General features: G+C 34.3%; 1 long non-coding RNA gene across 1 annotated transcript; it reads left to right on the top strand.

The window, feature by feature from the left end:
* The first annotated feature begins 29057 nt into the window (after positions 1-29057).
* Positions 29058-37558, top strand: LOC146995956 (uncharacterized). The gene is made up of 2 exons (XR_015042722.1): positions 29058-29181; positions 37326-37558. It is a non-coding gene; the product is annotated as an uncharacterized LOC146995956 (long non-coding RNA).
* Positions 37559-68335: the final 30777 nt, after the last annotated feature.

Genomic DNA, 68335 nt, shown 5'->3' with positions numbered 1-68335 from the left:
ATGCAAAAAGAAATCAACAGACGAATCAAGAACTTCAAAAACCAAAAATGGACCAATTTCCTAAATAACCTTGCTATAGAGGACAATTCCCTATTTGACATTTCCCGCAAATTCAAGAAACCTTATAAACCTATTCCACCTATCCATGGACCTAGTGGAACTTCATATACAGAAGAAGATAAAGCTAAATCTTTTGCGGACTATATGGAAAATACATTCACTCTTAATCCCACTCCGTACGACAATAACCATATTGAACGGGTCAACCAGGTGGTCAATAACTTCTTAACACCCCTGCTCCGTACAACTTCACTTTCCTGACTACCCCAACCATCGTTGCCAACACCATCAGCGCCTTACAAACGAAGAAAGCCCCAGGGCACGATGGCATCTCGACCAAAGCACTGAAGCATCTTCCGATCAACGCTCTTACCTGCCTAACTAAAATTATCAACAACATTATCAAATTCGCTCATTTTCCTAACTCATGGAAGCAAGCTATAATAATTGTTTTTGCTAAACCGCAACAAAATCCAACTCTCCCACAGAACTATCGCCCTATCAGTTTACTTACCCACCTGTCTAAAGTTACTGAGAAAATCCTACTTTTCCACATCCAAAAAATTCACCCTTCCATGAATTTTCTCCCAGAAGAACAATTTGGTTTTCGTAATCATCATAGCACTTGCCACCAACTCCTTAGAGTTATCAACATTATCACTGAAGGCTACAACTGCAAGCTTCCGACCGGTGCTATATTTCTCGATATCGCGAAAGCTTTTGACAGGGTATGGCATCGAGGACTTATTTACAAACTAATCACTCTCAATTTTCCAGGTCATTTTATTCGCTTAATAGCCTCTTTTCTCAGCAACAGAACATTCAGAATCAAAATCGATACTGCATACTCTACCACCAGAGTAATCAATGCTGGTGTCTCACAGGGGTCGGCACTTTCGCCGTACCTTTTTAATATTTATACACAAGATATCCCTAAAGACCCTTCTGTTCATCTTGCACTCTTTGCCGATGACACCGCCATACTTACTAAAGCCTGTACTGTTATCGCCGTAAGAAACCAACTCCAAAGCTATCTCATAAAACTGGAAAAATGGCTTACCCTTTGGAGGATTAAAATTAACACTGATAAAACTAAGGCAATAATTTTCCGTAAAGGAAACATGAAATACTATCCTCCACCCCCTGAAATATTTGACGAAGAAATTGACTGGATTAATGAAACCAAATACCTTGGAGTCACCCTTGACCAAAAACTTACCTTCAGAACCCATTTCCGGTCCTTAGTACAAAAATTTAAAATCACCACAGCTACTATGCGACCTCTTCTTGGTAGAAAAAGCAACTTATCTACTACAAACAAATTAATTCTTTATCGCTCCATACTGCGCCCAGCTCTTCTTTATGCAGCACCGATCTGGGGACATGCAGTTAAAACCAATATTAAACAATTACAAATTCTACAAAATAAAATTTTACGAGAAATTATCAATGCTCCTTGGTATATTCCCAACATCTACATCCATAGAGACCTTCGAATGGAACTTATTCAAGAGTATATTAAACGATTAGCGGTCAACTTCTTTTATTCAGTACAAACCCACAGTAATAGCCTTATTAGCAGTCTCAGACACTCCCCGCGTCCCAGAGAAAAACATCGCTACCCTTGTGATATCCTCCCCACATAGGATTCACAACCTTAATTGACTCATTCACGCAAAACTGACTCTGCGGTTTTACCACCCGCGGCTACATCTTATAACGACACTGAACTTGACACCTCCGTTTTTTCGCCGCTGCTAGTGCGGACCTCACTCTCTTTCTTCCGCCTCCCACACTCCTTTCACCCTTCTCTTTCTCCCCCCTCCCGATCTTTATCAGAAGTCGAGTAATAAGATTTTCTACATCTTGACACTCGAGAATAAAATACGATCTGTGTGTGTGTGCATTTCTTGGCACGCTTCCAGGATCCTGCAATAGGTCTTTTAAGATTTCAAAATTATTTCTATTGTAATAGGGTTTAATTTGGTCAAAGTTAGCATCAATTTCCTGGCCATTTGCAGCCTTTAAATAAACTGCTGCAAATCTTATCCTTTCAATAACAAAAGGCCCCTCGAACCTGGGCTCGATTTTTGGGACTCTGTTTTCTGGCGTAGATGATATGGAATGCTTGATTTTCAAAACTTTTTGACCCACAGAATATTTTACCTCTCATCTATTCCTTCTGTTTCCGCCTCACTATATCAGAATTTTTGATTGCTTCATTTATGATTTCTTGACTGTCCTTTAATTTAAATTCTTCTTCCCTTTGCTGCACAAAAAAAAAAAAAAGAGTTTATCTTAAGAGTGAAAATTGTCTTCCCTAAAAAGAGTTCTACGGGGTCGTTTGCGTAGGATCATGCTTCGTCGTTCTTAAAGCAAAGCCTAATTCATTTAAGCAGCTATGCCAATGGTTATGATAATTGTTAACGTATCTCCAAATAATTTTAACAATATTCTTGTTTAAAGGTTCCGCAATATTCGATTGTGGCCCATATGGTACCATTTTTAGATGGCGTATGCCAAGTCCTGTGCAAAGGTTTTTAAATAAATGATTAACAAATTGTTTTCCGTTACCAGATATTACTTTTACTGGGGCCCGTATTTTAAAATATATTTATTTAAGAAAGAATCTGACTCTATTCTTGCTGATGCTCGTTTAAGGGAAATTAATTCCACCCAATTGGCGAAGTGATCAACGACAGTTAAGAGATATCTGTTGTTATTTAATCGTGTTTAGGATAAGGTCCGAGCAAATCAATGGCAGCCAATTCATTTCGGAAAGTGGTTTTTATGTTATTTATGTACCTGGCTGGGTTATAATTAACGTCATTAATTAATTGGCACATGTGACATGACCTGACATACGCCGTTACCACCCTCTGTAACTGCGGAAAATAAGCCGCTTTGCGGGCCCTTTGCAAAGATTTCTGATACCTAAATGACCCGAAATGGGCGATTCATGCAGCTCCGCTAAAATATTTAACCGTAGACTCGCTGGGATCTCTGGCTGATACTGTTGAATCTCTTTAGTTATTTTCGTATAATATAGCAATTTATCAATGACTGCATAGTGCGCCGCCGTGTTCCGAATAGCCATTATGTCCACATGCTGGAAATGTTCGGGGTCTTCAAGATATGCATAAATAACCTTGAATTAGAGGTCCATCTTAAGTTCTGAAATAATTGTGTCACGAGACTCAATTATTCTCGAAGTCAGAACTGACTGTATTTCCCTCTTCGTCAATCTTGATTCTTGATAGGGCATCAGCCACAACGTTTTCCTTCCCCGGCGTGTGTTTTATAATTATGTTAAACTCCTGTATCTTTAACGTCCAACGTATAAGCTGGGGTGAAAGACTTTTCCATGGATGCAAGCGACCATTTGCCGCATGGTCTGAGTAGATTGTTTCCGCGGCGCTTACAAAGTAAACTCGGCATTTCTGGACTGCTAGCGAAACAGCGAGAGTTTCTCTTTCTGTCGCGGTGTAGATCCGTTGAGTTTGATGCAGCGTTTTACTGAAAAAGGCAATTGGCTGCTCATTTTGTAAGAGGGTTCTTTCACTCACCTCAACCATATGTCCTAACTGTTGATATTCTTTTAAAAATTCTGAATATAATTTTAAATATTCGGGATTCTTTACTAAGCATTTCCATAAGGAATTTAATTTACTCGTTGCAATTTGTTTAGAACTTCCTAAAGTGTCCGGATCCTCCTTTAATGGCATTTTAACAACGTACCTACCGGTTTTATCTCGTGTATAATTTTCTATGAAATGTTTCTCACAAATTAAAAATTCTTTGTTTTTGGGTTTATCAGTTTCAATATTTTCTAATTCCCAAAATTTTCTAAGAGCTTTATCTATCTTCTTCCTTTATCAACCCACAATGAACTCTGTTTTCAGTCTCTGTTGGAATACTTCCAGACACGATAAAACCAAAAACTGTATCTTGGAAAATAAGATCAGTATTATTCATTCGAATTTGACTCGGTTTCAAAAGTTCATAAAAACCTCCCGCTCCCAACAACATATCTACCCTTTCTGGAACATTAAATCCTTCATCTGCTAATTTTAAATTAGGAAGATCTTGCACTGAAATTTTAATTTTGCGCGAAGGTGTTAAATCAGCAGTTATTTTTGGAATTACTAAAAAGTCCAAATTCTTTATAAAAGTTCCTTCTTTATTGCATATCGAAGCATTAATTTTATGCTTTATTGTTAAAGTAGCATCATTTATTCTCGAAACGGAAATGTTTGTTTTTTCTTTCTCTAATTGCAAATGCTCAATAAAATTCCGTGTCAAAAAGTTCGACATACTGCCCCCGTCCAGCAAACATTTCACTCTGTGTTTTTTTCCCTCGTTATCAATTAGAAAACATACGACTGTTGAAAGCAGAACTGTACTCTGTTTATTCGAATAATTGCTAATAAATGCCTTTTGAACGAACTCCTGCGCATTAACATTCAAGGTCGATGAGTCATCTCGTTTGGAAACGTTGCAGTCAGATACATTTGTTTTGTTTTTATTTTGTTCCGATGAACATTCTTTCTCCTTTACGATATTATTTGCTTTCGGAAAGTGAATAGTTTTGTGGTGCCGTTTTTGACAAAAACAAGAGTATTTCGATGGGCAATTTGATACTGAATGCATATGTAGACAGTTAAAACATAATTTATTAGATTTCACAACCTGTACTCTTTCTTGTACCGGTAATTTTAAATACGATGGGCATTTTGCCAATCCGTGATTCTCGTGGCATAAAATACAGTTCTCTGTTTTAACATCTGATAAAAACACTTTAGCTACACTTTTTGAGCTATTATACTTACGATTAACATGAGAATTCTCAGTAAGAGGTTTTCCTCGTGACGTGAAATATAAATCTACTCGTATTTCTTTACCTAACTCACTAGGTGAAAACCATGAATCACCTTGCCTCACTGCAATGTGAGAAGCTGTTCCCGCATCTAAAGATTGGTATAATCTATCTGAAACTATTAGTTGTTTGAGGGTCTCGAAGTCAGTTACCTTTCTTAATTTTAAATAATAATCCCATGCAGTTACTAAGCGAGAAGAAAACTGCACATGAGTTTCATGTGGTTGTTTAACAGTTTTTCTAAAGTTTTCCTAAACACGAATATGGTGTTGGCTGAAACTCCTTCAGAACTACTTCTTTTACTTTTTCATAATTCGCGATATCCTTATCATGTAAATAGGTTATTATATTCGAAGCTTTGTCTCCTAACAGATTTAACAGAATTTCTGCTTTATAGTCCTCCGAAACATTTTTTGTAAAAAACGCTTGTTCTAATGACGAAAAGAAAAATCCCCAACTCTCAGGCCGTATAGGAATTTTTACAGTTAAGATTCTGATACTTTTTATTAATTGATCTAGTGACTCTGATTTTGTTTCGATTTCGCTTACACCATCAAGTTTAGTTTCTGCTTTAAGCTTAGCCAACACTAACTCATTCTTTGATCTCTCAAGTTTTTTTTTTTCCTAACTCTGTAAGGATCTTAAGTTTTACTAACGTTTATTTTATTTTAAATCTTTACTATCACTTCTTATTTTCTACTTCCGGCCAGAATTAAAAGCTTTAACTTATTTATGCAAATTTGCTTGGCGAACGCCAAGTACTTAAGTTGTGGCTTTTTGCCAAGCAAGAGAGAGGAAGGAGTTAGTCGAAGCAGGCCGCTTGCCTTAGCAGTTTTACTTTGTTGCTGGTTGCCTTCCAGGCCAGAGGTTTAATCCTCTTGATAACTTTAAACGTATTGTAGTGTTAACAGTTCTCTGTACTACATACGGCTCCCTGTTAATATACGACCAATCTTCCACGTAGGCCCTTGTTTATTATTCCAAAGTTAAGTTAGAGTTTAGTTAATATTTTTATATTCTTACGTTCAGACCACAAGTGGTCAGTCTCTGTATTCCGAAGTACGGAAATTATTGTAAAGAGTGAAAAATAAAGGGTTTCGTATACCCTTCCTGTGTATCTTGTCTACTTCGCAAATTTATTGAACATAGCTTTAGTAAGCTCCCTGTTTCGAGTCAGGTTCTTGAATGTTCCGCAAGCAAGTAAGGCGGAACATAGAACCTGATAGTGGCGCCCGACGTAGAAAAATAACCATGGCCGAGTTTCAAGAAGAACCTGTGCTGCCTGCAGAAGCGGCTCAGAATCCAGAAATGCCAGCTGCCGCCCTGGAAGGATTTGGTTACATCGTCCAGACCATGCGCGCTTCGATGAAACCAGAAGCAACATTTAATGGAAACTCACCGGTAACCAGTTTTTTGGAAAAATTGGAGGACCACTTCATGATGTATCCCGTGCACGAGTTCCAGAAAGTCACCTTAGCTACTAGCGCTTTGAGGGGCCAAGCGCTTAATTGGTTCAAATGTATAGGCAGAAGTCTCTTGGGTCAAGCAAGAAGTCCCACCTATACTTACGAAAATTTCAAGACTGCCCTAGTAAAAGCCTTCCCTGTCGTAAGGGATCGTGCGAAATTAGAAACGGAACTTTTCAGCATATATCAGCAAAGAATCGAAAATCTTTCCACCTTTATTTTAAGAAAAATTCACGTCTTCAAACTCTTGTATGGAAACCGTCCGGATCCTGAGATAATTCAAGTGATTTTGCCGAGGTTACTTCCCCAAGTACAAGACTTTATTGAATTAAGGAATCCGACTACACTGGAAACGTTATTTGAGCTAGCAATCCAGTTTGAAAGTAGAAGAACGGCGGACATTAAAAGAAGACGCCAATATCAACAACGAAACCAATTTGGTGAGCCAAGACCACAGCAAAGTCAAGCACACGGCTACGGAAGGAAAGCGAATCAATGGGCAAGGAAACCCGAGCATCCAAAAACAGCCGGCGAACGTCGACAGTTCAATAGCAATCCAGGAAAAAAGTCTCAAGGCCAGTGGAAAAAGAAGGAAAGCATGGAAAGAAAAAAAGATTTAATCTAAAACAGATTTCTGCTGACGGGAGGGTGCGGAAATCCGAAGGCCAAGAAAACCCCTCTTCCTTTAAGTTAAATACAGTAATGGTGAAAAATTTGACTCTTCCGAAGATTGAAGTGTTGGTGAATAACATCACAGCCACCGCACTCCTGGATACAGGCGCGCAGTGTTCCTGTGTGGCAGAAGATTTTTTTAGGAAGTATTTTCGTAAATATCGCATATATAATTCGGATATTACGACAGTGTTAGCTGCGCAAGGAGAAAGATGTAAGTGCAAAATTACCGCTATACATTCGTATCAAGGACGAACAAGTAAAGGTTATGTTTTTTATAGTAAAGAATCTGCAAGCACATATTATCTTAGGAATAGATTTTCTTTCAGAGGCAGAAGCAACGCTGTATTTTAATGAAGCGTCCCTTAAGCTGACGATGAAACCAGTTCGAGAAGAAAAATCGGAACCGCCAATGTTAAACCTTGATCACCTGCCTAAGGAAGAGCAACAAAGAATCCGACAAGTGGTAAGTGAATTTGCTTCGTTATTTAGTGATATTCCAGGATTTACTCAAGTTACTAACCATAGTATTGACACCGGAGATTCAATGCCAGTTCGCCACAAAGCATACTGGTATGATAAGAATAAAGAAAAAATTATAGAATGGCACATTGGCGATATGCTACGTAAAAAGATCATAACGCCCATCTCAAGTAGTTATGCTAGCCCGGTGGTTTTATGTAAGAAAAACAATGACTATCCATTAACACATCCAAAAAGGTGGCGTTTCGCGATTGACTATCGTAAATTAAACTCCATAACTAAATATCCGGTATATCCGTTACCTATTATTGAAGAAATTCTAACGTCGACCAAATACATGACGACTTTAGACTTAACGACTGGTTATTTTCAAATAGGGGTTAGACCGGAGGACGTGCCTAAGACTGCTTTTATAACCAAGTCTGGCACTTATGCATTCCTGCGTATGCCGTTTGGCCTTTCAGGGGCGCCGACAACATTTCAGCGATGTATGGACATTGTGTTAAGGCCTGTTCTTGGAAAGTCCACATTTATCTATTTAGACGATATCATTATTACTAGTGATAATCTGGACCAACATGTACAGGATTTAAGACAGGTGTTTTCTTAATTAAATGAGGCCGGCCTAAAAGTTAATGTCGAAAAGTGCAAATTTGCTGCCCCTGAATTAAAATATTTAGGTTACAAAATATCTCAGAAAGGAATCGAGACAGACGAATAAAAAATAATCGCTGTGCAAAAGTATCCGCCACCAAATACGGCGAAGAAGCTCTCTTCTTTTCTAGGACTTTGTTCATATTATAGGTCCTTTATAAAAGATTTTGCAGCTATTGCTGAACCATTGTTAAAATTAAAAAGGAAAAAGGCAAGATTCTCCTGGACGGCCGAAGCCAATAGTGCTTTCGAAAAATTAAAGCAAGCATTAACGCAAGCCCCTGTGTTGAAATTTCCTGAAAAGGATGAGAATTTAGAAATTTCAGCGGATGCTTCGGATTATGCAGTAGGAGCAGTACTTTCGCAAAATCAGCAGCCCATGGCATTTTTTAGTCGAACTCTAAATCAAACACAAAGAAATTATTCGGCGACTGAGAGAGAGGCACTTGCAGTTCTGTTAGAAGGTATTCAAGGGTGACCAAACTGGAGGAAAAAGAAAGCTCCTAGAGGAAGGAACTGAAGGGCGAGCCCGCACAAAAAGGAGGATAAATCAAACACGAATCGTTGCTACCTTCCAGGACTGGGCAGAGAAAAGAATGTCCGAATATCACAAGATAAGTAAAATTTTATGTTACTTTGCAAACTTAAGTTAATCTTTCATTCTTACTGCAAGTGACAGATTTCAAGAAGTTTTACCTCATGTGAGGTCTACCTTTATCGCCAAAAAGGCGAGAAATGAATTGTTACCTATTTCTGTATTATGTTTTTCAATTACTCGCGAGTAAAACTAAAATTAATGTATAATAGGAATGTGTAAATACTTCAATATTGTAAAAGTTATTGTAGAAAATTTTATTTAAAAGATTCTGGCAAGAAAGAAGTTTTGGTCTGAAAGACTTTTGAAATGTAGTTTTCAATGTAGAAGAATTGGCACTTGCTTGGAAAAGAACAGAAGTTAACAATGTACTACTAATGTATGTTTTAAATTGCGTAAAATTAACGGCATGTTAATATGTTCTTATATACAATGTGAACTGTTATTTTAAATGTTAAGAAATACTATGATATGATAAAAGTGAAAGTAATGCCAAAAGTTTTAAACTTATTCGTGTGACTGAGAAAAAAAAAAAAAAAGAGAGAAAAGTATTGTGAATATGTGTTAAAGGTTGAATGAATGTAGTTAGGCTCTCTGACGCTACACTTCAGAGTTAGCCACTTTCAGAATAGTACCTCAGGGTTTAGAGTTGAAGATAAGGTGTGTTACGAGGTCTTGTTATGTTGAATTTTAACACGTTAGTGTTTTGATTGTAGGCGGCAGTGTTGAACACGTATACATAAACACATTCGTGTTTGATGTTTTCTTTTACAACACATGTCAGAGAGCACGGGGAGAGATAATTAAATTTAAGTCATGAATGAAATAAGAATGTTAGGAGAAATATAAATATTCATGTGACTAGCCATTTAATTGTGTAACATTTCATTAAACTAGTTTTCCTTCCAGATCTCTGGAAGGAACCAGATTTCAACTAAAAGCTCCTGTTTAGATACAGTACAGATGAAAAGTGATTGTCCATGGAGCTGATAATGGAAAAACAATTTTTTTTTTAAATTTCTAGTTTCTAGTGAGGAATGTTTGTAAAAGATTGGCCTCGCGTTAGATTCTAGAGCTAAAAGTTTTCAACAAGGTCGTTTTAGACCTCAGTTTCAAACTAATTAACTCTGGCGGGAAGTATGTAAGGATCTTAAGTTTTACTAACGTTTATTTTATTTTAAATCTTTACTATCACTTCTTATTTTCTACTTCCGGCCAGAATTAAAAGCTTTAACTTATTTATGCAAATTTGTCTGGCGAACGCCAAGTACTTAAGTTGTGGCTTTTTGCCAAGCAAGAGAGAGGAAGGAGTTAGTCGAAGCAGGCCGCTTGCCTTAGCAGTTTTACTCGGTTGCTGGTTGCCTTCCAGGCCAGAGGTTTAATCCTCTTGATAATTTTAAACGTATTGTAGTGTTAACAGTTCTCTGTACTACATATGGCTCCCTGTTAATATACGGCCAATCTTCCACGTAGGCCCTTGTTTATTATTCCAAAGTTAAGTTAGAGTTTAGTTAATATTTTTATATTCTTACGTTTAAACCACAAGTGGTTGGTCTCTGTATTCCGAAGTACGGAAATTATTGTAAAGAGTGAAAAATAAAGGGTTTCGTATACCGTTCCTGTGTATCTTGTCTACTTCCCAAATTTATTGAACATAGCTTTAGTAAGCTCCCTGTTCCGAGTCAGGTTCTTGAATGTTCCCCAAGCAAGTAAGGCGGAACATAGAACCTGATAACTCGACAAGTTTTTGCTCTTCCTGTTTTCTATTTTCGATAATAGAGTTTGCTATCTCTTTTACTAAATCTTGTTTAGTTTTAAAAATTTCACTATTCTCAATAATATCAGTCAAATCTGCTATAGTCATTTTTTCGTCAACATTTAGATTTATTTTTAAGGCAATAAGCCTTAAATCTTCTTTTTAGCACCCTTAAATAACATTGTTATTTATAACAGAACAAGCACAGAAAGTACAGAATTAACAAGAGAGAAATCACTTACCTCTGCAGTGATTCACTTTTGATGAATATCCGTATCCCAAATCAGCGATATTCGTTAAAAAGAACAAGCTGCGAATACTGGCAAACACAAACACTCCTGTGTTCTCCAAAACGAAACACTATTTACTCATGCACAAACTCACTTACGACCAGATATGTTTGGGTCTCGTCCCAAATAACACACACTAAATAAATTCGCTGGTTCGATTCTTTATTAATTCTCATAGCTGTTACCAGCCCTCTTACATCGTCGATGGCGATTCTCAAACTCTTTTTATCATCACTTTACAGATGCGCATGCGTGGATTACATTACAGATGCGCAGGCGCGAACACATACTAATATGCCTATACGTATGATATATATACATATGTAAATGAGGGTATGCGAGCATATACTTGAAAATCACGGATTCAAATTGAAGTATTATCTTAATTTATACTTTTTTTTCGCATTCGGCATAGAAGTTTTATTAAAAAATACGAAAGTGACGAAACGGTTCCAATTACTTTGTATTTTATGGAAAGAGATTAATTCCCCTTATAAAATCAATACTTTCTGTGAGGGGCATCAGTTGTAATTACTCTTATATATTTGCTTTCTATATTTCTTTTATTATAAATATTTGCAAATCCAAAATGTAGCAAGAAAAAAAATGTGAGAAAATGTATTAAATTACAGTTTTACAATATTTACTAAGATTTAACTTTTAAAATCTCTCATTAAATTAGCCTTTACTCTTCGTTTCTTAGGAGATAATTATAAATGAAAATTAATTAAAATATATAGATACATATGCAGCCTTTTGTTTCAACTTCTTTCTTATTAGATATATTAATTGTACCCGTATTCCCGTACTGATAACAGTCAAGTCATACCTTCGGTCAACTGAATATCACGTAATGGCATATCAATGAAGTTGATATACGCTGGTGGTTCTCGAAGGCTCTAATCTCTGTTTCAGCTAAATAAAGCTTCTATTATTTACTTCACGTACACACGTACAAGGAATATATGGGCCAGTTTCACGTACAAAGTCCTTAGCAAAGGCCCATCAGCGGCCGAGCGATAAAAGCCGCTGAACACTGGTAGTTTATTCCAGGATTAGATTCCGGCGAAAGGGCTCTCTGCATAGGTGTTTTCCTCTTATATAACGTGAATACCAGCCAGTTCCCTTTAAAACGTCTTCCATGAAGCGTCCCTCACTTTCGGTGTAGTGCCTAATATTTTACTGAGAGACTGAATTAATTTCCGGCAAAAGCTTTTTTTTTTTTTTTTTAATTAGAAATGAAATTGTCATCACTATGGTAAAGTAATAACGAGAAATGCTATTTTAATAATGTTTGTAATTTCAGTATTCCTCACTTTCTTGTGCATAATGAAAATACGAGCTAAATTTCTGCAGAAGGGACCTGCATAACAACATAAATATATTGGCAAGATTATTTTCTTTTTATAACACTTCCAGTCTTTATTTGCATATATCAATAAAAGTGGGAATATTTGGTTTACGACCAAGGCATAAAGGGCCATCTGCCCAAAAGAGAAGGGGTTTTATGAAAGACTTTTTAAGGGAAATTGGTAGGTACTCATGTTACACATGAAGCCAGCTAGTTCACCGAAATGTGAACCGAACCTAGCTATCAGTATTCATCGAATTTACCGCTCGTCCTCTGGTAGGTCTATATAAATAAATGAATGCAGTTTATAAATCTGCTTGAAATTTTTACATTAGTATTAATTTTACCAATTTTTGTGTTATTAAAAATGTTTTTTTTTCCCTTTATATTCCCTTTTTATTGTAATTTTTGCATTTAATAGTGCTGATTGAAACATGCAAAATGCAATGAAAATATAATCAATAAAATCTGTTTTTATAGTAAAGGAGAATATTTTTTTAAAAAACAGGCTAAAGGGGGAAAAAAGAGCTTTTATCAGAAAACTGCAAGAAGGAACAATGAACAATAATGTAGTTGAAAGATGAAATACTTATACAGTGAGGGTGAAAATCGATAAATTATAAAAAGAAACTGAACAAGAATACTAATGAAAAAGTTAAATGAAACTAATATAACAAATATACAACGAGATTTGTTTAATATATAAATATAAGCTGTTACACCAGTGATGGGCAAACTTTTTCAATCGCGGACCAAGATGAATTTTTTTTAATTTTAAAAACAATATACAAGTATTACAATTTAATATATTAATGAGATGAATGAAACTGCGATTTCATTTTTAAAAGTTCCTTATATTGAGGTTCGAAGTGAGATGTACTGATTCTAAGGAACGAGGCTAAATGCTCATCTGTCAGTCTACTTCTGAAATAATTCTTTCTAAGGTTCATAGTTGAAAACACACTTGTTCACGTATATAAGATGAAGCAAACATAGCACTGATTTTCTGGGCATGAGATATTAAATTTGGGAAACTTACTTTCGATAATGATTTGTAAAACTCTAACTTTGGCATATTTAGAAACAATTGCTTGAGATGATTGTTAGATTGCAACTCAATTAATTCAAGCTGAAAATCTGACCTCACTGCTTCACAATTTACGTTGAATGGCATGGTAAAAATATCCAATTCTGCTTGAATGGCACTGAAATCTTGAAATCTGCGTTCGAACTCAAAATGCAGTTTTTTCAAGCTATCTTCATAATTCTTAAGGTTCTCTTCATTTACTGAGGGTATTGAATTTAACCTCGGGAAATGAGATAAGTCGTTCTTACCTAGCTGCCCAGCAAACATATTAAGTTTTAGTTTAAAAGCTTTGAGATGTGACCAAATATCGTCGATAAATTGATTTTTCCCCTGCATCTTGACATTCAAGTTGTTCATAAGACAAAGAAGATCTGTGAAAAATGCAAAGTCTGAAAGCCATTTTGTATCTTCTAACATTTCGCACTCCGCAGAACACTGTTTCTCATGGAAGAACGACACAATGTCGTCTTTCAGCTGCCAAACCCACTCGAAAACACATCCTGCACTAAGCCACCTTACTTTCGTGTAATACAGTACATCAGAGCATTCAGATTGCACTGACTGAAGAAAATCTCGAAATTGCCTGTGAGTAAGCCCAAGAGATCGAATAGTATTTACAAGCTTCACGACTGTATCAAGCACGGGTTTCATATTCAATGCAGATTTACACAGAGCATCTTGATGTATAACACAATGTAGAAAAACAACATTGTTCCCGGGATAGTTTTGATTAAAGAGTCCAAGAAATCCAGATTTTTTTCCTATCATATTTGGTGCTTCATCGGTCGTAATATTACATATATTTGTTATAGGCACTTTCAAAGTTAAAAGCCCTTCCTGAAATTCACGAAAAATATCATATCCCGTTGTAGTTCCCTTTAAAGAACGCATGCACGCCAGTTCCTCAATAATTTCAAAGTTCTCATCAACACCTCTTATAAATAATACTAATTGAGCAGTATCATTTATAACAGTCCTTTCATCCATAGCTATGGAACAAAATTTAAACTGGCCAATCTTTGACTCTAATTGTGATGCCAAATTTTTATCGATGGCTTCTATTCTAGAAGTCACCGTTTTTCGAGATAAGCTTACAGTCTCAAAATTATTTTTCTTGTCTGGACATAAAACACCACAAACTTGGAGCATGCATTGTTTAACGAACTCCCCATCACTGAGAGCTTTATTATTTTTAGCAATATTGTATGCTACAATGTAACTTGCATGTGTAGCTGCTTCTTGAATACTGTTTACCTTCTTGAAAAAATTTTGCCGGCCTGATAATTTTTTACAAAGAGTTTCTGCATTTTTTTTTTTTTTTTTTTTTTTTTTCCTATTCGGACATTGCTTCGTAATTGGAATTATGCTTAGATGTGAAATGACGGGAAATGTTATATTCTTTGAAGACTGCTACAGCTTCATTGCAGATAAGACACACTGGTTTATCTTTTACAACTGAAAAAAAAAATATTTCCATGTCCATTCATCATTAAAAGCGCGGCACTCTGAATCAACTTTACGTTTTTTAGTAGCCATTTTGGGGTTGAAATATTTTACGAATAACCCAAACAAGCACTAGCTACGCTATACTTTTAATAATTTCACCACTATTCACAATGACGCTATATGTCCACAATCTTTCAACACGCAATCAATAATATTAGAACTCGCACCAAAAGAAAAAGCCGCTAGATGGAGCTTAAAATGCGCAGTCTGCCACATGTGAGGTCTAATTCACCCATATTGAATTCCCATATGTCTGCTCCACAAGAAAAAGATAACGCTTGTTGGCGCCAATCTACAGCTATAACTAACAAATAACTTCCGCTTTTAACACTTTACCGATTGAAAACTGCCTGTGTTTGCTATTTCCTTCGATTTATGTTTTGTAGAACAAAAATAGAGAATGTAAACAGATTACCAGCTCTCTGAAAAAAAGGAAGAAAAAATATAATATTTAAACAAAGTAGAAAAGGAGATGGATATATAATATATGAATATTTCTTTTAATTTGCCTCTGACCGGCAAATTAAAATTATATCCGCGGGCCGGGTATAACCTTCCTGCGGGTCGGAGTTTGCCCGCGGGCCGTAGTTTGCCCATCCCTGTGTTACACAATGCTTAGAAACAAATGAAAGAGAACTGCCGATTTATATGAGAAACAAATACTTAAACATCATTTTCGAGTATAAATTGAAAATGGGAATTAGTTGCATGGGAGGTATTTGCTGTTAAGGCTTATTTTTATTATGACGCAATGTCAAAAGTTAATATTCCAACATATGACAATTATATAACTACGAAATCTCACCATCATATGTTTCCCTAGTTTAGGGAAAAGAAACAGCAGAAAAGAGAACAAATTGCTTTACATTTTCCCCCAGTCTCTTATCTGAAAATTAACAAAGGCGACCTAAAGGAAAGGTTTCAAAAGAGTAGTAGTTTCCCTTTACAATAGCAGCTAAAAGGGGTGGAAATGCATTTGGATTTCCCGTCTTTTTAAGTGAAACCTTTCCAACCGCTGAGTCTCTTAATTTCATGCTGCACCACCTGACAGAAACCAGGTTTCTCATCGAATAATTTACAAAATTGTCTTACGAATTTTTCCATTTTCTTTTTCTCCTCTTCTTGGAGATGGTTGATATCCACGACTGGTATGGCCCCCATCTTCTTCTTCAACAATATCCATACGCACCTGTAAAGTAGAATTCTTAAAATTTAATTTTGCGCTTGTTGCGCGTAAAAAGTCGACCTTCAAAATAGCTGAAGTTAATCGATCTTTCACTACAATCACCCTCTGTCCCGTAGTTTTAAACAATCTGTAACGACGAAAATTCTTTTAAAGAAATCTTGCTACAATAAGCTGCATTACGCTCCGCTGTCCAGTAAGGGTGTAGTAGGGACATTATTCAATAAAATATGAATTTCCGGCAAGGCCAAATTTTGTACATCTACCGTATTTAATTTCCGAGGGAGTTTTCTTCCTAGAGGATGGATCGGGTCCTCTTCTTGGACACCCTGATCAGTTTAAATCCTTTGCTTCCGCCTCTTGCTTCTGCTTCTTCTTACTGCGATCTCTAAATGCTTTGGACTTTACTATTCAGTTTTGAGGACCGTAAAAAATCGCCAAACTATATTGTTGATGCCAGTGCTGCCAAAAATAATTGCGCCAATCCTAACGCAATAAAGGAAGTATGATAGTAAATAACTATTTAAGATTATTGTTTTAATTTAGATTAAAGGCTAATTTCATATAATAGGTGCAAGTCACGTTTGGTCAGGCTCCTGGGCATAAGTCTCATCCTGAATTTAACTGCGTAGGAATCTCACACAACTTTTTATAAATATGACGTATTTGAAAAACCGAGCTGAGGGTGAGATCTCATTTCAGCCGATGAATAAGTCTTCGCATATAAACGTAGGAGCTACTCTGTAAACAAAGTCCGTCTTGCAACAACAATCAACACTATGGCAACCACCAGTGCACAGCCTGGGCTCATAAGTCTAAATGCGAGTGAAGAAGTCCCGGGGGTGGGGCTATCTGGTTCCGAAGTGCATCGTCCAATGAGCAACCTGGAAAGTAAGCACAAATTCCTAGCAAATCAGGCATTGGTTGGGGCGGGGCTTAGTAAGACTGCATAAACTTAGCTGATATTTCTGAACAGCATAAGATAAAACTAAGTTAAAAATTTAGCTTTTTGCGTAAAATAGATCAAGGACTAAGATAATTTAGGGCTTAAAACAACTATTAATAAATTAAGGAAGCTAGAAGATACATTGTCTAAATCTTTTACGTGAGAAAATATATACAAGTTATCTGTTTAAATTGATCAAAATTGCACCTGGTCTTTTTCTATTTGAACTATCCTCGTAATTATAACTCATGACTGAAATTGATATATTGTTGACTTTTTCAATGTTTCTAAAAACCTTTTTTGCAATTTCAGCAATACATAGATTCATTTTGTTAACACTTAATTCTCTATGTATTGCCTCATTTCTTATACACCATTGGCAGTTCGCCATTTGCCTCAGTGTGACATTTTGTGCTTGCTGTATTTTTAAAATTCTCGTATCACATATACATAGCCCCAGACAGGACAGGCGTATGTTATGATGGAACGCAAAATGGATTTATACATCAAAACATTATTGTCAATAGATAAACCAGAATTTCGGAAAATTAAGGGCTTGAGTACCCCGAAATTTATTTAAAATATATGTAACGTGTGAGGCCCAAGTGAGTTTTTAGTCTAAAATAACACCAAGTCTAAAAAAACCATTGTTTGATCCAGGGGATATTTTGGTCGTCATACATTTTCAGAGTAATATTCAAGTCAATATCAACTTTTTGCGTGAAATACACAGCTTCAGATTTTTCTACGTTGGTTTTTATCTTCCACTTCACCATCCAGGACTCTAGTGCGTGGATGCGTTTTTGTAATGCTTGTACAACTGCAGTCATTGACGCTGCAGTTGTACAAGCAGTGTCGTCTGTCTGGGGAGGATTGTAGTGTCGTCTGTGTATAATGCTAATGTAGTGTGGGGGTTGTGTAGAATGTCGTTCGTATAAATTGAGAAAAGTGTGGGTGAGAGTAACCTCCCTTGAGGCAAGCCTGCAAGTTTCTCTGCGTGTGGAGTAAGCTTGTTTATAATGAACGACAGAGTATCTATCGTACAGATAGGAATTTATGATGTTTATGATGTAATCTGGGAATCACAGAGTTATTAATTTGTATGCAAGACCCTGTAGCCATACATGATCGAAAGCTTTCGATATATCAAGAAAAGACACCAGTTATACGCTTTTTTTAAGTCCGTCAGCAATTAATTCCGTAAAACGATACAGTTGATGTGTCATTGAATGCTCCTGCCGAAATCCATACTGTTGGGGAATCAAAATATTACTATCACCGATGAAGTCTTGGATCCGTTTTAATATTACAGCTGCAGCGATCTTGCTGAGTGTGAAAAGCAGGCTGATCGGTCTGTATGAGGTAGAATAGGAAGGATCTTTTCCTGGCTTTAAGATCGGTGAGATGACTGCAGTTTTCCAACAGGTTGGAAATTGTTGAATTTTGAGCATTGCATTTATTAATTTCTTGAATTTACATAACATCTTCGGACCCATTTCTTTGATCATTTTATTGCTGACCTTGTCCATACCAGGGCTTTTTTCTATTTTTCCTCTTCGCAATATAACTACTAACTTCCGATGGCATGATTAAGGGTGTGTTGTTAATGTTTGTTCTTGAATGGAATTGGGTAATGAGGGACGACACAAAGTGTTCTGTTTGTGAGTGATGGATGTTGTGTGTGAGAAATTGAGAAGCATAATTATCTGCAAGAGATTCAGCTTTCTCAAAATCAGTGTAAGCAATCCCAGAAGGGCCGTTAATGGCCGGCCCTTCTGGGATTGCTTACACTGATTACAATTACACGAAATTAATTGCCGATAAGAATTCTGTTCACTTTGAGGTTTATGTTGACGCCATATCCTCGAATACAGGCGGAAATTTTCGGAACGAGCGTTTTCAGTGGTTCGTCTTCTCTAAAACTTCCTCTCTAAACTCTCTAAACTGAAATAGATTTTCCAAGGTCTGCGGATTTCTTATCTCCAGGAAATTTTGAATCGATGGAAAGAGAAATGAAAAAAATACTTCAATTAATTCTCTGTCTGGACTCTTTCCATATAATAAATTAAATATTTGAATTTTTCTAAGAATAAAGTCCGTCAAATCTTCAACGCTCGTCTGATATTTACTAAAGCGCATTGCCTCCAGCTTCGTTCGGTCTTTAACTACGGAAACGCTTTCGATAGCGCAGTTTTAAAGTTTTCGCATGTGTAGGTTTCCGATCCTGGATCCCCCAACAGGAACTTTCCGATGCCTTTGAACCAACTCAGGACCAGGACGGTTATTCTAAGCTACGAAAGTCGACAGCAAGTTGTGGGCCGCGAGATGTTGCTACTAGTAAAAAACAGGTCTGCCCGACATCCTATATTCTCTGAGTACGGAAGTTGTCGAAAGCGCGTGAAAAAGTGTTGACGCGTCGTCAGTCAGGGTTGTGCAGTTGACGTACTAAGTAGACAATGGCTTTGTATGTGTTTCGCCGCTGATTTTTTCATATTTAAACGAAGAATACGGTCGTAGATCTCTGAATCGGTGGCGAATTGATAGAAAATATGTTGATGATTTTGCTCTGTCAAAAGATGTTTTCATTGCGTATTTCAGATTGCCAAAATTTATAGTTATTTTAATTTGCGATGAACTGAGAGAGTATTTGGAGCCACATTCAGTAAACAAGAACGCAATTTCTACTGAAAGAAAGGTTATACTATTTCTGAAATTATAGATATAAATTGTAATTGTATGCTTTAAAAATGTAGAAGATAATAAGTTTATCAAGCACATAAACCTTCTTCATTTAATACAAATATAGACATCCGATAAGCTTCTACTCGATTTATGTACAGCAAGAATTACGTTTACTTTAAAATCTAACAGCTGAATACCTTACGAATAATACTGTGAACACAAAAAGGAATGTCGTTCATTATTACGCGAAATTCACACTACTGTAAAATAAAAAAATATATATAAAACTATAAAATAGCTTTATAATATTTTTTTCAGTAGCTGTACTACTACTAGTGTGATGCTTTTGAAAATAAGTTTTAGCCCAGAGGGGCTATTAATTTCGTTTTGCCATTTTGTGGTATTTCACTTTTCAAATCGTTGCCACCAAGTATTATAGCACTTTATTATATTTAAAAAATTAAATAATGAGGAATCTGCAGAATGTATGAATGTTTCTCGCACTGTAATAAAACAACGGTTCCTAGAGCCATGAAATTCCGAATAACGTAATCCTCCATCCTAATATAGGCATCTGGAGGCCCAAATTTGGAACTGGGAATTTGTTTTATTATCTATTTCATATTTCGTAAAGCATTTATGAGTTTTTGATTAAGAAACCCAACGATTTCAAAGCGAGCAATGGCAACATTGCACCAAAAAAAAAAAAAAAAAAAAGAGGAAAAAAACATTTTTATCTCTAGCGCGCGAGGCAGGCTATGTATCGGAAATTCTAAAGACATGCTTTTTTAAAATTATATGATATTGCTGTTGAATTGAATTTTATGGTTTAAGTGCGAAAAACATGATATTTAATAAATAAAGGTAACACGCAAAACGTTAAAAAAAATGGCTCTTTGGGAGTAATATAAAATCTGAAGGCTTTCAGATCTTTTTTTCTTTTCTTTTCTTTTCTTTTTTTTTTTTCTTTTTCTTTTTTTTTTTTTTTTTTTTTTTTTTTTTTGTGTGTGTGTGTGTGTGTGTGTGTGTAATTTTATTACGTTTTAAAACTGGTTTCTAAGTGAGGACTTTCTAAGGGAAACTGGCTGCCACGAAAACGTCGGCCAGCTTGTTCGCGGGATGCGAACCTCGGAGCAAACTACCTGCACTCAGCGACTCTACCGCTCGGCGGCTGGTGGGCTTGTTAGCAGAATTATACTGCATTATTATTGTATTATGCTATACAGTAACAATGCTATAAGACTGAGGGTTTGTTCATGGAATAGTACTTTTGTAACCTATTACAGTATTGTTTCTTTGCAAACTTTAAAAAAAAAAAAAAAAAATACTGTTCATAGCATTCTTTTTTTTATATTGTAAAAGAGATATTGATTATTATTAGTTTTCTATTTAAAATATGTCGAAACGCTGGTTTGACAAGGACTTCAACTGCAGGATACCTACACTGGTTATTTTTATTACTTGCATTGTGAAAATATTACTATCTTTTAATTATTTTCACAGAATAAAATCTTTTGAGATGGAAGAATATTTAAACTGAGCAGTTCTTATATATATAAAAAATTTAAATAACAGCAATGTAATATTTAAAAAAAGGTATTAGTAATTGTGTGACAAAAATTGCAAAACGAATTAATCACACATACAGGATAGATTAGTTTAATTTTGGTTATATATTTTATATTGAAATAATATTTTCTCTCATGTTAATTATAGAATAAATTATTTAAAATAAAGCATTTTGATGCGTGTGTGACAGTTGAATGCAGCAGCAATCGGCCATACTGTAATAGCGAATGAATTTTATTTCTTTTCCTGAAAGAAATAATTTTCATAGATAAAGAAAATAAAAAAAGGGAAAACGGGAAGGAATATTTTCTTTCTAATTTCTTACCTAAAGAAATATTTTTCCAATAGTAACTGTAAAATAAATTGCGGGAAAACAGTTTTAATGTAAGCATGGGGAGAAAAAAAAAAAAAGAAAAGAAAAGAAAAAGAAAGAAAGAAACAAAATCTGAAATGTTTCAGATTTTAAATTACGTCCAAAGGGGCGTTTTTTAACATTTTGTGTGTTACCTTTCTTTATTAAATATCATGTTCCTCGCACTTAAACCATAAGATCCAGTGCAACAGCAATATCGCAAAATAGTTTTAAAACGAGCATATCTTTAGAATTTCCGATACAGAGACTCACGCGCTGGAGATAAAAATGTTTTTTCTGCACAACGTTGCCATTGCTCGCTTTGAAATCCTTGAGTTTGTTAATCAAAAATTCGTCAAAGTTTTAAAAAATAGGAAATCGATCATAAAACAAATTTCAAATTTCAAATTTAGTCTTCCACATGCTCATATTCGTTGGAGGATTACGTTATTCAAAATTCGATGACTCTATGTACTGTTGTTTTATCACAATACGAGAAATATACATACATTTATGCAGATTTTTCATTATTTAATTTCTTCAAATATAATGCAGGACTCTAACATTTTGTGGCAACAGTTTGAAAAGTGAACCGACATTTATGAGTCCGACGCAAAATGCCAAAACGAAACTAATAGTCTTTCGGGATTCAAATCCCTTTGGACTAAAAAAAAAAAAAAAAACTTAGTTTTCTATTACATTGTAATGCAAATTAATCATATTTTAAATTTAAATGATTAAAATTGTTTATTTCTAAAAGGATTTGAAGCAAGCTTAATTCATTTACTCTTATCTATTTACCATTGCTTTCGTGGCATCCCACATCACTCTTTATTTCTTAGATCACATTTCCTTCACATAACACAGCAGCATATTCTGCTGCGTGTTGATCATAACACTGTTTTGTGCAACCTTTTTCGAACTACAAATGCAGCGTGTGAGTTAGTGAAATAATGGGAAATGGACCAAGGACCAAGGAAGGGTTCTATTACGGGGCTCTTAGGCATGTAGCCTTTATCCTCACATCGTCAAAGAATTATCTTTATCGCCAAAAAGAGGGTTCCGCAAAGAGGTAAATTTAGTACCAAAATGTTAATTTAACAAAAAGAGTAACTGCTTTCCACAGTGAAAAAAAGGTAAAAACACTGAAGGACTTAATTTAGTAATTTTGGTGTCGAATAAGGGCCAGAATCAATTTGGAGGGGTTACATCATGAATTTTGAAAAGCATCTATGTTTCCTTGATCAATGGTCATGTGGTGTTAACAACACGAGAGCGGAAACACTCGCGAAAAGCTTCATGGCGCACGTGCTTCGGGTCTGGGGGAGGGGGAAAAGCGGGAACTCGTTAGGCGAGTTTGAATTAAAGAAAGAGACACGACCAGCAATGCCTCTGAGGAGAAACTTTTATAAGTATAATAAGATTGCATTAACTTCAAATGTTATGATAACTAATGAAAAAGCATTAGTTCTCTTACAGAGATTAAATTTAAATTAAGTAATCCTTGCACTAGAGCTCTTTTAAGAAGGGACCAAAGATGTGCTTAGAGCCTGATAACAACTGCTTACGGTTGAAAGAAGTAAGATTGCCCGATTACGGCACAAAAAGAGAGTGACCCTGAGGGAAGCTGAAAGATCAGCAAATTCACTCAGGCGGGGGGGGGGGAGAAGCGAACGAGCGTATTGAAACCTTCGAGGCGCCTCGTCTCCATAGCAACGCCTCTTGGGAAAGGAAGCGCATTATATGCGTTCTCCAGAATAGCTCTGGGTCTCTTTTTTGCCGATGCAATTCCCGGATGATAAACCGGGAGGCTGTGGAGTACGGGGTTTCCGATCGAAGGAATCTTTTGGAAAATGTTAGCCGAAAGTCGCTGTATAAAGCGATTTATGGGGAGAATTTTGGCTGCATTATGAATGTCCTCGTTCGTAACAAACCAAGGAGCTTTATAAATTTGCCGTAGCATAATGTTCTAAAAAATGTGGATATGTTTCCTGTTAGTAATTGCTGCTGCGCCCCAAACCGGGCTAGCATGTGTCAGAATTGGCCTTATCATTGATTTATAGAGCAAAATCCTGTTTTTCGTGGACAGGTCGCTATTTCTAGCGAAAAAAGGCAGTAATTGGGTTTTGACAACCTTCGCATTGGAAATTGTTTTCTGAATGTGAGGTTGCCAAGTTAATTTTGAATCAAGTATCACTCCTAGATACTTATAGGTAGGAACCCAGGGAATTGGTTCTCCGAAGAACTGCAAGTTAGGTAAATTTGGGAAAGTACTTCGGATAAATAATGTGGCAGCACATTTAGCGGCATTAATTTTGATCTTCCACAGTCCGAGCCAGAGCTCTAGGCTTGAAAGATGATTCTGCAGTGCAGAAATTACCATGGAGGTGTTGGAATGTTGGTTCATGATGGCTGTGTCGTTCGCATATAAAGCTAGATCGACATTAGGTGACTTAGGTATGTCATTTACGCAGATGTGAAACCCCAGCACAGATCGGGCGGGGAGTTGAGTATTCATGCGAACTCGCACCTGAAAGGATCTACCCGTCAGGTACGAGTTGATAGTTTTAATGAGTTGTGACGAAAAACCAAGCCGCATGAACTTGTAAATAAGCCCGTCATGCCAAGTCCTGTCAAAGGCCTTGGCAATGTCAAGATAGACAATTCCAGTTTTCTCTCGTTTACGAAAGCCCTCGTGAATGAATTCCACTACACGGAGTAACTGGTGTACAGTGGAGTGTTCAGGCCGGAAGCCAAATTGTTTCGGGATTATTAAATTTCGATCACGGCAGAATTCATTCAGGCGTTTAAGTAAAACAAATTCATATATTTTTGATAGAGATGATAAGAGGCTAATGGGCCTGTAGTTGACGGGGAGATTTAAATTTTGACCCTGTTTCGGAATAGGAATGACTGCGGCAATTTTCCAACAGTCAGGGAAGTAACACCTTTTAAGCATAAGTTTAATCAAGACCGTTATCCATACAATGTACATAATGGAGAAGTTTTTAACCATGCGATTCGAAATTTGATCTATGCCAGGGGCCTTCTTCAGTTTCATTTTATCGATGAACTCCAGCACTTCCAGTTGGATCAGTCGGACTGAGATCAGGCGTGATGGGTTGTGTTAAAAAATGTTCAACACGTGAGTGTATGCGCCCCTGTGTAACCGGACGGTTACAGTAGGCGTCGTTTATTGGACTGAATTGTGTAGCAAGGCTGTCAGCAATAACTTCAGCCTATTCAGTGTCTGTAAAAGCCATCTGGTTAGCATTGGCTGTTTCAAGGGGCGGAATGTGTTTATATTGTTTGCGTAGTCGGGCGGCAGCGCGCCAAACCGACCCGTCGTCAGTCGTTAGGGATTCAATGTAGTGTTTCCACTCCGCTTGTTTTTGCAAGCGGGTTTCAGACCTAATCTCGTTCTGTAGTCTGCGAAATTGAGCACGGATACTGGGATCACGTGTTCTCTGCCAAAGTTTTCGCAGGTAGTTGCGCCGCTTAATTTTGGATTTAGTATCCGGAGGGAGCCTAGCGCCCGGATGTGCGATAGGTTTCGAAGCCGCGGCTCTCGCTTCTTTCAGTAAAGACTCCATGTTTTTGATACACCTGTCAAAGTCCGCATTGCTGGAAATTTTGATAGGGGGATAGCTGTACGTTCGAAAATAAACCGAAAATTGTCCCAATTTGTTGAGACTTGCTCCTATAATTTTGTGTATCGATTTTGAATATCTAGGGCAATCAAAACAGGGTAGTAATCAGAATCTAACTCTTGAATAATTTTAATTTCATCCCGAAAGTAAACATTATAAAAAGCAGCCAGATCAAGTACTGCGGGAGACGCTCTTACAGGGTAGTAAGTCGGGGCAGTAGGAGCTATGATCTGTACACGAGAGCTCTGAACCCATGAATTTAGACTAATGCCAAACCTGTTCTTATTAGGACAGAACTAATCGGTATGGCGTGAATTTAGATGACCAGCAACAATTAGGTGATTTGAGATTGTGAGAAGTTTATCAAAATCACTGATTGGAAAAACATACCTCCCACGAGCAGCTCCTTTTGGGGGAAGGTATGCCGAAACAATTGTAAGGGGGGGAGAATTTTGTATAAAAATTTTGATAATAGTCGCTTCCACAAGTTCCAGATTTGGAGGGGGTATCATGTGATGTTTAATCGAATGTTTCACATAGATACTGGTGCCACCACTTGCATGTCTGCCATATGACACCCTGTCAGTCGAGTATATGTCATAGTTCCCAATTCTGGGAATTCGTCCTGGGATAAAATGGGTCTTTTGGACCAATAGTACATCAAGATCTTGCTCTGCAATGAAATCTCTCACTTCATGGATCTTATTATAGATACCATTTGCATTCCAAGTGTAAATGGAGAGTGAGCTTTTTGTGACAGGTCTTATATCACGTTGGGAGTTGAATTTTAGGCTGTAAATTGTAGGTTCTGCAAATATAACAGGAGACATAGTCCGAAAGTTTAGCCGAATCAGTCTGAAAGTTCAATATAACTTTCATATATATAGAATGCTCTCATTAAGGCGTCAGCCTGCCTAAGCTTAGCCAAAAAAGCCTGCCTAAGGCATAGCTTTTTTGAAAGCAAGAAGCAGAATATGCTTGTCTACCGCTGGGTCACGGGAAATGTCAATCAAGCATTTTAGAGGGGAGGCGAAAATATCGTCCTAGCTGTCCACTCTCTGCTGAAGTGACTGCTGGGGTTACAGCTTTAGTTTTTGCAGTAACCGGCAGTATTGGATGTCTGGATTACATCCTGGCTCTATGGTAGCATTCCCTATTGCCGCTGCATAACTCAGCGGGTTAAAACCACTGGGGCGAGCATGTGCGGGACGTCTTGGTGGTTCGGCGTTTACCGTGGTGGTTGTAGTGCCCTGAGATGGAGCTACCGAGGCAGCGGCCCTATTCCTAGGCGTGGATTTGTTACCACGAGTCCGTTGATTGCCTGGGAAACGCAGACGAGATCTAAAATTGGCCGGGTGATCTGCTCCGCAGTTGCAGCAAGTAGCAGGAATATCCATGGGTCTGGTACACTCAGAAGCCCAGTGTGGCCCAGAGCATCTCACACAACGGATTTGTAAGGTGAAGACTTCCGAGGAGTGGAAGCAACCCTGACACCGAAAGCATTGAGTAGGGCCCTTGCGGTCGCGATAACGCTCAATGCTGACCTCTGTGCCCCACATGTCATGGACAGCAAACAGATGGTCGATGAAGGGGTGTGGGAGTACTTGTAAATAAACAAGTGGCATTGGATGTTTGGAACGTGGCTGAGTAAGCCGAACGCACCGATGCACTTTAAAGCCCATCGCCTCGACTTCATCTTTCACGTCCTCGATTTCGGTTTCAACCGGGAGGCCTCTAATAACAATTTTGATCGGCCGGTCCTGCTGCAGGTCTAAAGTCTTATACTGGATGCCAGCCTTTTTTATTCAGCGGGTAACCTCCCGGAACTCAAGTTCGGTTTGAACGAACAATTTTAGATAAGGTCCAGTGAGCTTGCTCTGAATATTGGGGGAAATCTCACGCAAAAAATTTAATTGCATCTTCCACTGCTTGCTCGATTTAACGTGAATCGCCGGAATAGAAGGTTGCTGCGGATGGGGGGGGGACGCTCCTCACATGCTCGCTAGAACTTGTTTCTCCGCTTTCTACCTCCTGGCTGCCAGTAGTGGTAGAAATAGGGGGGAGTACGCTGCTATTTCTTCGAGCCTAACAAAGACTCTTTGATAGCTTCATACTTGTTTTTTGTAAGGTTCACCTTTGACATTTTCTTGGTGACCATCGAAACCTCTGGCCTTTCAGTCGAAATGTTGCTACTGCGCGCCATTTTGGCGGCCATATTGAATTTTGAAGATAATGGGAGAATATTCCTAGAACTTCAGCCAGCGCGCGCTATAAATTCGTCACTCTTCTGTACTGCGATTGGTCTAAAGCTCCTTGAAGCCTTGTTCCCTTTCAGTAAAGTCAAATGGACCTACCCGCCCACCAACTGAGGACCACAGAATGGCTTTTTCCGATAAGTTGTGATGGCTGTCGATACCGGTTTTTTTTAGTCAATATTGTTCGCTCAAGTTGTAGACACCCAGGCAGCACGTCTCCAAAAATATACGTATAATTTTGGTGAAATAAGGGTGTGGTATTTTTTGCACGTTACTTTTACGAAATTTATACGATTGAAAAAGGCTGAAGTTACTGTTGACTCTTGATCGTTATTTTCCACACGTTATTTTTACGAAAATTATACGAATCCGAATGTACTGATAAAACTACCGCCATGATGGTATATTTTATTCGTCACTTTTACGCATATTATACGAATCCGAATGTTCTGAAAGAAACTACTGCTTTTATGGTATATTTCGTTCGTCACTTTTACGGATATTATACGAAGTCTAAAAAGATTGAAAATGAAGTTTATTAATTCAAAATATTTAGTGTATTTCTGGCATTTCACTTTGTTTTCCTTGTCCACGAATATGAAAAAAGGGGCATTCATATATGAGGCTAAAATTTTTCTATAAATTTTAACATGTGAGCTAAATCTTTACGTGCATTTTTGCAAAAAATTATATTTTCTTAATTCAAACATCTTCAAAATAACTCATTTATTTTCTTATATCAAATTTGTTATTTTTATTCATATCAACACTTACATTAATTTACACAATTTAATTTCTTTTATGAAAATCCTATTACCCATTTAACTGGAATAAGCTGTATATTAAATTTGTGTACTTACTGAGTTTGGTACAATACTCTCCTTATTTTATTTAGCAAATGTGGGCAATTAAATTGGAATAAGACTAGCAAATCTTTCATGTCGAGGAATAGAATAATAAATACAGCAAAAGATGCTCGAAAACGTTTAACTTCTTGAACAATAGTTTAATGTAGACCAAAGGATCATTAATTATAATCAAAGATATACTAATATTTTTATTTAATAATAATAATAATAACTCTACAAAATTGCAAGCTGAATCCTGATATTTTACATATATTTCAGTTCCTTTAATCTCTGTTATAAAAATCATATGAGGCTAACTTTTTAAAATTTTGTTTAATGTACGGAAAAAATGATATAGCGATTTTAATAATTTTTATATGAGGAAAAAATTAATAAATAATGTAAATAAATAATTTTATATTTTTCCTGAAACAGTTAAAGACATTCTTAATATGGAGATCTACAGAATAAGTACAAGGGTCCAGTTAAATGAACTCAAAATTTTACGCTAACTTATAAAAATTAACCAGATTTATGATTATACACTGAGCATGCGCATACGCAGACATTTCTATTTTTCGTAGAAAAATTTAATTATTACCTTAATACAGAGATGCTGTGAATATAAATTTATATAATGCAAAAGTAAGTTTATTTCATATGCTAATTTAGAGGCTTTCTTAATATGTTTAATTATAAAGAAAAAAAAAACATTGCGATTCTTGTTCACTGACCAATGGCAAAGCAGACACTTTCTACTTCCGGTTGTGGCGGGATATTTGTGAAGTCAGCACTCAGCAATGCCGGTCGAAAAGAATGGTAAATTCGCAAAGAATACTGTTTGTTCGTGGATTGGCGTTTGTGACTGAATCCATCGAAGTTACTAATTATTTGAAGAAAGTAAGTGAATATTTTATATTTTCAGTGTTTAATACTCGTACTTTCTTCGCCTATATGAAATTTTATAAATAGCGTCTGTGTAGGAAATGTAATTTTCCATGTGTTGTTCTTTTGTGTACGAGCCTAATGATTCATTTTCAGGATTTGGTACTGTTAATGACATAGAATACCAAAACAATAAATTGAAAAAAATTTGCACTAGTCTGTTTCTTACTGTTTGTGTCACTCCTGTTTGTATGTGTCACACCTTTCTATAGTTATATTATTTTTACTCAAACGTTTTAATATTTATCTTAAAGCATACTGTAATTAAGCAGAAAATAGCTTTTAATGGAAAAAGAAAGGCAATATTAACATGAATAATTGTTCAGAAATCTGTTATGGAAATGTTATCTACCTTATGCCAAAAAATAAAGCATGTAACTTTCATTTATTTATGAAATTCAAAATTTTTTATTTGCTTAGTGTTTTCCCTAAAAATAATTTAATTTCTTATTTTTGAATTTAGTTTTATAAATTTGCTTTAATGTGTAATCTTTAACTCAAAGATATTGTACTATTAAAAAAGGAAATTTTATGCCATAGAAACACAGGTACTTTGTTCCAAATCTGTGTTCATTTTTTTTATATATATAAACTGAATTTTTATGCACTTGTAATTACTGAAATATATCCTTTCATGAATAATAAGTAAGTCCTAAGTCCTTTCATGAATGCATTTCTTTTTTCTTTGTTTGATTTTGTTGTTTTAAAAGATCTGCCATAGTATAAGAATGCTTTACTTTCAGTTTTGAATAAATTTATTACTATTTACTGCAGCTTCAAGTTTCTCTAAACATAATTTTCGAAGTCAAAACTTGATAGTTATGTTGATTATTAGACTTGCATGAAAAAATTTATTGAAAAATTAGTATTTGATCTAAAAAACCTTAAATTATTTGAATTATATTTTACTAAATCATGTATTTTGATATAACTAGATAGTTTAAAAAATTAAAATTGTAAATGTGCAGAAATGCTTATATAAAACCAAGAAATTGTTTATATTTTTGTTGCTTTTTTCCTTGTAAATTAATTATATATATATAATACAGTCTGGGGAGTCAGCACCCTGCTGAATTGTAGTAAACGAAGACGTCCAATCTACTAGACCAGGGGTCTCCAAACTTTCCAGCCTTTGGGCCATACTGATTACTCCAGTAAGTTCCGAGGGCCAAAACCATATTATCATTGTTGCCGGTGGTAAAAAGTGAAATAGTCCACTGATGAAAAAAAAAAGTCCGAAAAAGTACGCAACGTTTAAAAAAGGCTGCAAATCGGACTAAAGTCTGCAAAACAGCAACACTGCATATTATTAATTTTCCTGTCATTATCTGTAATTTCTAGATTAGTCGTAGAGTACGAGCCATGAGGAGTAACGTGACACGACATCTGGTGGACACAAGCAGAAATAGGTAGTACCTTCTATCGCTAACAGATGGCGCTAATAACACGTACAGAAGTCAGTTCCTATGACACTGTTGTGAAATAAAATAGTGCGTATCTCCTTAAAACGTGTTTGTGCGTGTTTAAGTTTAAGACATCTTTGTAACAGTATTTTGATTTGAATTGTTGCTTTTGTGTGTGATTTAGTAGTATGGAAAAGAAGCGAAAAATTGATAGTGAATGTAGAAAATTCAAAGATCAGTGGAACATTCAGTATTTCGTAATTGAGTCCAGTAACAAGGCGCTATGTTTGATTTGCAATGAAAGCATATCCGTTCTCAAAGAATATAACATTAAACGTCATTATGAAACAAAACATTTTCAAAATTACTCAAAATATACAGGAAGTTTTCGGACAGAAAAATTCGAAGCTATGAAGCGCGGATTGAAATCGCAGCAATCTTCATTTACAAAACTCAAAACTGAACAAGAGGCTGCAACTCGTGCCAGCTTTCGTGTGGCTCTTGGAATTGCAAAACGTGGAAAACCATTCACCGATGGAGAAATGATCAAAGAATGCATAATTGCAGTAGCTGAAGAAATATGCCCTGAAAAGGTAAATTTATTAAAAACTGTCAGTATGTCAGCAAACACTGTGGATCGAAGGGTAGAAAACATCGCTGAAAATATATCCTCTCAACTGTTCGACAAAAATGGACATGTTGAGTGGTTTTCTTTGGCCTTGGATGAGTCAACGGATGTGTCAGATACTGCTCAGGTGTTGATTTATATTCGAGGAGTAGATAAAAGCTATGAAGTGCATGAAGAACTTCTTGATATGTATAGTATTCATGGCACAACTACTGGTACAGATATTTTTAAAGGAGTTGAAATAGCCATTAATCAAAAGAACCTTCGATGGAAAAACTTGAAATGTATTACAATTGATGGAGGCAAAAACATGAGTGGGAAAGATAAAAGAGTGGTCGCTCTTGTGTCAAAGGCTGTAGAAAATGACGGTGGTTCAAAACCATTAGTCTTACATTGTATCATTCATCAACAGTCTTTGTGCGGAAAATGTTTGGATATGTCTGAAGTTCTGAAACCAGTCATATCAACAGTTAATTTTATCAGATCTTTTGGGCTGAATCACAGACAATTCCGACAATTTATTGAAGAGATTGGAGAAAATGACTTAACTTATCATACTGCCGTACGTTGGCTTAGTTGTGGGAAAGTCCTTCAGCGCTTTTTTGAACTTCGAGCAATGATCGAAATTTTTTTGAATGAAAAGCATCGCCTTCTTACTGAATTACAAAACAACGCATGGCTGTGGAAGTTAGCATTCTATGTTGATTTGACAAAACATGTGAACGAAATAAATTTGAGATTGCAAGGAGAAAACCAGCATCTTCCTGATTTATACACTAATATCAAATCATTCCGGAAGAAATTGATACTGTTTCAATCACAACTACGAAGTAAATGTTTTTCACATTTTAAAACATGTGAAATATTCAGCCACACCACTGAGACTGAGTTTCCTATCGATTTTGCAATCGAAACTTTGAGTGCTTTGAAAATAAATTTTGATACTCGTTTCTCGGACTTTGATGCCATTGCGAATCAAATTAAGATTTGTCAGAATCCTTTTGATACTGACATTGAAACCCTAGCCCCGGAACTTCAAATGGAAATGATTGATCTACAGTGCAGTGATATAATTAAGAACAAATATTAAAACTCATCTTTGTTGGAATTTTATAAGAGTCTTCCACTGACACAATTTGATAATTTGCATAAATTTGCTCGTGGGCTGTTTTCTGTTTTTGGTACTACTTATTTGTGTGAGAAGACCTTCTCCAAAATGAAGTACACAAAAAATGTTTACAGATCTAAATTAACTGATGAGCATCTTAAATCTCTTTTAATAATTGGTACAAGTAAAATTAGTCCACAACTACAAACTATTGTCAGTGGAAAATCTCAATTACATAAATCTCATTAGTATTTCATATGTCATTATGCTTGTTATAAGTTATGTTTTTATTTAAAATGTATAAAATGTTAGTTGGATTCATTTCAATAATTTGTTAGTTATTATATACTGAAGTTAAATTTTCTGCATATTATACATGTCTTTACTCATTACAATTCTGTGTTTCTTTATCCAACTTATCACAAAAACAATAACAATAAGCCTACAACAATGTTATGAGTAGTTAGCCCATGACCATATCAATGTAGATGTCATATTAATAATTATTCAACATAAAATTAGAATACTTCAGTAAACTAAATTTAATTTGCTATAAAAAATATGTTCTCTAAAAGGAGTTTTCAAGTATGATAGCTCTCCATGGGCCGGACAAAATCTGTCCGCGGGCCGGATGTGGCCCTCGGGCCGTAGTTTGGAGACCCTTGTACTAGACCATCAAAGATGCAGATTTGGATTTTCTATTTCATAGTTATTGAAATCATAATGGTATGTTTGTTTAAATTAGTACTGTTTATGAATGTGATAAAAATAAATTCTGATAAGCTAAGAAATGATTTATTTTCTATTAATTATGAATTGTAAATAATGTAACCAATTTTCTTCATAGTATTTACTAAACATTTTTTTAAAAAAAAATGGAGGTAGTCTTATTTATACAATTCTTGCAGAGATACCAAGAAATAAAACATTTCAGGAATTTTCACTCAGTATATCTTGATGTGTAAAATCATGTTGTTCAATGCCATATTACTTTTTCACAGGAAAGTAATTTTATTGATCTAACATCTGCATAAGTCAAACTTTTTTAAGAATGATTACAGTTTCTAAGCTAACTTAAAATTTTCAGATTTAGAAAATGTATGTTTAATGTAGCATTAGTTTTCCATGGAATAGAAAAGGTTTTCAAAATGTTCAGTTGTTAGAGGGAAATAATATAAATGAGATTGTCCTGATACAGTTTCAGCTGGAAATGAAACTGAATTTTTGGATAGTGAAGATTTCATTTAAGAATTCTAATAAAACTGATTAATGTAAATTTTCTGCATTTAAGAATTCTAATAAAACTGATAAATGTAAATCCAATGATTCATGTAGGTATTCTTCTGTTATCAGGACCAGATTCAGAAATGTGTGTTTATATGCATGCATTTTTAAATGTAGGTGCTCGTGTGTGCATGTGTATATTCTTTTATGTATGTATGTGTATACTTATACACATATATGCGCATACATGCATATACACATGCTTACATATCTACAGTGGAACCCCGAGATACGAGTTTAATTCGTTCCAGCATTCAACTGGTATAGCGAATTTCTCGTATCTAGAAACAAGCTTCCCCATTGAAAATAATGGAAATTCAGTTAACCCGTTCCACACCCCAAAAAATATCAACATTTTAATATCAAGTCAATTTTTCCTAATAAATAACACTGGTAAATAATATAACAATAGTTTAACTTTGTTACCAACATTTTAACTCCTTCTCGTTAATCCACACCAACAACAGCTTCTCAACATCTAGGAGTACTTTTATGGTGCTTGGAAGCAACGATAATTCCTTTGGCTACATCAGGTTTCTTAATTTCTTCCTGCTTCTTCAGAATAGTATAGATTTTCGATGTTGAAAGGCCGCAAGTCTTCCCCAATTCCGTCACCATGCTTATGTTTATCTACGATTTCTTTCTTGATATCGATGGCCATGGCCTTCTAATTTTTCTTTGCAGCACTATCTGAGGCAACAATCTTCTTGCGAGGCATCTTGAAATAATTATTTTCACGTTAAATGTCAAAACAATTAACTTGCAAGTGCACAAACATGTATATAAAAGAACACTGAGTGATCTGACGATGGGATTCCCCGAGTTGAGCCGTGTAGGGAAATGACACCACCCATACCAACAGCCTGGCTCATTGCTTGTTACTCGAATTAATGCTCGTATTTTGCTCATACTTTCCTCGTATCTTGAGGTTTCATTGTACATTTCTGAATCCCGTCCTAATAGAGGAGTACCTTTGCCAGCATTGCAACAGAGCTAGAATGAATTATCGTGTTAAATATGTGGAAAATGCATGCTTAAAGTACTGTTATTTTCTAAAAATATTCTGTATGTCTATTTTTTACAAAGAGAAAAAAATAGCTAAAAGCTGTTAATTTACTCGTATTTATTAGTCCAAAGGGGCTTTGTCCCTAAAGAACTATTGTTTTTGTTTTGCATTGGTTCACTATAAATATCTGTTTCACTTTTCAAACTATTCCTACCAAATGTTAGAGTCCCTAGTGTGGGATTAATACTCTCTATCTTAGTACCCTCTATAACCTATGTTAGGGTTAACCTGTATAACCTACAAGGATTGCCAGTTTAGGCGAGATATGTAGGTAGTCATCATAATACATACCTTATTTTTTATTATTTTTAAATTAAATTGAAAGTAATAAACTAGTTTTCAAGAATGGAGTTAAACTAGATTTGCATTCAACTCTGGTTTATTGTGTTAATAATGTTTTGCTGTAACAAATATGAATTTTTTGTTTAAGTATAATAATTTAAATGTTTTTCCTAGAGAATGAAGTACTGCCACTAAGGTAAAGGTGCTAACTTGCAAGGTAATTTTCTATTCTACATTAACTCAATCTTTATGTCCTGTTACAGATATATTGGCAGAAATAATGAAAACCTGACATTCAAAAAGAAAAATAATAATGTTGAATGTAGTATATTAGATGGTTAACTGCGGCTTGGCAGCTCATTAATAATCTTGCACATATTGAGTACGAATAACTTTGACAATTACCGGTATTTTCAATAGTATAAAATTAGGCAAGAAAGCGGCTTTAGCTTAGCACCGATTTTAAATACAACTCTCTTAACAATATTGGTGTGACGAAGGTAAAATATAATTGAATTTAATAAGTTGGAAATACTGTCTGTCTTTCCATGAGTTAAAAAATAATTTCAAATAAAATTTCTTTTTTCAGTTTTTCATGTTATTTGTTTAATGTTATTGTAATCTGATTTATCATATTTAGTCACATATTCCATCCCTCTTTGCACTATAGTATATAATTCAAAGGACTTATCAGTTTCAGCAATATTTTTTTTACCAGTATACATTTTTACCATAACTCTGTTTCTAAATCATATCCTGAAAAATTAAAAGTACACAAAGAAGAAAAATAGGCAAGTAAATAATGGCATTTAGTGTTGTTTATGTGTCTAATATTTGTACTAGATTGTAAAAGTTATAAAATTCTATTAGCTTTTTTAAATTGAGGTGCTTCTTTGCACCCAAATGGTTAAAGCCCTAGTGTGACTTTGGTACTTTGATCTAACTTCTATTCTTAATAAATAACCCAGCTGCATACAGTTTACTCAATTTCTGCCATGTGTAAGGTAAACAATATTAGCTTTTTTTAAATATATATTTTACAACTATTCCATCAGGTAGATTTCTTTCATATTTTGCCTTAATTGAGTCATTCTGCTAATTAAGAATTTATTAAAGTTAATATGTTAAGTTTTTGTGTGTATAATCCATTTTAAGTATGTGCAAGCAAGTGCATACATTAACAGTTACGTAGAATTATGTTTTGGGTATCAAATTCAGAAATTTTGGGGCTGTTTTTAGAAGATTTATTAATGATTTATACTATATTAATATTGGTAAAAAAATTCTGTGGCTTTTATATGAGAATATATATTTTAAAATAGCTGCATGATATGGTAAAGGTAAAAAGCTTCATGTGGATCATAAATTAATATTATGTGGCAATTTTTCATTTATTTAATAAAGAAAATATTCAAGTCACAATTAAAATTTTTTCACTGGATTATTTGCATACAAAGTTTGCAGCAAATATTTCCTGCAACAGAAGTGACAATTTTTATTTTGCCAAGACAGAAAATTTAGTTAGTGAAAGCAGTAACTCTATTTTGAGATGTTAAACAGGAAGGCAAATTTTTGAATTTAAATTGATTTTTGAAGGAAGACTTCATTTAGTCTTGCTATCATTCTACGTGGCTCTTAACTTTTTTATGGTATTTATAATTTTATTGTTATTCAGCTTTCTGTTTGCTTAGAATGCACATGAATGTAGAAATAATATTTTATATTGCAAACTGAGATGCCATTGTTATCATAATTAAAGATTTTTGCTCTGATTTTGGAGGAGTTTACTGATAATACTTTTGATTGTGTATTGGTTTCTGGTTTATTGAAACGTGTCAAATAGCCTGTTAATGCATATACGTATGTTAATGACATGTATATGTTTATGAAGTATTCTGTTATATGTATATAGTGTTGTGATTAGTTTTCTGCTTACTCTTTATTTAAGAAAAAGTTATCTGTAAAAAAGCAAATATTCTTTACTATATGTAGGAGTAAAATTGAAAAGGCTAATGCAATATAATTAATACAAAATCAAGTTTTTTCTCATGTACTTAAATACAAACATAGCCATTAAAGACTTTCTCAACCTTGCAGTTCTAAACAAATCTTAAGTATTTTTTACTTGAAATTTTAGGCATTGTGTAAGGTATATAATTGAAGCTTACTGTGTGATATGAAATTAAATTTTTAATTACTGAAATGTAAATTTTTAAATATGAAATACTCAGTGCATTTTATATGCATCTTTTAATACTTCAACTATATTTAAAAACTGAAAACATCTGAAGTGTGAAATTATTACAAATTTTTCTTTTTCTTGTTTAGGAGCTGTTCTCAAAACACTGGGGTGACAAAGAATTCACTTTTACAAAAATCGAGCAGGATATTAAAGACACCGAACTATAGAACAAATATGGCAAAGCTGCATGAAGTCTATGTTGAATTTTATTATTGAAAAAAATATGCTCTTCAGATTTAATTGTTTAACAGTAATTGCAGTTTTCGAATACCTGTAAAATAAACCTAATTCTTAAATTAATTTCATGTGTATTTCTTTTGCAAGTATTACAGTTCATAATACTTCAAACAACTTGAAATTTTATACTTGTTAATTTATGTGGGATATGTTCATAATAATTCTATAATTTAAATAACTCATTGTCATCATATGAGCATAATCTAAAATGCACAGCATTTGACAACAAATTAATAAAAAATTAGCCAACTCCTAATTGCTTTCTTTTGTCCAGTGGCCTCTTTTTAAGTCATTTAATACCGTAAAGCTATTTGATGAAAAAAAAATAATTGGTATGTCCACATCAACATGTACATTTATAATGATGTTATAGAAAAAGTCACGAGATAAATATTTAAAAACTTCAATATTCCTAAACAGCCCACCAGCGGCCGAGCGGTAAAGTCGCTGTACACTGGTAGTTCGGTCCGAGGTTCAAATCCCGCGAACGGGCTGGCTGCATGGGCGTTTTCGTGGTTTTCCCCATGTGTAACATGTATACGAGCCAGTTTCCCTTAGAAAGTCCTCCACGAAGGCATCCCTCCCCTTAGGCAGATAGCCCTAGCGTGCTTTGCCAGAATTAAATACACACACACACAATATTCCTAAACAAATTAACTTTTTAAAATTTTATCTGGTATATAAGATAAAATAAAGAACATATTTAGGTAATTTTGAATTTGCATAATTTTATGAACTTATTTATGAAATTAACAGTTACATTGTAAAAGGGAACTTTTTAAAAAATACCTCAATAAAGCATTTCTTTTGTAGAGGTGAACTTTTAGTTAGTACTGATCTAATATATTTATAAGATTTTAAACTGAGAAAGACAACAATAATAGATTACAATACATTGCAAGATTGACTGATAAATGTAAAATTTTTACATATCATAATTATGTGTGTAATTAAAACAGAAGTTACTCGATTAACTTGCATGCAAATTAATATTTTCTTTAACATGTTTGGGATAAACTGAATGTTAATAAATAAATACGTATATATTTGTGTATTATCTGAAGATATGAATGAAATATTTATGACATTAAACATTCATCTTCAAGGAAAATAAACTTGGTAAACTATTGGAAAAGGTAAGTTTTCTACAATTTCCTGGTCTATATTTAACAATTTTAAAATTTAGCACACTCATTCAAATAATCTAAACATATGATGTTTTCTTTTGTCCTACATTCGTTTACTGAATTTGTTAATTAACTATATTGTACTTTAGATAGAAATTAACGTAGATATTCCCTGTATTTTACAGTACAAAAACTTATATATTTGATAATAATTGACCTAAATCTTCCCTATGTTTTCTTTGCATATACGAATGACTGGTAAAAATTTATTCCTATGTCTTCTCCTCTTTACTGTGTATAAGTGCACATTTTTGGTAAAAAATTTGCATAAATCTCCAATTACCTATTTACTGCATTTTTCGTAAAATGTGCTTATTTTTTATATAAATTATGCAAAAATGTTCTGCATATTATGATTAAAAGTTAAAATTAATTTAATATCAAATTTTTACATATCCACCTTTTAGGTATGTACAGCAATATGGAATATATATAACTGGAAAATTTAAATGCAAAAAAATTAATTTCTATTCAAAAATTACATAACACTAAAAGGCTGAAAATCACTTTTAATATTTCATTTCAAAGTAACTACAAAATATGCAATAAATTTTGTAAACCTGAGTTCTATGTTTTAAATCAATTAATGCTATCGTTCATTTACATGGCATAAGAAAATGTCCTTCGGAAAAGCAAATAATTTATTTAAAGTGTTATTTAGTAAACAACTGTTTGTTACAGTTTTTTACTAAATTTAAATTTATGAAATGAATTTAGTAAACAAAATGCAAATGAACGATAGCATTAATTGATTTAAAACACAGAATTGATGTTTACGAAATTTATTGCATATTTTGTAGTCACTTTGAAATGAAATATTAAAAGTCATTTTTAGCCTTTAAGTGTTATGTAATTTTTTAATAGAATTTTTTTTTTTTTGCATTTACTAGTGCATTTAAATTTTCCAGTTATATATATTCCATATTGCTGTACATAACTAAAAGGCAGATATGTAAGAATTTGATATAAAAATTATTTTACCTTTTAATCATAGCATACAGAAAGTTTTTGCATAGATTTATATAAAAAATATGAGATTAAAATAAGTACATTTTGTGAAAAGGTAGTTGGAGATTTATGCAAATTTTTTACCAAAAAATGTGCATTTATACACAGTAAAGTAGAGAATACATCGGATTAAATTTTTACCAGTCATTCGCATATGCAAAGAAAACATAGGGAAGATTTAGGTCAATTACTATCAAATATATACGTTTTTGTACCGTAAATTACGGAGAATATCTACCTTAATTTTTACCTAATATATACGTTTATATACAGTAAAAAATCGGGGAAATTTACGTAAATTTTTACTAAATATATACGCATACGGGAAGCACAAAATTGAGATTTACGTATATGCGATAAATATACGTAAATTTGTACTAAAATATACGTAAATCCCTGAAATTTACGTATATTATACGTAAAAGTTGCGAATAAACAGTAGTCTCTCGCGTAAATATACCTAAATTTTACGTAAAAGTTACGTATAGTATAACGTAAATATTTAGTAATTGCCACTGGACACTTTTTATGATATTTTTACGTTCAACTTGAACGTTTTTTATACGAAAGGCCATTCGTAAATTGCACGTATTTTTCTCGTGCAATTTACGAATGCATGCTGCCTGGGCAGATCCAGTGATCATAGAATAGGCATCCTGGCCTTTTAAATTTGCCGCAGCAATTGTAACTTCCTGCAGCTGATTTACGGGATAAAGTAAAATGCCGTGCCAGCTGCTCCAGGAAGGTCATCACGGAACCTTTACCATCAAACTTAGCGGCTGGCTTCATAGCTGCGCGCATAGTTTATACTATGAAACCGAATCTCTTCATAGAGTTTGCTGGTGGTTGAGGGATTTAACGGTTTGACCCGTATTTTCTCGTTCTTTTATGCAGGTCTCTTGATGGTTCGTTACGGATTATTGTTAGTTTAAATGTACCCTCGAAAACGGATCGTCCCGTGTTTTCGTAATAGTGAAAAGATACTCCAAAAACGACTAGCTCGTATTTTTGTACGTCTTCCAACCCCCATTGCCTAAGGGGACAAGGATCCACGCACCCCTGAAGACAATGGGTAATGGCTGTCATTAGCGCGGGGAGAAGTCTTCTTGATGTTTTGAGATAAAGGCCTAACACTGACTCTAAGGAAACAAATTTATTACCAGTTACAAAGTGAATGTATATATAAAAGGAATTAAGAATCTCCGTTTTAGAACAATTATTGAATAAAATAAACAAGTTTTTACAAAATAAACTTTTATTTATGACTCATAAAATTATTAATGAATTAAAATGAGAAAAATTATGTATTATATAATTTACTGGGAACACGTGATTAAATAATTCTCTTTAAAAAATTTCTACAAATTTATATCACGAATAATAAAAAAGCGCGGCTCTCTTGATAAATTTATAAATCTGATACTTTTGACAATGCGATTCGATTACTTGATTTAGTTATTTAAGAATCTATTATTCTTGTTATAAAACTGTACAGGAATTTTACAGGATCAGAATAATGACTTTATTCTGATCAATGAAAGATTATGAAAACTAAAAGCAGAGTATATAATTACAGATCTCACTAATAAATGCTCTACAAATACAACTCTTCATATTTTAGCAGAAGGTTTTAAAAACGCAGTTATATAAATTGCTGTAGAAATCGGCAAAGTTTTATGTGAATTAAAAAAATTTTTCCTCCTCTAATTTTCAGTTGCTTATGAACATATTAAAAAAGGTTTCCCGCTCAAAATGTTAACTATTTTAAAATATTCGTAATCGCACTCGATTTGATGTTTACAGTTTTTTTCATAGAACAAGCGCGTTCGTCAGGATTTGAACCCCTGTCGAATTACCAGTATTCAGCGGTTTTAGCGATTGGCCACTGGAACCCCCACAGCCCGATTTAAAAATCTTGTTTAGTAAGCTTTCATCTTGATTTAGAGTGATAGGTGCCATAGTTTGAAGGTTAGGATTATTTGAATACAGCAAAACACACGAGGACTATCTGCTTTTAAGGAGAAAGATGCCTTCATAGAGGACTTTCTAACGAATAGCTCATACTCATGTTATACATGGAAAAATACCATACAGCCATCGCATTCGTTCCTCTGAGTTTGAATCCAAATCGAACAACTAATATTTAGCGGTCTTATCGGCCACTGATATGGCTGTAGTATAACCAGACTTATTATTATGTATTATTAGATATGTATTACCAGACTGTATGGCATCTAAATTAAGAAATTAAAAAAACTCTTCTGAGGTAATCTTCAACCCAAGTTAAGTTTTTTTAAATGCTAATGAGTAATATAATTATGAAAGAGTTCACGTCACTTGTGTCATTTTCAGATTGTTAAAATTAGTGTGGTTTCAATCAACGATTATTTAAACTACCTACAAGGGAAAAAAAATACATGGAAATTTTCCTTTAAAATATCAGGAATTATTGAAATAAAAACTTCTATAATTTATAAACGAGGAAACATTTTTAACCAAATTTTATATGTGTGAAAAAAATTATGAATTATGATCTCATCTAGTGGAGATCTTTGTAATTATATTTCTAGTTCCAAAATCAAATTAAGAAATCTAGTCGCTGGAGCAACGCAACACTATCAATTCTTGTAAGCTTCTATTTTCAGCGACGGAATAGATCAGCTGCATGGAATTTTCATGATATTTCTCTATATGTAAACCTAAATGCATGTAAGCTTTCCTTAGAAAGTTCGCCGGAAGTGGAATATTTCTATCTTAGAAGATAGATATCGCGTGCTTTACTAAAGTTAGCAAATCTATATACAGGGTCGACAGTAATATGTTTGGGGCCCTATTCTAAAAATTAAAAGTAGCGAAAAACACCCTACATCGCCCCCTATTACTTACTTACTTTTATCTTAGAGTTCTTTATTGCATCCATAAAAATTTCTCTACATTAATGTTATTTGGATTTGCAAACCATTTTATGCTAAAATACATCTTCCCAGTAGGTCATCTTTTACTCACTTTGAGTCGATGCTTTTTGAAGATGCCAATTCATAAATGAAAAATTATTTTATTGCTTTTCCGTTTTCCCCTAATAGTTTACACAAAGGCCGAACCTTCGGGAGAAAACAGCCTATCTATTGGTGTTAATTCGTCAGTAGAGAGATACAGCACTGAACGGAAGAAAGTAAATTTTTTTTTTATTTGTAGAAATTTTGAATTTCCTTTTCCCCCAAAATTCAAGCAATACGAAATCTACTAGAAAAGATATACTCTCTAAGATATAAAACTTTTGTGTAATGAAATTATAAAATGCGGTATATATGTATATATAATGTTGAATGATCTAAAATTCACTTAGTTCGAAAACAAGTTTTTCTAACACTTGCGCAAAGTAATCATAATAAGATAATAATTGGAGATAATAATCATAATAATTGGAAATAATATAATCAAGATCTTTACTAAGGAAATATAATACTAAAGAAATATTGATTATATTATCTCCTAATATAAATTTAGTAGAAGTATCAAAAACGAGAGAACCCTTATGTAGGAAGTTTAATTCCGAAAATTGTGTTTTAAAGTAACTTGAATGTAAATTACGTAAAAAACGTTTTACGGGGTTGTTTCACCTATCAACATACTGCAATGGAAAAGCGATACCAGAAAAAGTAAATTTGGAAAATTTGCGAAAGGCGGAATAATAGGCGGACCTTGGATTTTTTCGAAGCAAGAAATGCGAAAATTCAGCAGTGATCCTATCTACTATCCTATTCTAATCCTATCTACTATCACTTACATCACAAGAGCCCTCAAAAAAGAATGAAATACTTTCTTATAATATATACGGATATACAAACTGATGATTCTAAAATTTTATTATCATAAGACTGGAAAAAATTCAGGATTTAATTCATTTTCATACATTTTAAACGAAATTCAATTTTTCAAAAAGTTAAGATAAAATATTTATTAGAATGTCAAATTTAAGTATTTCAGTTATTTATATAGTAAAGGATAAACTTTATACTTATAAAGAAGAATTGTTGATAATATTCCTCTGATTTTAAAAAGAAATTTATTTCAAGTGATATGTTTAGCTTAGAAGTAACGGGAGCAAAACTATGCTAATACAAAAGGCACACATATCGTAATTATCTCCTTTAAATTAATGATATCTATACTGCTGACAAATTGTTACTTGACATGCCTACTACAATATTTACGCATAATTGATCCTTTCTAGACTAATACAGGCATAGCATATTTCTATGGAATGATTTGCTATAATTCCTAATTTAAGTTTCACATACTTTCATATTTAGGGAATTAATTACATAGCACTGAAGATTACTCAATGTATCATAAAAGATATGCTATCTGATTTATGTTTAAAATGACTAAATTTAAATGTTATATGCTCACACGTACACATATTCTAGAAACCTGACACATTTCGAAATTTCTGATAAATCAAAATTACAGGAATATTTCATCAGAAAGCAGTTTTTAAAATTTTTGTAAATTTCGTACGATTTCGACATAAATTAGCCTGATCAACAAAAATGTAAAGCTCTTGAGGCCCATTAAAACACAAGTGATTAAGTTCATTAAACCACAGTAGTTAAACCTAGCTCCGAAAACTGATGAACAAGCTAACTGTACGGATCTTTTCGTGATTTTCCCTCCCTGTGTAACATCAATACAAGTAATTTACTCTTATAAAGTACTCCCCCAAAACATTCTTTTCTTAAAATAGAGAGTACTCGTATGTTTTGAGCTAAATGAAAGAAACATAAACAAAATTCGGATGCATGAAATTCTCTGATGCATGAAACGAAAGCGAACCAGTTTCCTATAAATCCTACCTGAAGGCATTTTATCTTTCAAGTTGAGAGGCTTTGTCTGCTTTGCCTTTATTCATTGAAATCAAACAACAGTAAACAACGTCCCCTAATAACGACAAAAACCTAACATCGGGAAAGGAAAGAGATGATAAACAGTTCTTAAGCAAAAGGCTCTTTGTAACTGTAAACGACAGTTACAGTTACAAAGACCAGGTAAAGGTCCTACCTGTGGCAGCCGAATACTGGTAGTTCAACCGGTATTCAATCCCAGGCGACAATGTTGAGCGCGTGATTTGTTTTCATGGTTTTCCACCTGTGGAATGCGAATACGAGTCAGTTTTCCTACGAAAATCCTTCACAAAAGCATTCCTCACCTTAGGCAAATAGCCCTCATCTACTCTGTCATATTCTAATAGCCTAACCTTTTCTACTAGACAGAAAAATCTCTTTTTTTAATGTGACTCCTAATGGTGTCAAAAACTGCAGTTTCCCCCCCCCCCCCTCTTCAATGCAAAAAATACACATCGATCAATCGATGTTACTTTACATAAAATCTACGAGAATCAGTGGCGTAAATAAGGGTATGCAAGGAATGCCGTCGCATAAGGCCCGAAGGCTTAGGGGCCCCTTAAATGTCCTGCTGAACTACATTTACATGTTTAAACTTAAAAGACGGATTCCATTACATATATATTAATTCATTTTCCCTTGATGAGTTCGGAATTAGAATTTCAACAAAAGAAGATTAATTATTATTTTTATATTTTTTATCTTGTATTTTTTCCCTTTTGCTTTTCATTTTTATGTTTAGAATTTGTACTACTATAAAATCTTATTTTAATTTTGATATGTTTTGATTTTGTGTTAAACCTCTTTTACACGATTGTTAATATTAATATAGTTGAGGAATAGCTTTGATTTGACTCCAATTTACTTTTAACTTTAGAATCTTTAAGTTATATGTAGATAATAGAATTCGTTTTCTTTTAAGTTTTTAAGGGGCCCCTACTTATATGGTGCAGTAACGCAATTCTCTGTATGACGCAGATAGGAGGCCCTTGGAAGCACCTGAAATAGCTAAATTCAAGTGTTTGCAAAAGTCAAAATTCCAGCATTCGACTATGAAATAATAACTTCATGACTTACCCCAGTTTAGTGATAGCAGTGAGAGGAAAATAGGAAAAGTTTCTTTGTATTCCTTAGTCTCAAACCTGAAAATTATTAAAGGCGATCCCCTAAAGGAAAGGTTTCTCCTTTTTGCAATCCCAAATCAAAAAGCGGTGGAAGTGGAAATTAATTGTAACTATTTATTATAAATTACTTATTTTATATATTAATTTGTTTCTGTATAATTCGCATTATGATCGAATAATCAGTGGACATATTTTCCAAGTATAAATCAAGGAAGTAATTAGGCAGGATTCTGGTACTTTGGAATGAACTTTGCAAGTTAAGAGAAATCGTGTATTATTTGCAGTTCGTAATTTTCATAATATGTCATTCCGGTAGCGTTTAATTTTGTTCATATATTGAATCTCTTACTAGCTTTTCCATTAAACGCAAGTCCAAAAATCAGTCCTAATGTTCAATTTGAAATTGAATTTATTAATGTGAATGATTCTTAGAATTTAATATAACCTGTATTTCGTTGGTTCGCTATAAACGGTGCATAACTTTTCAAATTGTTACCACCAAATAATCTCACCCTGTATTACTTTTAAAGAAATTAAATAAGGAAGAATCTGCATGTAAAAAACGATGGTACTTGCAACCTGTGCAGTCGCACCAAGAGGCCAGTGGCGTCGCGAAGGGGGGGGGCAAGGGGGTGTATGATGCCTCGGGCGCCGCTCGCAAAGGGTCGCCAAATGGTCTCAAAACAAGATTTTCCAGAAAATTTCAATTTTTATTTCGATCGATTTCTGGAAAATATATTTAAAATTAATAATTATTGTAATATAATTAATTACTTATTTTCTTGATTTGTGTGATAAAATGTGTAATAAAATGTTTGCAGTACATTAACCAAATATCTCCGCATACAAAATGTTCTTTCTGACCACTTTATTTCTCTAAAACAGAGATATATTTTTATTTTTTTAAACGAAATGTACGTATAACTCCCGTTTTTTTATTTTAAAACGATAACACGACTTTGTCCCGGATTTCTCAAACTTATCCAGTTTCTAAAAAAACCGATTCCATAGTCTGGAAATGACATTTTAGGAAACTCGTAACGCTTCCGCTACAATGGATTGCGTTTGACTATCCTGTAAACGACTGATGGTCTTGGTTACCGATTAAACTAAGTCATCTTGCTGAGACATCGTATATTCACTGCTACAAAGCATTCAACGCGTGTCAGTTGTTTTTAGTCTCCTACTAAAAAGGAATGCTGCAGGTCGCTCCTTACTCCTTATCTAAAACACACAGTTTCCGACGTCACAGACTAAATTTGCATATTCCTAACTTTGTAAACGTTATAAATTTCCTTTATAATCTTCTCTATTTAATTTTGTTACAAAGGTTGTCTATTATATGTTTATTTAATACCGAACTCGCACTGTCCTCTAATTCTTTTGAGCAGTGAATGTCTGCAAGATGTTATTCCGCAGTAGAAAAGAAACTGAACCTAAAACTTCATTATGGATCTATGGAGAAAATGTTTTTCCAAACCAAAGAGTAGCACTTCAAATACTCCTTACTATTTCATTATCAAATGAACGTTTGTTCAGCAAATTAAAATAAATTTTGGCATCATTTTTACAATCAACAATATGACAAGATACCCTAAGCCATCTAGCATTTTTAAATGTGGAAAGAGAAAAATTTTAAATGACCGACTTTAATGAAGTAACTGATAAATTTGCTTCATCCAAGACAAGAAAAATGTATACATAGTAATTAATTATATTAATGTATTATAATGCTATATTGTTATTAATAAATATATCTACTTATCTATGATATATATTAAAATTTTAATTGTTTAAAAACTGTACTTTTTAAAAACAGTTATATAAATAAGTAAAATAAATAATATCTTTTTAACTAATTCTAGATCATCGTATGTCTGATTTTTCCGCCGACACAGATACATTTCCGAATCCAATGCTAGTGTAGTTAGGTAGTGACTGTTCTTAATACATTTTAGAGTATTTTATGGCAGATTCAGCATTTTATTATTATTTGCATTATTTTGTTATTACGAATATATTCTATACATTATATTACTGTAAGTGTTTTTTGGGAGGGGGCGCCAAAAAAGGCATTTTGCCCCGGGCGCCAGTTATGCTCGCTACGCCACTGCAAGGGGCAAGGTAAGGGACAGAAACATTTTGGATTTAGAAGCACCTTTGACATTACGAAATGGCAAAGTTAAAGGCGGATCGATTTCTTTTCCTCTGTTTTTTACATTAATAAGCTGGAGGGGAGAACCATTCGTAAGTATCAGTTGATAACTCCAGAATACATGCTTTTCTTTCTTAAGGACACAAAATCATTAACGTTGTTACATATATGTGGCAACACACTAGTTGCTGGTCAAACTGAAGTGAGTAATTGTCAGTTAATGTTCGTGTGGAATAAACAATGTGCTATGTGAAAGTGTTAATATTAATATGATTAAAACATGGCGTAGTCGTGTGGAATAGTATTACAACTAATTGCCAGGCAATCAATCCCCTTGGTTGTTTTTCCTCTCAGCAGACGCAAGATGGAATTTTGTCGCCCACCGCAAGGCCTAAGTTTCGACGGCAATGTAGCTGAAAACTGGCGCAGATTCAAGCAGCTGTTCCAGATTTATATGAAAGCTTCAGGAAATGCTTCAAAAGATTCAGATGTGAAAGTTGCTTTATTTTTAAATGCCGCTATTGAGGAAGCAGTTGAAGTGTTCAACACATTCAATCTTTCAACAAGAGATCAGGGTAACTATGAAAAAGAGCTTGAGAGGTTTGAAGCTTTCACGACACCTAGAAAAAATGTTGCGATGGAGAGATTTTTATTCAATAAGAGAAAACAAGAAGAAGGGGAACTTTTTGATTGTTTTGTAACTGACCTGAAAAAACTTGTAAAATCTTGCGAATTTGGTGAGCAGAGTGACTTAGTCATACGTGATCGCATTGTCCTTGGAGTATCAGATGCCAGTTTACAAGAGAGGATGCTGCGAGAAAATAATCTGAGTTTGGAAAAAGCAATTGAATTAGGGAAAGCAGCTGAATTGAGCAAAGCTCGTGCTCAAACGTTAAGAGAACACAATGTTGACAGCGTAACTAGAGAAAAAGTGAAGCAACATCGGACAGGAGGAGCCAATGCAGCCTTAGCAGTGAGGAAGCACAGAGGATGGAGTGATGAATACACTTCAAATACTGAGACATCTTTATGTAAAAAATGCAACAGACATCACGTTAATGGACAGTGTCCGGCATATGGGAAAAAATGCTTTAATTGTGGCAAACTAAATCACTTTTCGACTATGTGCAGACTGAAGCACATCCAAACTGTAACGGAGATGTATATAGTGAATCTGATAATGAATTCTTCGTGAATTCCATAAATGTTCAAAGAACTAAAAGTGTATGCTCAACATCTACAAAAGAGTGGACTAAAACTTTAATTGTTGAAGGGACAACTGTGACTTTTAAGTTGGACACAGGGTCTGAAGTGAATGTTTTGCCTGTGTAAACTTACGAAACACTGAGTGCTAAGAACTCTAATCTTATTTTAAAAAAGTGTAATGCTGTATTAGAAGCATTTGGGGGGGGGTCCAAGGTTAAACCTGATGGGTCATTAATGTTACAGTGTTCCTCAGATGGTGTGGATCATACTCTAGAGTTTTTAATTGTTTCTAGCAAGCATATACGTCCATTATTAAGAATTGATGCATGTGTTAAACTTAATTTAATTCAGTTTATAAATAAGGTTGGAATATCAATTAAAGGTAAGTTGGATCAGTATACAATTGTTTTACCTCCATCTAAAGATCAATTTATTATTAATAATTCAGAAGTGTTTGAAGGTGTGGGGAAATTTAGTGAATTGTGTAAAATCATGGTTGATGATAAGATAGCTCCTGTAGTGAGACCACCACGTAGAGTACCACTTAGTTTAAAACCTAAACTTGAATTAAAATCAAGCGAATTAGAGAGACAGGGCATTATTGCAAAAGTTGATCAACCTTTGAACTGGGTTAGCAATCTAGTAATAATTGAAAAAGCTAATGGATCCTTAAGAATGTGCCTTGATCCTCAAGACCTTAACAAAGCTATAAAAAGAGAACACGTGTTGATTCCAACAATTAAGGAGATTTTACCAAAGCTATGTAATAAATCAATTTACTCTGTTTTGGACTTAAAGGATGGGTTTTTTCAAATAGCGTTAGATGGAAATAGTAGTGATCTTTGTACTTTTAGCACACCATTTGGATGCTATGAATTCTTAAGGCTTCCAATGGGTATTTCTTGTGCACCTGAAATTTTTCAGAAACGCAATCTTGAAAACTTTGGTGATATACCAGGAGTATTGGTCTATTTTGATGACATTCTCATTGCTTCTAGCACTATACAAGAACATGATAAAATTTTAACAGAGGTCATCAACAGAGCTAAAAAACTCAATATTAAATTCAACAAGCAAAAACTTCAATATAGGGTTAGTGAGGTTAAATATTTAGGTCATTTATTTAATGCGTCAGGCATGCGACCTGATCCTGATCGAATTAAAGCCATTACTGAGTTACAGGAACCTCAGAATAAGCATGAATTACAACGTGTTTTGGGAATGTAATTATTTGAGGAAATTTGTACCACATTTTTCAGAGAAAACAGCCATATTAAGGGAACTTTTGAAAAACAAAGTAGAATGGCAGTGGTTACAGCTACATTCTAAAGCATTCAGGGAATTAAAAAATTAATTTCCAATGCACCTGTGTTAGGAATATTTGATAGCAGTAAACCTATAACTATACAGGCAGATAGTTCTAAAGATGGGTTAGGCTGCTGCTTATTGCAGAATGGGCAACCAATTGCTTTTTCGTCTCGGAGTTTAAATAATGCAGAAAAAAACTATGCTCAGATTGAGAAAGAATTTCTTAGTATTTTATTTGCTGCTAATAAATTTCACTATTACATTTATGGTAGAGAGGTAGAAGTGCTTACTGATCATAAACCATTAGTTTCAATTATGAACAAAAATATTGCTAATGTGTTGTCAAATAGATTGCAGAGGATAAAAATTAAGCTCTTAAAATATAACTTAAAACTTAAATATTTGCCTGGGAAATATATGTATATTGCAGATTTACTGTCACGTTCCTTTATTGATACAGACACGAATGAAAACATGGATATGACAGAGATTGTTCATTCACTAACAAAACAACTGCAAATGTCTGAGAGTAAGAAAAGGGAATTTCAGAAAGCTACATTAGAAGATGAAGGGTTAATGCTAGTGAAAGAATATTGGCAAAATGGATGGCCTTTGAGTGTTGATAAAGTTCCTAAAGAAGCAAGATCTTATTTTAAGTTTAAAAATGAGTTGAGTGTTCAACAAGATTTAGTTTTTTTTTAATAATCGAATTGTAGTACCTGTTGCATTAAGAAAGTGTATGTTAACATTATTGCATGAAGCTCACTGTGGGATTGAAAAATCAAAAGCTAGGGCTCGACAAGTACTATTTTGGCCAGGAATCAACAGTGACATTGAGAATATGATTTCTAAATGCCTAATTTGTGATAGGTTCAGGCCTCAAACAGTAAAAGAACCTCTTGTTTCTCATGAAATTTCCAGTTTACCTTCCTCTAAAAAATAAAAGTGCAGTGGAAGTTACTAGTAAATTGAAATCGATATTTGCAACACATGGAATACCCAAAACTTTAATTTGTGATAACGTACCATTTAATAGTTGGAAAATGAAGAGTTTCGCAAGGGATTGGGGATTTGAAATAATCACTAGCAGTCCTCGATATCCTAAATCTAATGGATTTGCAGAAAGGTTGGTAGGTATAGCTAAGAGTTTATTTAGAAAAGTGGGATTAGAGAAATTAAATGAGGCTTTACTGGAATATAGAAATACTCCAATTTCAGGTATAAATTTATCACCAAGTCAAATGCTATAAGGTAGGAATTTAAGAACACGATTACCAATTACAGAAACAGAATTGAAACCAACTGTAAAAGATCAATATAGAGAACAGGTGAGGAGTAAGCAGAAACAGGCTAAAATTTATTATGATAAGCATGCAAGGGAAAGACCTGAATTTATTCCTGGGGAAAAGGTAATGTTGAGATGGGAAAATAAATGGGAGCCTGCTATAGTTTTAAAAAAGCATTCAACTCCTAGATCATATTGGGTTAGAACAAAAGATAATAGGGTAATTAGACGGAATAAATTCCATTTAAGAAAAACTAAAAATCAGAATTTAGTGACATTAGACTATTATGATCTATGTAATGAGAATGAGGAAAATATAAGTAGTGAACATCCAAAAATACATAATGATCCTCACCATCAAAATAATAGCAATAATATTAATCGTGATTGTGTATATAAAACAAGAAGTGGTCGTAATGTATATCGACCATCCAAATATGATAATTATGTAATGCATTGATTCCTATGAGTTTTCCAAAAGAGGGGAGATGTTACATATATGTGGCAACACACTAGTTGCTGGTCAAACTGAAGTGAAGTAATTGTCAGTTAATGTTCGTGTGGAATAAACAATGTGCTATGTGAAAGTGTTAATATTAATATGATTAAAACAAACGTAAGTTGAACAGTTGTGGCATGAAAGGACTTTGTCCCACCCCCATGTCGAAATGCCGTTCTAAGGAAACGCTAAGAATTTATGACACCACATCTGGAAAGGAGAGATTTCCCGTTCGGCTTAGGGATCTTTGAATGAATTCAAGGTCCGAAAAAAAGGAGGGGGAAGTATTACGACAGGCTACGAACACACAAATACTCAAACATAAGCGGCCAAATATTTCAGTTAATTTCCGGCGCATTAAATTTACCGAAATTCATAACTTTTTCTCTCATGGGGGTAGGAAATGGGAATGGATGAATATTTTTACTTGAAATAATGAGTATATAAATATTTATCCGATTTTTCATATCAAAATTTTCAAAATATTCGCACATTGCAGATAAAATGCAGGTTAGGAATTCTTTCAAATCCCTAATCGAGAATTAAATCTGAAAGCACAGAACTCGTTTGAGTATTTACTTGGTTTGCTTTAGAAAAGAGAAGAGCTGTAGTGTTTCTTAACCTGTAAATTACCCATCTACCAAAAATTCACACTTATCTGTAAAAGATAATTCTGAAGACATTAAATTTGTTCTAAAAGTAATATATTAATCTCTCTTCGTTTGAAAAAAATATCATAAATTACAATTTTTTTTAACAACGTGAAACATTTAAGCGTATAATTGAGTAATGCGCAATAATTTGTACGTTATTTAAATGGAATTGAATTGAATTATTATATAATAAAAGCACTCGAGGACTATTTGCCTAAGCGGAAGAACGTCTTCATGCAGTACTTTCTAATCGTTATTTGAAATGAAATTTTACAATTTACTTTACTTTTGCTCTTAATTTACTTTCCACAGCATTCAGTACGTGAAATCATCAATAATAATATAATAATGAAAATAAAAATGGCATCACACAACTAAAATTATATACTTCTTCGTAAATTTCGATAAATTAATTACTGAAAATATTAAACATATCAATGGCAGCTCTGCCCTAATAGTTTTAAGTTGCATTTCAACATTTGAAAGAACGCGAATTACATTGCTATTTTCCCTACACAAACGAATGGAATATTTCAGAAAAGAATGCTCCCCCTTTATTGCAATATTTCAATAATTTTTGCAAATTAAAAAATTTAATTACCACGTTTTAATAGTAAATGTTGCGATTTTCACTCATAAAATCCCTTTATACATTATTCTCTTTCATTTCGGTCATCACTGCCTAACTTTTCTAAGACATAAATAGCTTCCGTTAATATATGTTCCCATACATTATATTTATTTTTTATATTTTTGTCATTAATAAATTAATGATTAAGATAAAAAAATGATACTGCTTAATTTATAAGCAATGTAAAGACTGGAAATCTGAGGTCATTAATTTCTGAGACATAAGCTTTCTAAGACGCAAATAAAACATAACAATAATTATAAATATTAATGCTCCTAAAATAAATCTGCTTTTCCTAACTGATTTTTGCTTTCTGATCCACCTGGGGTACAACAAACCTATTTTCATAAATGAAGTTTTGCGCATTTTTCTACGAAGTACGCAAAACTTGTTTCATACAATTTTATTTTTACTAATTATGAAGAAACATTCTACTTGTTTCCTAAACAAATATATATGTGTACTACTTTTAGAATCCATGCGACAGAGTGTGAGTACTCATCTTCAAATATACGTTAGTATCAATAAACTCTAAATTGTTGAACATTTCTGGGACCTTGAAACTTGGAAGGGAATCGTCATATTTTGCTACAGTGGGTATTTAAATTTAGATTAATTTTAAAATTTCCATTTCGTATTACACAATCAGTTTCAAAGCTCTTTGGATATATATCAATTAAATTTGTTTCTACTTGTTTATGATTTCACCGTAAACGTGCGAAGAATTTCCTAAAAATATTCGAATATTCATAATTTTCACTGTTAAATATTTAATAATTATACATTAACTGAAATGCATTTATAGTACAGAGGAAATGTAGAAAGATGTTGCAGGTGATGCATTATGTATCATTGGAATATGACAATAATGGTAGGGTACGAACTGCGCCAAATTTAATCAAAGATCCTCGTCCCCTCTTTTCTAATCTACGAACTGCGCGACGTTTCCTGTCCCCTATTTCTTTCCCAAGAAGTTTGGGCGCTACAAAAAGTCATTTATCGCCATTAATGGGACATTCTATTGAGACTGCAAGCCTTTATTTTCGTTTATCAATATTGTAAAAAATGTGCATGCTAAACAAATATTAATTTAAAGTCTGGCGTGTGCTAAAGTAAAAATAAATTTCTTTTACACTCATTTTAAAGTTTTATGATGCTTAAAGGAATGATGAGCCAGATCTTTTTTATTCTCTGTAAGAATTAAAAACTTTCCAAGTTGTAGATTTTAATCGCTTTTTGAATAGTAAAATTGATAGATGAATGACAAACACACAAAACTGATACATAATCAACGTATCAAATATCGGATTTGTAGGTCACCTTAAATAAGTTTCTTGTCTAGATAAATATTAACAAATCTTCTTAGATAGCAGAATGGTTTTAACTTTTAAATTTACCATTTTAGGTAAACAGTTCTAATTTAATTAAAAAAAATTCTCTTTATTAAATCTAAAATTTGGACTTCTCAAGTCGTTCTAAATTCACACTAATATTATTGCAATATATTCCCATATTAAACTTTCCATTTTTAATCATTGAAGTTACTTAACTTTGTTACAAATTCCATATTTTAATACTAGAAACGTTTAAATATTTATTCTGTTTTCCACCTGATGGAAAACCTTTGGCATACATTTTATTTCTAATACACATTTAATTAATAAATTAATAATTATGAGCGTCAGCAGAATTTTCATGATTAACCAAAAGAAAAATCAAACTCATTTATATTCATATCCTGGGATTTTCAGTGCCCTTTTAATCCATTCCTTTTTCACATATTGTTGCACTGTACTCAAATTTTCATGTATGTAGAATTTATATACTTTGTATTGTATTTATGCCAATTTGTATTTAAATGATAATTTTTACAAATTCTTGCATCATAACTCTAGTTAACAGAAGATGTTTCTAACACCTTGGCAAAGCTTAATCTTCAGCATGTAGCTTATTTTCCAACCTAGTTTCAGGCTGAATTATTTGTAAAATTAATTACTTGAAATTTAACGAAGTAAAAATACTTTTTTAATTTATTCATTAAAAATATTGCAAAAATTTTCACCTTTACCTTAGCATATCTTTTTACAAATCCCTCTAATAAGAAAAAATAAGGAAAGAAATTAACTCGGTTTCGGTGATTGATACCTCGGTGCAAATTATATGTAACATTTTTCCAAAAGTATATAATTTATATGGATATCAATAAATTAAGGATTATTTCTCCATCTAATTTTCTTAACAAGTTTATTCCAGAATTTTCTTTTCACACTGTAGCGCTTAACTTTATGAGTTTTCTATAATCATTCAATTTCTCTAACCATGGCAACTTTGCATACCTTCTGGCAAGTAGTTATATTTTTAACCACTGTATTTTAATTCCTGTTGACTTTCAGTACATTATTCACTTGTTTCACAAGTGCAACTTTCATTTTATACTCAAATCTACGTAAAATAGCATTAAAACTTCAGTTATGCGGAGTTCCTGATCGATTGCTTGTTTTAGATTGAATGAAATTAAGCTTAATGTTACTGTTAATTAGCTTGTTATTAATTTAATTATACTTTTCTAATTAATTATATGTTCAGATATTTTCAAGTACATTACTCAAACTTTTGCATCCCAATTTTTAATTTTTGGTTAACAAAATAAACTTTTATTTATTGAGAGGCCTGACTGATTATATTAATTTGCAGTATTGTTTATATAATTCCTTTCTTCTAGATAAATTTTAGAAAAAACTTCTTAGCATAATAATTTAAATTTACAATTTATACGTCAGTGTTCCAAATGCATAGTAATGTTGTTATAATAGATTTCATGCAAAGCTTTTTTAAAATTTAACTAAATTTAATTTCTGCAAACATTTACATGATTACTTTAATTAACAAAAAATATTTTTAGCACACTTTAACATACTTTGATATGGAATGTTTTATAATTATTTAATTTATGATATTATTATAATAAATGAAAGATGTTTGTAATGCTAATATGTATGTTTACCAATACATTTTATTTTCTTTGTTAGCTCTCGCATTTATTACTGTTATTCAAGTAATTAGCCTGCTTGTTAGATATTTTTTACTTGTTCTTGTGATATGTAATTCTATTTATTTATTTTTATTTTCCTCTTGGCTACAATTGGCTTCGAAAAGTTAAACTGTAACCCTGTGGGCAGCAGGGGGAAGAAATTTTGATTGGCGCAGTTGGACTATAGCTCGACCCGGGGGGGATTTTCATTAGCGCAGTTGGAGTACACCCGACAATAATAATATTACAATTTGACTGAAGGGGAAAAAAAAATAATGTAAAGATTAGATTTCCTTTTTTAAATTTTTGGCATCATTTTAGAAGCCTAAATATGTAAATGATCGTTTTAGTAAGACATATTTTTTGCAACTGTTTTACATATACAGAGAATCTCATGACGACGAACTCTAAAAGTGTTTCCTACAACATAAATAAAACAAGCTTTTGTACATTTGCCTCTCTAAAGCAACCATCTATATAAGTGGCTCAAATCGCTTGAAAACGTTAATGGTCGCATTAGAAAAGTCTCATTATATTTGCTTTTTTGTGACATTTAATAATTTTAGTTTATTTAATATGTCTGCCTTATAAATTATAATATTGATTTTTCAAGGTCGTATAACAACTTACAATATAAATTAGAATAGTAATAATCTTTTACATTCCATTCAGATTATTATATTCATATGAAAGCCTTGAATCAATTGTTTATCATTATTTCGTACTTATATTATTGCAAAAATTCAAAATCCTTAATTATGATAATTTTCAATATTCGGGCTGTAAATGCCAAATTATTTAATGTCAGATTTAAAATTTGTGCATTTACAATGAGAAAATCATAATTATGGAGCGTCTGAAGCTGGTTAAAACTGGTTGAAACGTGTTGCAGTCTCAGTTTCGTATGCAAAACCATTCTCACACTGTTTTGTTATACGCTTAATTTATACCACTTTTCCTAAGGAACAAAATTTTAGACTTATATAATTTTTTAAAATTTGTGAAAATAAACAAAAAGAAAGGGAAAAAAATCATTTATACATTTAAATTATTTTCTCTTCATCTTTTATGATAATTAGTATATTTTTCAATTTTCCTCGACTGTCAAATCTTCTTGTATTTCTAAATATCTATAGATTTGTTACAGTCATGCCCCAATTTTAGAGTTTTTGCGTTAATTATTAAAAGCGTTTGATATAATTAATCATGCATGTTGCACATGGATTCGCTAATTTAGAATTTTTATGGATTCGCTAATTCAGAATTGTTATAAGCACTACTGTAGATGATTCGTCTTTCCTAACAAATTGCAAATTTTAAGATTCAATAAATCCAGCTGAGTCAGCCCAATTTTAAGATTTAATAAAGGCACTGAAGTTATTTCCGAGTGATATGAACTCTCGGCGATTCAGAACTCCCGGACATTTGTACTCAAGAAATGATTTCAAAAATGTTCTGCTACATCTATTAGTAATTGTTCTATTCCTTGACCAACTAAGATATACTGCGTTTTCCCCCTCATACTTAGGTTACTTGTATCATGATAAAACACATGTGGGCTATCTGTCTAAGAGAAGGGATGTCTTCGTGGACGACTTTTATGGGAAACTGGCTCTCATTTACTTTATAAATGCAGAAAATCACGAAATTTCTCTTGGAACTAACTTGTTCGCTGGGATTTGAACCCAGGTCGAACGATCAGTGTTAAGCGATCTTACCGCTGTAGCACTAATGGACTGCAGTATGTGTCATGCTTTATGAATTTAGAGCACAAATGACCTTCAGTTCTCTTATATCTTCAAAGCCTGGTACAGTTTCTCATAAAATAAAATTACTAGAATATTAGTAAAAAGACATGTTGTAAGTATTTTGGTTGAGTTTGTACTCAATTAATCACCTTTATGTAAAATATAAGGATATAATTTACGTAATAGTGCAGTAAATTTTTGAATTTTTTAACACGTTAGGATCCTAAAAAAAGTTAGCAAAAGCTAATGATGGGAACGGCATTTAAATAAAAAAACACTGTTACGCTAGTGCTGTAATTCGACATTCGACAAAATGTGTTTCGCTTATATACCAATCTCTGCACAAGGGTGAAAATTGTAACCAATGCAGTAAATTTCTAAATTTTTTGCCGCATAAATTTTCAATAAAATGAAAAAACAACTTTCAATACACATAAATCATTATATGAATGAATGTAAATTTTTACTGCAGAATACATAAACTTATTTCCAGCTTCCATAAATTTTATTCCTTGTAAAACTTTTCGCCCGCAAAATTCATGAGATAAAAAAAGATAAATGTATTTTAAGTCAAAAACTTTTTTACCTACAGAATTAAACTAAAATCAAGTCTAAAATGTATGCATTATTTAACATCAATACTACATTTTGCATGTTAATATTAAAAAAAAAATTGCCTAACTAAATTACTCCTGAACGATTGTTTACAAGCCTATAATTTGTTTGATCAAGGGTGACTAAGCTGCAAAATACTAAATCATATATCTCTTGCAAAATCTTGTGGACTTGTGATGTTTTGGAAAATCGGAATTGCAAATTGTATGCATGATTGTTAAATATTATATTCGGAAGATTATTAATTGAATTAATTTCATAATCATCATAAAGAGAGTCTGAAATACTCTAACATACACATTTTCAAAACATAAAGTATGAAAAAGCACAAATGCGATGAGACTCGGAGGCCTGAAACAAAGAATTCAGTATCTGCAGAACGAAATAAAAAGTAAGAAAAGATCATAAAATCTGCGAAACGCAATAAATTACGGGCGGGGGGGGGGAACTTGAAACTATTTTACGAATTATTTTAAGGGTTAAAAATATCACTACTTCTGAAGTAGAATGTCTCTTGTAGGATTTATATTTATTTTAACTAACATTTATTTTAAGCTATCTTTCCTATCAAGCCTTTACTTTGCCCTAGAATTGCCAATGCTAGAGTATGTAAATTGTAGTAGAGCGCGCAGTATATTCAAATTTTAGCAGAAGTAAGTTGAGTTTAAATAGAAGGAAAACGAGATTGTATTTGTGCTTCTTGAATCGCGAACGTGAAGTGCTAAGGTGGAAATTTAAGAACTGCGCGTTTCGGCCTGTGTGCCTATCTCGGCAGTTTTTGCTGAATCCTTCAACTGCTTAATTAGTAAGCTCGCTGAATCTCAGCTGTATTTTAGAACGCGGTTAGGTTAGTTAAGATCTCAGAGCCTCGTGGAGTGATCTAGCTATTTATTCATCCAGTCATTATTTTTCAGTTTTACATTCTGTTACTGTTAAACCGCCGGGTCGCTTAATGGCAGACCGCACATTGAGTTGAACAGTGTTAAACGAATGTCGCATACTGCGCATGCCCAGAAAAAAATTTGGTATAATTATTATGTTGGCGCGATTTGAAAAGAAGATAAATACGGTATGTGGTACATGTACCGCCATTTGATTGTAAACAAATTTGGCATTTAAATCTTCGTAGAGTATATGTGCAGTGTAAAGTAATTACTGTGTTAAAATAAGATTTTTTTTCCTGAACTGCTCCAACAACTGGAAAGTTGAATGATACGATCAAGTATAAATTCGATTAAAGAGTGCAAAAAATGGGTAAAGGAAGTCAGCTTAAAGGATTTACCATACGTTCCATTCGTACATACGTAAAGAAATACGGAGGAATATAGCAAGTGTTTGTACATAACATTGAAGAAATTTTACTTTTCCTTAATGCTGTTTATTTAATTCTTTGAAATAAGAAAACGAAAGCGGAATATACGTTAACAAACTTAGCGAGAAAAATCCAGTTTACAATTACTGAATTATAACATGCAAACAAATTACATCTAAATAACGAATTATTACGCACAACGTATGTTAATAAATATTAAATGCACTGTTATTGACAAACTAAAATAAAGAAAAATAGACAAGTGCAATCGTTATGGAGGTTAAAATGACTAATAAACAAAGTTCCACAACATTGCAGTTGTACACATCACTCGAGAGCCATGGAAATCACGAATAAGCTAGCGTAGGGTTGCTTAGTCTCCAATATTTCGCCCGCGCCAAAGGTACACCATGAAGCATGCGCAGTAAGCGAAATTCGCTTAACAGTGTTCAACTCAATGTGCGGTCTGCCATTACGCCGCCGGGTCGACGTAGTTTGTGAGCGTCAAGTGGACGCAGCTGTTATTTTTAAAGTTTAAAAAGGGCTTTAAACCCTTCTTACTTGTCTGGTAAATTTACACTTCGTAGCAGTCACTACCACAGTTGCTGAGAAGTTGGGGGCCACACGATACTACACTCTAAATAAACATTTACCATTTTATGTCATTTATGACTTACCTAAAAGATAAAAAGAAAAAACGCAATTACACTTTAAATTCATTAATACAGTCGTCCTATACAAGTAATCGAGTATTTACGAATGCTTTTTTAAAATTATTATTTATCTCTTACGCTGTTCATCTTTTATATTAAAAAAAAATATATACTGTTGAACATTGAAGAATGAGGGACCCTAGAGATAGTTCTAATTATCCATAATATTTTTTTTACCAGTAACACGTTTCTCATTTTTTTTTTTTTTTTTTTTTTTTCTTTCTTTCCTTTTTGTTCTAGTGATCTCCTGTTCTCATGTCCAAGTTTTATGACATTCTGTGAATATCTATGGTGTATTTCTCCCCGCCCTGTTAGCATGCCTTCGTGTTGTAGTGGAATACTCGGCGCGTATTCGAGAGGTCAGTGGTTCGAGTCCCAGCGAGGATATTGCTCATTTTTCATCTCTCCTACTTTAAAAAAATACTTAATACCTCCAGATATCTACCGAAAAGTCTAAACAGCTTGGTCTAATAAATTGTTTTAATGTCCTCAAACTAAATACTATTATAGTCACCACATGACATAAGTTGAACGCCAGAATGATATGGATAGAAAAGAAAAGTAAAATTTTAGTCCACTTCCTCAAAATGATGATTTATTAATAATTAGCTACATTCACGAGATGGCTCTACCTAGCATACAGGATGGTTCAAAACTATATGTCAAAAATGTATAGGCAGGTAGAGGGAACCTCAATAAGCAGATTTCGTATAGAAATGTGTGTTATGGAAATGCGAAGAGAGATGCCGCATTAAAGCGCAAGCACTTAAAGCAATACGAATCACAGGAAACTGAAAAGATAAGTAAAGGCAAAATAAATAAAAAATTACTAACAGTTTACAATAAGTGCTCGAAAGAGCGGCCACAAACAGCGACACAAGATTAACCAGGGGCGGCGCACGGATTGGCGTACATTAGAAAAGACGTCGGGCATGTAGAGCGCATGTCCAGCAGCAACAGACAAAAGGGCAACAAGATTTTCTGCAGATGTGACCGGACTCTCGTACACGAGGTTTTTAATATGATCCCAAAAGAGGAAATCTAAGCAGGTTAAATCAGGAGAACGCGGTGGCCAGGGAAGTGGTCCCGTCCTATCCAGTTCCGGTCGTAGACACGTCTAGGTGATTCCTGATGTTCTGGTGAAAGTAAGCTGGGGTTCCATCGTGCTGGAACCACATTCGTCCGCCAACAGCTGGAGGAACATCGACGAAAAGTTCAGGTAAGACGACCTGTGGGAAGATGCTGTACATATGGCCAGTTAAATGACTCGGTAGAATGAACGGTTACATTAAATTATCGAGGGCAATGCCTGCCCAAACATTAACGGAAAACTTTTCTTGGTAGACGTGTGTTATTGTGCCATGTGAGTTGTTATGAGCGCACAGGTGAGAATGATGAATGTTAAACGTACCCGACCGCGTAAAGGTAGCCTCATAAGTGAATAAAACATCTGCAGCAGGGAAAATTTGATTGCCTACAGACTGCTATAGGTACCAACGAGCAAAGTTGAGACGTGGAAGATAATCGTCAGGAGTCATTGCTTGCACTTTCTGTAAATGATACGGATGTATTCCGTCTTCATGTAAAGTCCTCAAAACAGTTCCAAGCGCACTTCCTACAGCTCTGAAGCTTGACGAAGGATCATCCACTAGTGTGTTTAATATTCCTTCTTCCACTGCAGGAATTCTGAGATATCTTCAAATGTCAGTATAACGCCTGGACGCATAAGACGATCCACCCGTGCTTAACTCTCGAATGTTCTACTATCCGTCTGATTCCTCTCCGAGAATCGCTCCCTGTACATCCCTTGAGTAGCTAATTCATCTCCTTGTGCAGCTCCATACATGAAATGTACGTCGGTAAGCTCCGCATTGATGCAACGATGCTCAAGACACTAGCCGCGCTAGCTTTTATACGCCGCACTCATCAGTGCTCTTTACTGGCTCAACGCGGCATTACCGCACACACATTCCTATAAGAAATCTGCTTATTTAGGCCTACTCTACCCGCCTTTACATTTTTGACATATAGTTTTGAACCACCCAGTATATCGTTGCAAAAAACATTTTCAGAATAACTCGAAATTTGATTAATTTTTTTAAACATCCTCTTCTACTTATAATTTATAAGAATCAACATGTATTATTTAATACTTTTGATTCATGAGCTCACACGCACTTAGTTGTAAATTGTATCTTTAATCAAATATTTACGTAATACCCAGTACATATACTAAAAATTGCTTGTATTTTCTCCCTTCATTCTGCATGCCTTCGTGGTGTAAAGCGGCAGCACACTCGGCGGGTATTCGAGAGGTCCAGGTTCGAGTCCCGGCGAGAGCATTGCCCTTTTTCATGTCTCTTGCTTCATAAAACCCTAGTGACTCTACAAAGCGACACATTCGTATTTGATTCGCTTTGTATAAAAATGAGGTCAGTGCTACGAAATGTACTTGTTGGGATTTGTTCCATCGATCATTAAGAATTGACACGGAAAATGCTTCGTAAGTGAAAATATTCCACCATAAATGGGAAAATTTTTAAAGAATGAAATATGACTAAAATATTTTCAGCTAAGTTTCGCATCATGAATTCTGAATTATCAGTTGACGTCGTTAGTGATGCAATATATTGTTACGAATTTGGTATTTAAAAACCTAATGTTACTTCAATTATAAATTAAATGGTTTTATTTCTCGCGCAGTGCAGCGTGTGACGAATATTAAAAGAAAGCTAAGCCGGAAAATTGAAAATACAAGAGCGCGTGCATTAAATAAATAAATATCTCTTTTTGATTTCGAGAAAGTACTGGAAAATTCTAGCGCGTGATTTTAAAATCTTATAAAAGGAGGAAAACATCTCAGTTTGTAGTAGTTGCTTAGTTTGTTGTTGCTTAGAAAACTGCTCTTGTTGATTGTAGCGAATTCGCGGATTAGCGTTCTTTAGCTGTTTTGAATTACGTTCTATTGGATATTTGAGTAGTTAAAAGATAACTACTGCGAGATATTGTAATTCTGCATGATAATTTGAGAAAATTTAAGCATTTTTGTTGTGATAATAATAAATTTTTGTTCATTTTTCATCGGACTTGTGCATTCATTTCATAACGAACCCGTACGCACGCAACAATTTTTGGTGTCAGAAGTGGGATTTGAATGCCAATAACAAGAGCGATGGAAGAACAATTCAGGCAAATGATGACTGCATTTGCTGCTTTCCAAGAAAAGATGGAAGGAGCCGTCAACTCCGTTAAGGAAGATATAAAAGCTGTACAAGAAAAGATGGAAGCTGGCCAAACATCTTTTAAAGAAGAAATTAAAGAGGAAATGAAATTGGGCCAGGAATCCGTTAAGGAAGAAATGAAATTGGGCCAGGAATCCGTTAAGGAAGAAATAAAATTCGGCCAAGAATCCGTTAAGGACGAAATGAAAGCCGTTCAAGCTGGTCAAGAAGAAATGAAAAGAGAAATTTCTTGCATAATAGAAAATAAATTTGAAGCTATGGAAGGCAGAATTGACGCAGTTGAAAATAAAGTTGAACATATTGAAGAAAAAGTTTCTTCCGTAAAAGATCATATTGAAGAAAGAGTTTCTTCGGTGAAAGAAGAAATAGAAGAAAGAGTTTCTTCTGTAAAAGAACATATAGAAGGGAGAGTTTCTGCTGTGGAGGAACGAATTGAAGGGAGAGTTTGTGCCGTCCAACGCCAAATCGAACAACAAATTGATGAGAGAGTTTCTGCAGTTGCCAAAGAAATGGATACTTTAAAGAAATTCGTATCGTCGGCAGGGAGCAGGAGTGATGATTTTAAATTCTTACCAATGCCTGCTCGTCCACCTCTGAAGCTATCCACATATGATGGGAAAACCTCCTGGCAGGTGTATAAGACACAATTTTCTATCGTGGCGGATGCGAATGGATGGGATTCCCAAGCTAAGGCCTGTCATCTCGCCGCTTCTCTAAGAGCCGACGCAGCGGATATCCTTCAGACTCTTCCCGAAAACAAAAGACTTGACTTCGAAGCTTTATCCGGCGCATTGGAGCTGCGCTATGGCGAGAAATGTTTAAAAGACTACAGCAGGCTTCAATTAAAATCCCGTCAACAGAAGCCCACCGAATCACTTCAGGAGCTCGCCACGGATGTTGAAAGGCTGTCACATCACGCCTTTTCGGAGTGCCCGACAGAAACAAGGGAAATCCTGTCCCTGCAATATTTCATCGATGGCATCCGGGATCCCGAAATACAGAAGGCTCTACGAATGGCAGATGTAAAGGATGTAAAAAGTGCTCTGTTGTACGCCGTGAAATTGGAGGCAGCCCAGCATGCAACTCTTAGAGATCGCTACCCAGTCAGAGCTGTGCGAGTCCACGACCCAGGGGACCAATTGATGGCTCGTTTAGATGATTTATCCAGACAAGTCGATGCTTTGATACGGAGTAGCAGTGAGAACAAAGTGGCTGTAAGATGTTGGAAATGTGGTTCTGAAGGTCACCTACGACGGCATTGCAGAACTCCCCAGAGCACGGAAAAAAAGGCATACGATTTAAACAGACAATTAAATGCCACGGGAAGGAAAAGGACTGACAAGAAACCAAAGTGCTGGAACTGTGGAGATGAAGGCCACGTACCAAAGAATTGCAGAACACCCCAGGGTACGAAAATTGAGACAATTTCTGAGCAACGACGCAGGAAACAAATTAATGACCATATCAAGGAACGGAGGTTGCCAGATAATGAAAAACCCTGTTTTAAAGCGCTTAAGATCTCTATAGTGAGTGGCAACAATAATGGACTGTCCATCAATGGGAATATCGATGGAGTTCCTTGCAATATGATCATTGACACAGGAGCTAATGTTACCATCATTAGGAAAGATTTAGCTGAACAGTTTAAAGATAAACTTATTTGGACGCCATCCTGTGTTACCCTTCAGACTGCGTCTGGTGACAAGATCGACATAACTGGGAAGTTAAACGTAAACATCACGTTTGGAAGTGCCGCCTACCATCACACGGCATATGTGGCGGATATTACAGATCCATGCATACTCGGATTGGACTTTTTAAGGAAATACAATTTTTCCTTAGATTTCAAAAACAATAAGCTGCTTTCAGCATCTGATGGCATGACTATCCATCCTCAAAAGGGATCCTCGCCTGGAAATGTCAACGCCTTGTCCGAAAGATCGAGCTCGGGAAGCTGCCGAAATCATACCAGGGTCGAAAAGAAACTCAAGACTACCAGCTATTCTCCAGCCCAGAAGCTCTTCGGTCGAGACCTTCGTCTGCCTTGTGACCGCCTGTTTAGTCGCTCTACGGATGCGCCTTCATCACCTGAGGAACACATCCAAGATGCCCAGGCCCGGTTTGAGGGGATGCACCGTTCTGCACGAAAGCGAGTCAACTTGGCGACGGAGAAAATGAAGACCAGATGCGACACAAGAGCTACTGGACAGAGATCCAACAAAGGAGACAAGGTGTGGTTGTGGAACCCAATTCAACGAAAAGGACTGAGTCCTAAATTACAGTCACCTTCGGATGGTCCATATACAGTGCTGAACACGAATGACATCGTGGTTCGGATCCGTGAGTCTTCGAACTCTTACGACAGGTTAACTCATTACTATGGCCATAGTACGTAATGTAAATAATTGTAAATAGTATAAGACCATGGTCCATTTTGTTTTTAAATGTGTATTTGATTTGTATTTGATAGCATTTGATTTGTTTTATATATTGCATTTATTGTTCATATTGTTTATTATTATATTGTAATGCTTATTAATGCATTTATGCCACAGTTGTAAGTTTAGCTTCCTGTACAGGGATTGTACTGCCCGGGACGTGCAGTCCTTGAGAAGAGGGCAGTGTTACGAATTTGGTATTTAAAAACCTAATGTTACTTCAATTATAAATTAAATGGTTTTATTTCTCGCGCAGTGCAGCGCGTGACGAATATTAAAAGAAAGCTAAGCCGGAAAATTGAAAATACAAGAGCGCGTGCATTAAATAAATAAATATCTCTTTTTGATTTCGAGAAAGTACTGGAAAATTCTAGAGAGTGATTTTAAAATCTTATAAAAGGAGGAAAACATCTCAGTTTGTAGTAGTTGCTTAGAAAACTGCTCTTGTTGATTGTAGCGAATTCGCGGATTAGCGTTCTTTAGCTGTTTTGAATTACGTTCTATTGGATATTTGAGTAGTTAAAAGATAACTACTGTGAGATATTGTAATTCTGCATGATAATTTGAGAAAATTTAAGCATTTTTGTTGTGATAATAATAAATTTTTGTTCATTTTTCATCGGACTTGTGCATTCATTTCATAACAAACCCGTACGCACGCAACAATATGTTATCATAAAAGCATTTAATTCAGTTATTTCATATAATAACTAGGTATTTCATGAATTAACTAGTTAAGTCGATTAAAGTGTATAATAGATTAATAAGTCACCTAACCGGGATAGTGGTTAGTGAAGCTGACTGCCGTATCGAAGAGCCCTTGTTCGAATTGCGGAGAAGGCATGGATGTTTGTAAATGTATAGTGTCTGTGCAGCATGAGAGCACTCTAAATTTGCGGCGAGCAGAAAGGCCTTTTGAGAGGTTGGTTGAAGAGGGAAAGCGTGGAAGACCCTCGGACCTGTCCTTCCTCAGGACGCACTCCTTCAAAATTTAGGGCGATACTGAGCAAAGTCAGAACGTTCAACAGTAGTGTGCGCAAGGCTCTTGCCAACGACAAGCGCAATCTTCCAATCCATGCCACAATGAATTTCATGGGCTTGCTTTGATGTTACTGCCAGACAAGGGAGATAAGTCACGACAAAAACAACAATGGATTAATAATTTCACACTTTACTAATTGTTCTGTAAAATAACTAGTTATTTTGTAGATTAACTAAAGATAGATTGTTAAAGTAAAAAATAAACAATTTGGCTTTAAACAAATCCTTTGTTTTATAAAATAACGGATGATAAATCTTTATTCTCCCGAAAAATACATTTCATACTGCGGATAGATTGTAAGGATCTTAAGTTTTACTAACGTTTATTTTATTTTAAATCTTTACTATCACTTCTTATTTTCTACTTCCGGCCAGAATTAAAAGCTTTAACTTATTTATGCAAATTTGTCTTGCGAACGCCAAGTACTTAAGTTGTGGCTTTTTGCCAAGCAAGAGAGAGGAAGGAGCTATTAGAAGCAGGCCGCTTGCCATAGTAGTTTTACTCGGTTGCTGGTTGCCTTCAAGGCCAGAGGTTTAATCCTCTTGATAATTTTAAACGTATCGTAGTGTTAGCAGTTCTCTGTACTACATACGGCTTTTTGCTAATATACGGCCAATCTTGGAGTAGGCACTTGTTTGATTAAACCAAAGTTAAGTTTAGTTAATATTTTTATATTCTTACGTTCAGACCACAAGTGGTTGGTCTCTGTATTCCGAAGTACGGAAATTATTGTAAAGAGTGAAAAATAAAGGGTTTCG

Source organism: Stegodyphus dumicola, chromosome 8, assembly GCF_044657685.1.
Source record: "Stegodyphus dumicola isolate Sdum_Otavi_A_Nest chromosome 8, ASM4465768v1".
Classification (NCBI taxonomy): Eukaryota; Metazoa; Arthropoda; class Arachnida; order Araneae; family Eresidae; genus Stegodyphus; species Stegodyphus dumicola.
Note: the sequence above shows the minus strand (reverse complement) of the source record. Positions and strands in the feature narration are given on the sequence as shown.